The sequence below is a fragment of the Aphelocoma coerulescens genome, chromosome 26 (genome assembly GCF_041296385.1).
Source record: "Aphelocoma coerulescens isolate FSJ_1873_10779 chromosome 26, UR_Acoe_1.0, whole genome shotgun sequence".
In the NCBI taxonomy this organism is placed as follows: domain Eukaryota; kingdom Metazoa; phylum Chordata; class Aves; order Passeriformes; family Corvidae; genus Aphelocoma; species Aphelocoma coerulescens.
In genome coordinates this window covers 3519296-3588104 of record NC_091039.1, presented here as the reverse complement: position 1 = coordinate 3588104, position 68809 = coordinate 3519296, and the positions used below count along the sequence as shown (strand labels likewise).

Below are 68809 nucleotides of genomic sequence, written 5' to 3'. Positions count from 1 at the left end.
ATACCTCAATAACTCATTTACTGGAACATCAGAGTGAAATCCAGTTTTTCTGGTTGCTACGACACTAACTTTTAATACCAAGGAAAAGGCTGACACTGCAGACAGAAGAATTTGTGATGCCCTCTGGTTATGGGAGTGAACACAGAGAGAGACATAGCTAGATGTTCCCAACTCTTTTGTGCCTGACAGTGACCAGTTTGGGAAAATAATCATCTATCCCTCATCTCCATTTGTAAAACTGGCCCATGGATTCTGGCCCAAATCCCATAAGCTCTAAAATTAAGTAATTAAAGGTGAGCTTCTTCTCATTCTCCTCACCTAATTTTTATTAGCCATCTATATTTGAAGAGATTAATTAAACTTTGATCATTTCAGTATCTTTAAACCAGGATAGTGCTCAGTGGGTTTATTGTTTTGATGGTGCTGGGAACATACTGAACACTTCACAGCAAAGATAAGCAGAGCTGAAAATGTTTTTATTTACAAATCCAGTTCCATAAACCAATTTACTGGGATGGTGCTGGGGCAAAATTAAAGTGGCAAAGGGAAAGCACGGCGGGGAAGGGTGAGAGGTGGGTTCAGAGAGCGCTTTGCTGGCTGCCTATGCATGAGGGGTAAATTAAGGGCTTTCCCCTTTCTCCAGCTCCTCAGGCTGGTGGTGTCCATCTTTAGCTGTCCCTGCCTTGCTTGGGTGGCTCTGCTTCACCACCTACCTTGGCCAGGCATTCACCCTCCTTCGTAGGGACCTGTCTCTGGGCAGCACAGTCGGTTTTGTTCCCGAGAAGCAGAACAGCAACTCCATCCTCTGCTGCTTCCTGAGTGATAAAGAGGGGAAGAACAGGACAGCTTCAAAATCTTCCTTGAATCCCAGCTGGCCATACTGTCTACACATATCCTGGAACACCATGACTGACCCATTGATTTGGACTAATAACAGAACTTTAAATTCTTAAATAAGTTCAACAGCATTTAAGAAATTATTTTTTTCCTGTTAAATCATCTGTCTGTGTCTATTAGCAGGGCAGAACACTGGATGAGTTACCCTTGTAATGAATTCACTTTGTGCTCAACTTCAGCAGCTCTCTGAAGATGCTCTGGCTGGGATTTACAGGCACTGAGCAAGGCAAGATGCTATTTTGCTTCAGCATTTTTAAACACTTTGTGTCAATTGGAAATCTCTGACAAGAAGTTTTTAATAAGCCTTGAATCACCTCCCATTTCCCAGGACTCAAAGTGGACTATTCTTGATGTAAAAGCACTATCACTTCCAACATTTTCCATTCCTCTGCACTAGTTTTTAATTGTTTAAGAGCTGACCAGTGCTATCAACAAATTACCCTGGGAAGCGCTGCAGACTTGTGAAAATCGTCTGTATCTGACTTAAATCCTCCAAGAAAAATTATTTTATAACCAAAGCAACGCGGAATACCCTTTCCAAAGGGCTTGGCCACTCCTATCATCCCAAGAGCTCGGGGCCTCACCCACCTGGATGCAGCTGAGCCAGTAGCGCACGTCGGAGAAGGAGTACTCGGAGGTGATGTCGTACATCAGCACCACCCCGTCCGCCTTCCGGAAGAACTGCTTGGTCATGCTGTGGTACCTGTGGGCATTTCAGATGGTCACTACTATGGTCTAAGGAGGTTCTGCCTAGGAGTGATGTGAAATCCTAGTGGAAAAGGTGGGAATGCGGGTCTACAAAACAGGCAAACCCCAGATTTGGCTCTTGTCCTGATGGCAGGGACCATAGGAACAGCCTGAGTGGCAGTTTTATCTTAATTACTTCCTTTATTATGTTTTGTCAGATCACATACTGTACAGAGTCCCTCCTTGAGCAACCCCACCTTTGCTTAGCAAAGTCAAGAATGTTCATTGCCCCTAAACTACCAGGAAAAGAAAACCCCAGGTCATGTCCTTAAGCAGCACAGCACCTCACCTTTCCTGACCAGCTGAGTCCCACAGGCGGAGAGCAAAGCGCTTGTTATCCACAATGAGGTTTTTGATCTGATAATCCAGTCCTGAAAGACACAAAAGAGGATCTTTTGATACTGTAGAGTTCTGCCCTGTGACAGAAAATGGATGGAGAAGAAACATGGGGCAGGGTGGTCTGAGGCAGCAGCTCCAGGGGTTGGTCCCAAGGGAACCTCTGGCTGGATTTTGGGAAGGTCTCTCATCTCATGATGAATAAAACCAGGTTGGTGAAGAGAGGAGAATGGAGCTGAAAGGCAAAGCAGAGGGGAAAGCACTGGGCCGCTGTCATTGGTGCCCTCAGAAGGACGAGGAGGAGCAGCATTTCCTGCCCATGAGCATCCAGGCGTGGGGAGTTGGTGGTTCTGGTTGGCCCCTGGGGACAGGTTGTACAACACACTTGGCATGAGCTGTAACAGGCATGTGGTGGCCACCAGCAGCTTGTGAGGTGGAGGAAAGGGAATTGCAGTGATGATCCAAGCAAGTGCTTGGAGAAGGGCTGGGGGAGACCTACCCACTGTGGCAGCGAGGTGGGGGTTGAAGGTGTCGGCGTGCAAACGGTACAGGAACGATGTTTTGCCCACGTGGGAGTCCCCAACGAACAGCACATTGTAGAGGTGGTCTGGATCCAGGGGAGCTTTAGGACAACCCCTTGGGCTTCCTGCCCCACCTGCAGTCACAGCCCCTAGGCAGGGCTCACCTTCCTGGCTCACTTTCTGACCAAACTCTTGCATCTTCTCTTGTTGGCCAACACTGAGGTCTTTGCTCTGTTCTCCTAAGAGCTGCCCTTGCCCCAGTGAGTTATCTCTGAGGACCATCCCCAGCTGATCATTCCCAGCATCTTCTGGTGGCACCGTTACGTGCAGTGTTGATGCTGGTGACACCTCTTGCTTTGGAGGCTCGGCAGGTCTGGCAGCTCTGTGCTCCTGTTCCATCGCGGCTGCTGTCTCCCCCTCCGGCCGTGGGGCCACCGTGTGAAGCCTCCCCTCATGTCCCTGTGCTGAAACCTGCTCCTGAAGCTCCCTTGGGGTTGCCTGTCCCGGAGCACAAAGTCGCCACACATCTGGAATGAGAACATCCTCCTGCATCATCGTTTCCAGCTTTAGGGTGTTGATTTGTAACGGCACCTCAGAGAACAGGGAGGCCAATGCTGGCACAGCATCATCGTGGCCCTGGTTTAGTCCTAGACACTGAGTTTTCACTACATTCCTCACCCCTGCCTCCAGCCTCTCTCCCTGTGCCACTGCCAGACCATGAGCTCCATCCAGAGGCTTCTCCTCTGCAGGAGCCCTCTCTCCCTGCAATAATTCCTGTGCCTCCAGAATCTGCCCCTCAGGACCAACATATGCTCCCGGTTTTGCTTGCAGACCAGGGCCCTCGGCAGCAGTGACAGGCTCAGGACACAAAGCAGCCTCAGTTGGAGGGGGCACATATGCAGCAGCAGCTCCTTCCCGCGGGTTTGCCGTGGCAGATGCACCCAGACCTGACTCCAAACCTGGAGTCCAGCTCTGCTCCCCTTCCCACATCCCAACTACACCCAGAGGTGTCAGATCTGCCTCTGTGCTCCCTCCTGAGCCTGCTTTGGACTCGTGCTGTTCTGTGAACAGCTGCACATCAGTATCAGTGCTCTGGGCCTCCAGTGTGTCCAGGCTTTCAGCCTCCTCCTGTGGTTTTACTCCTGCACCAGCCCCCTCTCCCTGTTTGCCTCGTGCTCCTGGTGGATCAAGCGCAGACTCCTGTGGCAGACCATGCTCTCTTTGCACTTGTGCTTCTGCAATCAGCTGCACATTGGCACCACTGCTCTGGTGCTCAACACTGCCCAGGCTTTCAGCCTCTTCCCCTGGTTCTAGACCTGCACCAGCCCCCTCTCCCTGACCCAAGGTCACCCCACTGGGATGAGGCTGTGGCTCATGTGGCAGCCCATGCTCACCTTGCTCTTGTGCCCCATCCTCTTCTTCATCCTTAATCTGAACAGCTCTTTCACCCTCCCCTCCCCATGGAGCCCCTGGGCTGAGACCCCCCCACAGCTGCAGATCTGCCTGGGCATCCTCTGCCTCCACTTCCACTAACTCTGCTTTATCCACCTGATCCAGGGGCTGCACATCTGGATGCAATCTCCCTCCCTGCTCTGTCCCTGAGGATCCAGCCTCACCCAGGAGCTGTAGATCTGCCTCTGTGCTCCCTCCCAGGGTCAGTCTGAGCTCATCCCCCTCTGCAGTCAGCTGCACATTGGCACCAGTGCTCTGATCTCCCACTGTGGGCAGGATTACCACCTCCTCCACTGGCTGCACACCTGCATCTGTCCCCCTTCTCTGTCTCATGGCCACTCCAGAGGGGGGAGGCACAAGCTCCTGCACCAGCTCATGCCCACTCTGTGCCTGTCCCCAGTCTGCAGCCCCATCCCTGAGCTGCACAGCTGCACGGTGCCCCCCTCCCTGGGGGCCTTCTGGGCTGAGACCCCCACACAGCTGAGTGTCTGTCCAGGAGTCCTCTGCCTCCACTTCCACTAACTCTGCTTTATCCACCTGATCTGGTGGCTGCACATCTGGATCCAATCTCCTTCCCTGCTCTGTCCCTGAGGATCCAGCCTCACCCAGGAGCTGCAGATCTGCCTCTGTGCTCCCTCCCAGGGTCAGTCTGAGCTCATCCCCCTCTGCAATCAGCTGCACATTGGCACCACTGCTCTGGTCCTCAACACTGTCCAGGCTTTCAGCCTCCTCCTGTGCTTGCATGTCTTCATCAGCCCCTTCTCCCTGCCTGACCCCTGATCCCTGCAGATCAAGCACAGGCTTGTGTGGCAGATCACCCTCACCCTGTCCTTGTGCCCCATCCTCCTCGTCCTCAATCTGAACATTTGTTCCAATTTCTCCTCCCTGTAGGACTCCTGAGCTGAGACCCTCTGACAGATGCATGTCTTCCTGGGCATCCTCTACTTCCACTAACTCTGCTTTATCCACCTGATCCAGGGGCTGCACATCTGGATCCAATCTCCCTCCCTGCTCTGTCCCTGGGGATCCAGCCTCACCCAGGAGCTGCAGATCTGCCTCTGTGCTCCCTCCCAGGGTCAGTCTGAGCTCATCCCCCTCTGCAATCAGCTGCACATTGGCACCACTGCTCTGGTGCTCAACACTGCCCAGGCTTTCAGCCTCTTCCCCTGGTTCTAGACCTGCACCAGCTCCCTCTCCCTGACCCAAGGTCACCCCACTGGGATGAGGCTCTGGCTCATGTGGCAGCCCATGCTCACCTTGCTCTTGTGCCCCATCCTCTTCTTCATCCTTAATCTGAACAGCTCTTCCACCCTCCCCTCCCCATGGAGCCCCTGGGCTGAGACCCCCCCACAGCTGCAGATCTGCCTGGGCATCCTCTGCTTCCACTTCCACTAACTCTGCTTTATCCACCTGATCCAGGGGCTGCACATCTGGATCCACACTCCCTCCCTGCTCTGCCCCTGGGGACCCAGCCTCAGCCAAGGGCTGCAGATCTGCCTCTGTGCTTTCTCCTGAGGCTGATTTGAGTTCATCCCCCTCTGCAATCAGCTGCACATTGGCACCACTGCTCTGGTCCTCAATAGTGTCCAGGCTTTCAGCCTCCTCCTGTGCTTGCATGTCTTCATCAGCTCCTTCACTGTGCTCAGCTCCTGATCCCTGCAGATCAAGCACAGGCTCGTGTGGTAGCCCATGCTCACCCTGTCCTTGTGCCCCAACCTCCTCCTCCTCAATCTGAACATTTGTTCCAATTTCTCCTCCCTGTAGGACTCCTGAGCTGAGACCCTCTGACAGATGCATGTCTTCCTGGGCATCCTCTACTTCCACTAACTCTGCTTTATCCACCTGATCCAGGGGCTGCACATCTGGATGCAATCTCCCTCCCTGCTCTGTCCCTGAGGATCCAGCCTCACCCAGGAGCTGTAGATCTGCCTCTGTGCTCCCTCCCAGGGTCAGTCTGAGCTCATCCCCCTCTGCAATCAGCTGCACATTGGCACCAGTGCTCTGATCTCCCACTGTGGGCAGGATTACCACCTCCTCCACTGGCTGCACACCTGCATCTGTCCCCCTTCTCTGTCTCATGGTCACTCCAGAGGGGGGAGGCACAAGCTCCTGCACCAGCTCATGCCCACTCTGTGCCTGTCCCCAGTCTGCAGCCCCATCCCTGAGCTGCACAGCTGCACGGTGCCCCCCTCCCTGGGGGCCTTCTGGGCTGAGACCCCCACACAGCTGAGTGTCTGTCCAGGAGTCCTCTGCCTCCACTTCCACTAACTCTGCTTTATCCACCTGATCCAGGGGCTGCACATCTGGATCCAATCTCCCTCCCTGCTCTGTTCCCAGGGGGTCAGTCTGGTTTAAGGCCTGCCAGTCTGCCTCTGTGCTTTCTCCTGAGGCTGATTTGAATTCATCCCCCTCTGCAATCAGCTGCACATTGGCACCACTGCTCTGGTCCTCAATAGTGTCCAGGCTTTCAGCCTCCTCCTGTGCTTGCATGTCTTCATCAGCTCCTTCACTGTGCTCAGCTCCTGATCCCTGCAGATCAAGCACAGGCTCGTGTGGCAGATCACCCTCACCCTGTCCTTGTGCCCCATCCTCCTCCTCCTCGATCTGAACATTTGTTCCAATTTCTCCTCCCTGTAGGACTCCTGAGCTGAGTCCCCCACACAGCTGCAGATCTGCCTGGGCATCCTCTGCCTCCACTTCCACTAACTCTGCTTTATCCACCTGATCTGGTGGCTGCACATCTGGATCCAATCTCCTTCCCTGCTCTGTCCCTGAGGATCCAGCCTCACCCAGGAGCTGCAGATCTGCCTCTGTGCTCCCTCCCAGGGTCAGTCTGAGCTCATCCCCCTCTGCAATCAGCTGCACATTGGCACCACTGCTCTGGTGCTCAACGCTGCCCAGGCTTTCAGCCCCTTCCCCTGGTTCTAGACCTGCACCAGCCCCCTCTCCCTGACCCAAGGTCACCCCACTGGGATGAGGCTCTGGCTCATGTGGCAGCCCATGCTCGCCTTGCTCTTGTACCCCATCCTCTTCCTCATTCTCTTGGAGCTCAATAGCTCTTCTACCCTTCCCTCCCTGGGAGGTTTCTGGGCTGAGACCCCCACACAGCTGCAGATCTGCCTCCACCACTTCCAGTGCCTGAGACTTAACTGGGAACAGCTCACACAAGTCTGGGCTGCCCACAGGTGTTTGTGCTGGGGAAGGACCCTCCCTGTGCACTGCAGCAGCCCCCATTTCTTCTCCCAGCCCTAACTCTGGTTTGTCCTCCAGTGGCACACCTGGATCCACACCTGCTCCCTGCTGTACCCCTGGCGATCCAGCCTCATTCGAGACCTGCAGATCTGCCTCCACCTCTGCCGGCAGCTCCATGCTGGTGCTGCTCTGGGTCTCCATCAGTTCCACATCTGTTCCCACTCCTCCTTCCTGGCTGTGGCTGGGTAGCACAGCCGCTGCCAGTGGCTCCTGAGCACCCGCGCTCCCTCCCTTCCCTGCCCCTCCCCTGGCACACTCACCCTGCAGCTGCTGCTCTGCCTCCCTGGGCTCTGCTTCCTCCACCTCCTCTTCCTCGCCCCCGGCTCTGCTGCTCCCTGCACGCTCAGCTCGGGCTGGCAGCACTTCCAGCACTTCAGAGTCTGCGGTCTCTCCCTGGGGCTGCACCTCCGGACTGGCACGCTCCTCATCCAGCACTGCCGGGCCAGGAGCCACTGCCACCTCAGGGACACCATCCCCATGGGCTGCCTCCACTTGTGCCTCACTCCAGGATGGTGGCTCTGGCTCCAGGTGCTCTCCCAGCTCAGTTTCCAGTTTCTCAGGGAGCCCCGATGCCGGGTCAGCCCATTCCTGCAGCGCCATGCTCGGGGCCTGCACACATTGACCCAGAGTCCTGCCTGGCTGGAGCTCATCCACGGCAAGGCACTGTCCCACTGCCACACCTTCCTGCCCAGCCTCAGGTGGCCCCAGACCTGCCTCCAAATTTTCTCCTTGGCTTAACTCTACTTCCTCAGCTTCTCCCAGGAGATGTGGTTTTTTCCCACCTGTTTTTTCCTGCAGCCACCCTGCTCCCTCCACCTCCATCGGCACCTGCTCTCCTGCCTCAGTGCTCTCTCCCAGATGCTCAGCCACATTTAGCACCATCTCCTCCACACCAGCACCCTTTCCTTGCAGGAATAACATCTTCTGTGCCTCCTCTGGACTCTCTCCCTGCTCTGCCCCTGGCTCCTGAGCCATGCAGTGCCCGGCTCCTGTGGACGCACCAGCCTGTGTCACATCCGGAGCACGAAGCTCAGCTGTGGCTGGTCCCTCTTGCAGGTCTCCTTCAAGCAGCTCGTGATGGCTGTGGCCAGGGAGGGTCTCCTGCAGGACCCCAGGGGTTGTTCCATGGGCTGTGGCTGCCTCTGGCCCCGTTTGAGGCTCAATGTTGTCCCAGGGGTGACAGGGAGTGTCTGCCAGGGCAGGGGGTGCACCCGGTGCCTGTGCCTTCAGATGTTTGCTCAGAGCTGCTATTGCATCATTCATCTCTCTTAGCAAAGAGCTTTGGTCAGAGAAACCTTCCTCTTTCAGAGATTCTGGGAAGGGGTCCTCTTCTGCAGAGCTTGCTTTCCCTGGGGTTCCTGAAAGGTTTATTTCTGCTGGCAGCATTTCCCAAACCCTGGAAAGGGCAGAAAATGGGATCAATGAACCAGCTCTCGGGTGAGGCTCCAGCTCCCTCCCATCCCCAGTCAGTCCCAGAGGGTCTCTGATCTACAGCCTCACCCCACCCCTCTCCAAACTGGATTTTATTTCCTCTCTGGGTGCACTTGGAGTTCACACAGGCAGCAATGGAGGCAGAGGAAAGGGGGATGCACACACAGGCAGCCAGACCCGGGGCCGTATCCTGGCCTCTTCCCAGTACCCATACTGGCATTATCAGACAGGAAAAGACAACTCTCAGCCAGGTACAGCAAGTTCCTGAGCCAAGGGAGTGATGAGCTGGGATAAAATATGTGATCTCCAGGGTGAGAGATGAGTGGGTGGGAGAGGAGTCTTAAAAGGATGAAATATGATTGTTTGCCTGGGGAGGGTGGAGGGAGGGCCTGGGGCTCAGCCCCAGCTCACAGATGCCAAGGGCACACACGGGAGCAGCAGGACCCCTTACACTTGGTGGGTGCTCTTGGCTTTGCTTTCGTCACTCTGGGATCCCAGCCTGATCCGCATCTCGGAGCGGAACTTCTCGCTCTTCCCAGGACTCAGCTACAGGAAACAGGGTGGGAAGAGGAGAGAGAAAAACACTCAGTGAGGGAGAATATCCACCTGAAATGCTGTGGAGTTCTCTGAAATCCCCTGAAATGCTGGAGGTATCCAGCTGTACCCACCCAAAATCTTGGGGGTACCAGAAGTAAGGTGCTGCAACCCCCTCCCTTCCCAAATATCTGCACCAACCCCGTTTGAGAAAGCTTTTAGGGGAGGCAGTGCTGCAGGAGCACCCTGTGCCCTTGGGCTCCCCAGCAGTTCCAAATGGAACAGCACAAGGCCCTGGAGCACTGCCCCCCTGCCCTGTCCCCACACACCCTGCTGGAGTACCTGTGGGGACATTGGCACCTCGATGGGTAACTCTGCCACCACTCTGTCCCTGCAAACACAGAGCACAAGGGTCGGAACAGGAACTCCATCCTCTTCACCACATCCACCCCTGCACCAGGGTTGTCAGGGTAGTGATAGCAAAACCCACAACCCTTGGATCAGTCCTATTGAGCCCTCCTGGGTGAAGGACACCCCCATTTCTCTGGCACTGCCCTCCAGGGACACATTCAGTGCACGGTGCTGATAGTCCTGCCTTCTTCTCTGATGCTTTGCACACCAAACCGTGATGAACCTGGACTGTGGATAGCACTGAAGCACCGTGAGGCTGAGGCCCATCCGACTTGTTCCGTATCCAGGAGGAAATGACAAATATGGGGATACATGAGCGACACACGGTCACTGAGCTACTCACCCGGGCTGCCCTGTGTGCTCCCAAACCACTGTAGCCCTCATTGTCTTCAGGTGGTCCTGGGTCTGCTGCAGCTGCTGGTGCAGGTGCTGCAGGTGATGCTCCAGTGCCCGGTTGCTCTCCTCCAGCTGCCGGTTTTCCGTGCTGGTGGCTTGCTGGGAGCTGTGGAGGCTGTGGCAGCGCCGCTCCAGCTGTGGGATGGCAACCAGGACACTCACAGCCCGCCCAAATCCCCATTAATTAATTAATAACTATCTCCTCTAGACCCGGCGCTGAATTATGTCCCCCCGAGGATGGTGGATGGGAAACTCGACTCGTGTCCTCTGGAGATGGAGGGGAGTGTGGGATGGAGGTGGCAAATGCGGTGTGGAGGCTCCTGTGTGACAACCTGCAGCCAGGGCTGGCAGGGACACACCGGGATCAGCTGTGCATCACCGTGGGGTTGTTACAGCACAGCCCAGAGACCCCTAACACACAAAGGGGGGGTTGGGGCCAGCCCACCTCCATCTGCGCCGTGACCAAGCGCTGCACCTCCCTCTCGCTGGCATCCAGCACTCGCCGCAGCTCCTCACCGTGCTGGTGGCTCCGGGCCATGCTCTGGGGTGGCACAAGGACATTGGCACCCGCTCATCCATCAGAAGCTGCCGAGGGGGTTTGGGGTGCTGGGACCCCCCGGCAGGGAGAGCGAGGGGAGAGGAGCAGCAGTGACCCACCTGCTGCTGCAGCCGCAGCTGTTCCTGCTGGATCTGCTGCTCCAGGACCTCGCAGAGCTGCTGCACGTCCTTGTCGTGCTCGGCCACACGCCTGAGGTGACAGCAGGGCCGGGGCGGGGGTGAGACCCCGCTACAGGGAGTGCAGGTCCCTGGGACCCCGCACTGCCCGCGGCAGCCTCGGGCTGCGGCTGGGTGTGCCTGGCTCACCCAGCACGGATGTGTCCGGCAGTCCGAGCCCGGCCCTTTTGCCATCCCATCCATGACTGTAGAGGGAGCCCGACCCCAAACATCAGCAAAACCGCTGCTCCGGCCGCTGGTGGATATGGTGAAAGCAGCCAGGTTCCTCTGCACGGCTGGGGTGGCCCTTCAGGGCCCATCCCTGTCCCCATGCCTCCTGTCCTATGCCTATGCACTATCCTGGGGTGACTCACTTGTTCAGAGTCAGCTCCAAAGCCTCCTTCTCGCTCCTGGCTTCTTGGATGCGGTGCCTCATCTTGGCCAGGAAGTCCTCCAGGTTGTCCAGGAGCTGGGGCTCATCCTGCCGGAGCTTCACCCAGAGCTGCCAGATCTCCTGTCTGCAGGGAGAGGGGAGTTTTGGGGTGAGCAGCCCCCCCAGAACCCCCAAATCCAGGCCAGCTGAGTCCTTTAATTCACACTTTCTGAGGTGTGTGGGGACAGATGAGCATTGGGGTCACTGTGACCTTGTTCCCTGCTCCTGTGCTTGGGCCAAAGGCACCACCAAGGCATTTCTGGGCTCCCTGCCTGTGTGGGGATCTCCTGCCCTAAGCCTTTCCCCCTCTACCCATCCTGCAGGGCACCCATGGGTGCCAAGCAGGGCACTTACTCTTCAGAGACGTTGTCTGTGCCCAGCTGCTCCATAAAGGCAGCGAAGTGTCTGCGCTCCTCGCTGTCCCCCGCTTCCAGTGCCAGGGTGGGGAGGACCAGCCGGACCCTCCGGGACGCCGTCTTCCGCCGCCGGTGCTCCCTGGCAGCTTTGTGGGAGCTCAGGAACTGCCCTGCTGACAGATATCCCAAATCCTCAGTGCCCAGCCAGGGCAACAGCAAAGCTGAAACCCCAACACTTCCCCCTCCACGGCTTCAACAAAACGGCACAACAGGACCCTGCACCAGGTGAGCCGTAGGGTGAGACCTGGGCATGGGGAGGATTCATCCTGTGCCACACAGCAAGAGCAGCATTTCACATCCCCCAGGAGAGCACCAGGACTGTGCCCAGGATCAGCCCGGGCTGCACTTACGGAGCCCGGCCAGGAACTCCTCTGTGCCCAAGCGCCCGGTGCCAGCAGCATCCAGCCCATCGAACACAAGCTCCAGCTCCTCCCTGCTGCACGGGAAACCTTCCTCCTGCAATTTCTAAAACCAAAGCAAGCCAGGGTAAAAACCCACCCATCACACCATGTTCAGTCACCCCAGCAGTGCTGGACCCCAGGTGACAGCCCCATCCTCACCTGCACATCCGAGCGGGTGACGACTCCCGCCTGCTCCGTGTCCCTGTCACTGAGGAATTGCTGCACCCTCTGCACTATTTCAGATGCCCACGGTGGCTCCTCACTGGGGCCAGGTGCTGGTGCTGGGGTCTCCCCAGAGTCCTCACGCAGCTGCTTGCGCCGGCTGGAGCCCAAGCGCCGGCCCTTGGCGGCTGCCCGGCGCTCGGACATGGCCCCGGCTCCGGCCTGGCAGGGACACCCGCGGGTGCTGAGCCTCGGCCCTCTCCTCGCTGGAGACCTTTGCTCTGGCCTGGTGGGACACAGCGGAGAGGGACCAAGTTGGAAATTCGTTTTGCTGCTGTCAAGGGCCTAAAACCCGATTGCTGAGGAGGGTTTGGCAACAGGAAGGGCAACCCTTATCTCCGATTGCACGGCGTGAACGGAGCCTGGATCTGCAGCGGCAAAGGCTGCTCCCATGGCTATCCCAGGGGCTCCCATGGCCATCCCGCGGGCTCCCAGCTCAGCTCCCAGCCCAGTTCCCAGCCCAGCTGCCACCCAGCTGCCACCAGCCAAGAGCCCATCCCAAATCTCCCCATGTTCTCCCCACGCTGTGGAGGATGCACAGGGCACCAGCACCAGCAAGGGCCACCCTGGAGGTGACACAGCAGGAGGTGACACCAGCAAAGGACCAGCCAAGGCGATGCTGGAGGTCTGAGAAAGACGTGCTGGTTTTCACCTGCCTTCTCACAGCTCAGCAGCAGCTTTTAAAATTCCTCCCCCAGTTTTCACAGCTGTGAGTCAGCTCCGGGCAGAGGGCACGAGGCCTCGGGAGGTTTCCACCATGCTGCTGCTCGCCCAGGCTTGTGGGGCCTGAGCTGGGGACCCCCAGTGCCCTGTCCCCAGCCTGGCTGGGTGGTTGTGACACCAACAGCCACTGTGCCATCCCCAAGAGGAGCTGTTCTTTGTGTGGCAAAGCTGAAACTCCAAGGGAAGGAAACCACAGCCGTGGGGAACAGTGACGCAGAGCCAGGGCTGTGCTCGACCTGGCTGAGCCCAGCTCTCCCCTCCCAGCCCCAGGGAGACCCCGACTTCTCCAGCCCTCTGCCCCCTTCCTTTTGCCGTGGGAAACAGATCCTGCTAAATCCCAGTGTGCATCAGAAATGTGGGAACAGGCCCCAAAACCAGCCCAAACTCCTTAAAGCAAGAGGGTTTTGTGGAGTTGCTGGAGTCCCACAAGACCAGAAACACCTTTCTGGTGGTCCGAGCCTCTAAGACAGCACAATTGGGAGCTCTGGGGGGCAGGGGGGTTGTTTAAGGCATGGGGAAGCCCCTGGTTACCTGTCCCAGCCTCAGGGCAGGTGAGCTGAGCCCACAGCACAAGGGAGGCACTGAACAAGTAGGGGGATGGGATGGGATGGGATGGGATGGGATGGGATGGGATGGGATGGGATGGGATGGGATGGGATGGGATGGGATGGGATGGGATGGGATGGGATGGGATGGGATGGGATGGGAATTGTGCCCCCCAGCCAAGCAGAGCCCCCATGGCATCACCAGCTGCCAGTGTCCTGCCTCCCTCCACAACACCCTGCACTGCTCCCAGCCATCAGACAGGGGCTTCCAGCCACACTCCCCCACAAGGAAAAACCCCCTTGGGCAGGAAAAACCCCTCATTTCCCTCACTTTTCTATTTCTTAAGGTGATGCCCAAGCTGTCCCCAGAGCAGCAGGACTCACCCTTCCCACGGCCGAGAGGGACGCTCAGGGCTGGGGCACTCGAGGCCGAGGGGCTCCCCAGGTCAGAGCGACGCTGGTCCCACGCCGAGGGCGCTGGAGCGGCCCCGTGCCCCGGCTCTCATCTCTCATCTCTCTTACCCAAGGCACTTTCCGTTCTCGGTGACACTCAACTGCCGGTGCTCACACATTTCCTGTTTGCTGCGTTGCAAGTGGGGTGTGGGAAGGACCCAGCCAGAGGGTCACCGTCCCCACAAACTCCCCAGATCCCAGGGCAGCTCTGCAAAGGCACTGCCAGCGCCATCGGGAAGTGCAGCCGAGGCCCCATCCTTTCCTCGTTTGCAATGGTTCAGGGCTGGGGGGTGTTCGGGGTGGGGGAAAAACAGCAGGCAAACAGCAAATGTTGTTTTGAGACTCCAAATAACCCAAACCACAAGACTATTTATAGCCCCAGATTATAACATCCTACCAAAGACAGAACAACCTGAAAATCCCCCCTGCGGAGGCGCTTTGGCCCCCGAATCTGGAGATGTCCCCCTGTGCTCTTCTCTGATTTTTTTTTAAGGGTTCTGCCTGAATTATAAACTTGGCTTTACACCCAGCACCAAACCCACTGGCTGCCCATGGGCTGCAGCCACTGTGCTTCATGAGGGGATGGGGGGATCAGATGGATCACAGGCATTTTTCCTACTCTTTAACTGCAAATCATGAAGAGAACTCAGGCAGGAGGAAACACTGTTCTCTCTAGGGCATAACTCCAACAAACATCCCCTGGCTCACAGCGGATCTGAGCCCAGGCTCCCAGGGCAGGAGCCATGGGGTGGAAGCTGATACCCCAACTATCTCCGCCCGTCTAAACTGGTTAAATCCCTCACTGGGAACCAGCCAGGCCCTGCTCATTTTAACCCAAGGCAGCAGCAGCCAGCTCAGGTCCATCCACTCCATCAGGGTATTTATGGGCCAACTAAAAGCTCAGCTGGTTCTTCTCCACGCCCTGGGCCAAGCTGGTGCTGCTTACCCCAAACTGAAGCACCCTGGAGGGCTCAGCCCATCCCCTTGCCCTGCAACCCCTGCATTGTTTGTGGCTGCATGGAGAAGGTTGGATTTTGGCTTTGCTTTCTCCGAGGATTTGAGGAGAAATTTTTCCCTTTTGAAGGGAAAACCCTAAATATCCCTGGGAGAGCTTGATTTGTGCCCTCTGCCCAGCAAGACTCTGGCATTGTGCTCCTAGTGGCAGAGCCGTGCTGGCAGCGAGCGCCAGGGTCAGCGCTGGTCACGGGAGGGCACAGCCCAGGAGGGAGGGCACGATCCAGGAGGGAGAGAATGATCCAATCCCGATGAGGTGCTGGAAGGTGTCAGTGAAAGGAGATTGAATGGGAAGAAGGGAAGGGAACCACCTGACCCTCCCCCTGTGGGGGTTTGACCCTCAGCATCCTTGCTCTGTGCTGAGGCCAGGCTGGGGTGGGAGCAGCAAAACACAACCTGGGCTGAAAGTGGGAGGTTTCCATCCACTCCCCAGCTGCGGGGAGCCCATCACTGCTTTGTGTCCCAAAGCTGGGGGGACATAGTCCTGGAGTGTCCCAGGGGCTCAGAGCTCCAGCCCTGGTGCCCAGCTCCGTCTGGCACAGCAGAGCTGGACCCTGGCTCTCCCCAGAACCCACAAACACAGACAAGGGGGTTTCACTGATTGATTTCTCCTTTCTATTTCTCCTTTCCTTCATTGCCACTGCTCCTGGCAAATGGGAGATGACAGCAGAGGGGAGCTCCTGGCAGCAGCCAGGGGGGTTTGGAAGGACTGACATAAGGTTAAAAAGGGGCTAAGGCTGTAGGGTTTGACTCAGCAGCAGCTCAAAGGCTGAGTGATTGTGTGTCAAGGGACATGGGCCTGCACGGATGTCACCCCACACTGCAGGGACAGGCAGATGCTTTCAGGATGCCCAGCTGAACAATGACACAAGGCTGTTCATTGCCATCGACTTTCTTTTCATCTGGATCCTTTGCAAGTTAAGTCATTTCTCACATTAACCAGAACCCGAGTCTGCATCCAAGCCCTGCTCAGTCCTGCAAGGAAGCAGCCGGTGGTAGAGACATCCCTGACTCCCAGGGAACCTCAGTGCCCCCAGGAAATGCCACTGCACGTTTCCAGCAGCAGTGCCACCCCATGCTCTTGTGTCCCCATCCCACAGCGTGGGTCACCCTTGTGGGGCTGGGCACCCAGCACCCCATTTAAGGGGTAAGGGAGGCGACCAGCTTGCCCGTGGCTAATGGCCACTTGCACCACGGGACAGGGTGCTGAGGGTTAGGGGGAACAGGGTCACAGTTGGAAAGGGGAAATAATGGGGGCAACAGAGGAGCCACCTTCACACAGGGATCCTGCAGGGACCATTTCACACAGGTGGCAGTGGCTTCTGCTGGGGACACGGTGGCAGCACCAGACCACGGTCCCCAAGGAATGGGGTAGAGCACAGGGGGTGTGGCAAGGTTTTATCCCTCTCAGCCTTCACAAAGGCAGATCCCAGCTCAGGGCTGCACCCCCAGAGGGATCCCCAGCCCCTGGAACACCCTTCTCCCCTCCCCCAGCCAGACCTGCTCCCAGTTATCCACATTAACCCAGAATTCCTTCACACAAGTGTTTATTCAGAGTTAACACTCTCAGACAAACAGGTATTTCCCCTTTCCCCACATACACTTAATAGCATTATTTTAAATATAAATAAACATTTAGTGCTGGGAGCTTGGCAGCTTCACCGACAGCAAAGTGCATCGTGGTGCAAGGTGGGAGATCAACCCTGTCCCTTTTCTTCCTGGGACCATCTTGCACCAGTTTCCCGAGTCCAAATCCAGCAGAGCAGGAGATGAACCCCATCAAAGTGCCGAGACCTGACAGTGTCGAGTCCCTCAGGAGCAGGGACTTATCCTTCAGTGCTGGAACTGAGCAGCCTCTGCTCCAGGCCATCCCTTGGTCCCAGAGCAGAGCCAGGTGAGGGTCCTCTCCCTACCAGTCCCAAAGGAGAAAAAGTCCAGGAAAACAAGCTACAATTCCTTATTTCAGCATCAGCCCTGCTGGTGAGCAGGACTTCTTCCTAGAGGAGCCCAACAGAGACAGAGCAGGGGCTCCCCAGCCCAGTGTCAGTGTTGAGGGAGGCAGGAACGTGGGCACAAGCAGCACCACTCAACAAGCCAACAACAAGGTAAGAAAGTGGGATTTGGGGCCGGCAGAGTGCAGGGGATCCCAAAGCCTCCCAGGGGCAGTGTTGGTCCCCCAGTGGCTGTTCCTGGTGAGTCACCCCAAGGACTGTCCAGGGAACAGCCATGGGAAGGAGCAGCCTCCACGTCACTCTGCTCCCACACACGGACAAGTGCTTGGGTCCATCCTGCTGGGACAGAGGGCCACCCCCGTGTGACAGCAGCCGGGGCATCCCAGGGCTCTACAAAGCACACCAGGGACTTTTCTTAAAGATATCTGGTGCCACCAGGTGGCTGGGACACAAGTGCCCCCTAAAGCCAGTCCCTAGGCAAGGGACGGATCCACGGCTGGACAGCAGGGTGGCACAAGGACGGTGTTTGGCCCCACAAGCACAGGGCAGAGGACACTTCTCTGCAGGCAGGGCAGTGCCTTGGTCCCACCAGGCCCATCTCAGTCCTCCTCCAGCCCCGCCGTGGGGCTCCTCCTCCACATTGCACACAGTGAAGGTCCCTCAGGACCCCAGAGCTACTCATAAATAGGAAACTACAGACTCTACATTGCTTCGTACAGATCAGCTCACACAGCACGGGGCAGGGGAGCCACGGGCACCCCCGGTGTCGGCAGCTGCCGCAGCGAGTCACGGCCGGGGCCGGGCAGGGACGATCCTCCGCTTGGCACTGTAGAAGTCTGAAGGGAAGAAGGAAAGGGTTGGAAAGTGTCTCCAGCCTGCTGGGAGCAGCAGGGCAGGAAGAGGGAGGTGTCCCCAGGGAGGCACCCCAAAATCAGCCCAAGTGGGTTCCACCCTAAAGCCCCCACCCAAAGCTGCGGAGAGCAGAGCTGTAAGTCTGCATCAGCTCTCCTCTTTGTCTTGCCTGCATTTCCACTCCAGGCCCTGGCCTTGGAGGATAGGAAGAAACATCTCACTGTGAGGGAGGTGAGACACTGGCACAGGCTGCCCAGGGAGGTTCTGGATGCCCCAACCCTGGAAGTGTTCAAAGCCAGGCTGGATAAAGGCTTTGAGCAACCTGGGATAGTGGGAGGTGCCCCTGCCCATGGGACCTTAAAGATGATCTTTAAGGTTCATTCCAACCCCTTAATATTCTGTGATTCTATGATTGGGTCAGGTCATTGGAACTGAAGGTGATGAATTTGGGGGCATCTTCAGCTACAAAACCCACAAGCCCAATGCCAGTCCCCTGCACAGCCCCCAGCAGCCAAAAGGCACCCAGCCAGTGGCCTTTTTCCCTTTGGAAGATGGGCTCTGCTTCCCTAGGAGAGATCCATGGAGGGTGGTTCCCTCCCCATGCCCAAGAGCCAGGCAGGGCTCTGGCACCCAAGTCCCCTCTGTCTGTCCCTGCCATGACATCAATGCCACCAAGCCCCCAGGGAGTGACAGCAACCCCAGCACTCACCTTTGATCGTGGTCTGCCCACGCTTCAGGCTCTGTGGGGAACCAGCCTTGTAAACCTGCGAGCTCTGCTGAGACTCCTCGGGGCAAATCCTGCCAACACGGTCCTTGGGGGGGACCCTGTGGGCCAAGGAGCTCCTGCTGTCACTGCTGATGACAGCCCTGACCAGGCTGTGAACCTCTTGGGGCGGCTGCTCAGCCACGAGGATCCTCTCCCACTTGAACGGCCCTTCCAAGGGAGTCTCTGTCTCAAAGTTGAAGTTCCAGCGCTGCTGAGCTTCTTCCAGCTGTTGTCTTATCTTGTCCTCAAAGTCATGCTGGAGCTGGTCGTGGTCCACGGGGCCAAAGAGGTTCCTGCAGGCCTTGCTGCTGCATGGGGTCTGCCCAGCCCTGCTCTGGGACAGCGGCATCGTGCTGGCTGGGGGGAAACCAGAGCAAGTTACGGGGGCTGGGATGACAGGAGCAAACACAGGGGAGTGCTGGCTACCAAGGCAAAGCACACGGTAGCCAAGGAGGGACAAGCTGGGCTGGGCTCTGCAGTGAGGCAGCCCAGAGGGGACTGACAGACACGTCTGGACTCTGACTTTTGAGATTTTAGCAGAGGCTTGAGCACGGCTGAGGTCAGACACAGCCCGGTGCAACACAGGAGGATGGGGAAGGTGCAGATGTCACCATTCCCTATTCCTCCTCCAGCAGGCAAAGCCCTGACAGGTCAGAGCATCCAGCACCCCGACACTGCCACGGGCTCCATCCACAACCCTGCTCCTTCCCACTCCCATGCAGGCAAAGGCAAGTTGGCACACGGGGAGGTGAAGCAACAGGATGTTTTTCTGGCCAGTTTCTTCATCTCAAGAACCCTGACCCGGTGGTAAGGAAACCTTCAAGCAACTGCAAGAACGTGCCACAAGCTTGACCACTTTGCTAACCACCCTCCTTATCTGCAAGGAGCTGTTGGGTAACCAGAAACAAGACCTTGTTTGTTTTTTTTCAAATTGGTGCCAAAAGCCTTGACCTTCCCAGTAAGTGCCAAAGCCTCTCCATTGGAGCAGGGACCCCTCACTACACCCACACTTATGAGGAACCTCGATGTAGAATCAGAATTGTTAAGGCTGGAAAACACCTCCAAGATCATCGAGTCCAGCTGATAAGAGTCAGCACTGCTCTAGGATTTGAGTTTTCAGAGATAAGGCTTGCCCCTGCTGGGACAGCCACACTCATTAAATCTGCTTAAAAAAGAAAGATTCATAGCTCCCATTGCCCACCTAATCAGGGACCCCCAAAGCCAGGCCACAAAAGATCCTCCCCATCCCCAAACTTCCCCAAGAAGCAGATTCTCAGCCTCCTGCAGGGAAGGTTTCTCCCCAAATTCAGCACCTGCAGCCCCTCTGGGTTGCTTGTGCCACACTGTCTTCCCCACATTCCACCTCTAGAAGTGTGCAAGAAACGACTGGATGTGGCACTCAGAGCTCTGGTCTAGCTGACAAGGTGAGGATCGGGCCCTGGTTGGACTTGAGGATCTCAGAGGTCTTTTCCAACCTTAATGATTCAATAATCCTATTCCCAGGCATGGCACCAGCACGGTGAGAATCCCCAGCCCAGGGGCTGGGGGGGGCCACATTCTGTCCCTGGGGCCACCCCTGTGGGCACCCTGTGCTTAGACTCAGCATCCCCGAGTAAAAATAGAAATCCAACTTCCTATCTCCGGGCAGTCTGAGCACACAGACAGGGTGACCTCACTGCCAGGCAAGTCCCAGCATGTCCAGGCAAGCCCGGGCAGGTAGTGGGAGAGGGACACGTTCCGTCAGCCCGGCCAGACACCCCCCAGCCCTCCCCGCCTGCGTCACGTCCCGATGTCCCCATCCTCAGGTCACCGACGCGACTCAGGTGCCACCCTGGAGCCTCGAGATAACACCCTCGCCCTGACTCATGGCTGCGGATTGCCAAAGCCACCAATGAGGGAGGGACCAGGGCCGGGTCATCGTCCCCTCCCATGGGGCTGGTGCCGCTTCCAGCGACCTCTGCCCAGCAAGAGCTTCGAGGCTCCCGGCAGCCGCCCCGGAGCCCCAAGATTTGGGCGAGGAAGTGGCAGGTGCACGGCCGCGTTAAAACCTCTCCCAGCCGAGCTGGGTGATGAGAGCACCCCTGGGGGACACCCAGCAGGGCTCCACGGACACCTGCGACACCCAGCACCAGTCCCACCAGTCTGGGGAAGGCTGGGCAAGCAGGAGGGGCTGGGGGCACCCGCATCCGGGAGCGGCTGAAGCCGCTGATCCCGCGCAGAGAACTCCCGGCTCATGACACCGATGGGGCCGGGGGGGGCTGGCACAGGGCGGCCGGTCCCCGCCCGGCCCCGCAGGATGCTCAGCGGCGGGACGGCGCCCGCACGGCACCCGGCACAGCACCCGGCACAGCACCCTGCGCCCCGCACGGCACCCGGCACGGCACCCGGCACCCCGCACGGCACCCGGCACCCCGCACCGCCATCCCCGCGGCCACCGGGGGGCGAGCGCGGCCCAACCCGGGGGCTCCGCATCCCCCCCAGGGGGCCCCGGGGGCTCCCGGGGCTCCGCACCGCCAGCCCCGGCACCGCCAGCCCCGGCACCGCCAGCCCCGGCACCGGGCGCGATCCCGCTCCCTCCCCGCGCTGGGGACGCGGCCCCAGGCAGAGCCGGCCCCGCTACGGCGCTTCCCCCGCTCCAGGCACCGCGCTCCCCGGGGAAACCGGCGCTCGCCCTCCGTCCCTGGCCAGTGAAGGACCGGAGCCGCCGGGCAAGGCCGCCGCCCGACCCCGCCCGCACTCACCGCCGTCTCCCAGCGTCTGTCGGTGCTCGGCGCGTCGCCGCCTTTTATACCGGAGGAGGGGCGGAGCCGGGCTCCGGTCCCGGCGTCGCCCGGGATTTCCCTCCCGCCCCTCCCCGGCCGACCTCACTGTATTCGCCCCGCTCTTGCGTGTGGCCCTCTCAACCCTTTTCTCTCTCATCCCGGTTCCCGGTCCCGGGAATATGCACGGTGCCAGAGGAGAGCTGGGCATGCCGGGACCATGGGCACCGGGACTCCCTTCCTAGGGGAGGGCGGGGACCTGGATCAGGGGATACCGGGACCCCCTTCCTTGGGGAGTGCAGGGACTCCCCTATAGCAGGAGATGGAGGGACCCCCATCAGGGGATATGGGGAACCCCTTCCTAGGTGGATGCAGGGACCCGGCATCAGGGACCAGAGGGAAACTTCAGCCAGGAGATACAGGGCCCTCCTTCCATCAGGAAATGCAGGGACCCCACCCTGAGGAGATGCAGAGACCCCCTTCCTAGAGGGGAGCTGGGGACAGGGAGACGCCCCCATTAGGGATACAGGGACCCCCCAATGGATACAGGGGTGCCACATTCCAGCCAGGAGATGCAGGAGTTTAGCCATCTCGAAGGGGGTCCTGTCCTAGCCAGGCTGTCCCACCCACCAGGCCACTGTAGGAAGGAGATTTGTGGATTAAGGAAGGGGTGGCTCAGCTCCTCGGGGTGCCAAGCTCAGAGCCATACCAGGATGATGTTCCCCTGGCCCCCAGGCACCGCTCAGCCCATCCTGGGCTGTCCCTGGCCTTTCCAACTGGCTTGTCTCCCCCGGGCCTGGCTCTGCTCCACCAGCTGAACCCCAGCATCCGCTGTGGGTGGAAAAAAGTGTTTGGAGTAGGATCTGTTGCTCTGAGTCCTGCAAATGTCCAGGCAGGGATAAGGAGGAAGAACAAGTCTGTGCATGTCCTGCAGGAACCTGTGGCAGGGATTTGAGGGAATCTGTGGTTTAGCTGGAAAAGCCAGCCAAGTCCACAGGCAGGAAAGCCAGGGCAGCTTCTGCTGGGGTTACTCTGTGGGGCTGGAGGGCTCCTGCCCTGAGCCTGGTCGGTTGGTCCATCCCTGCCCTGCGGCAGGAGAAGGGAAGGGATGCTCTCAGAGCCAGCCCAGCCCAGGCACAGCGCCCGTATCCTGCAGCCCTTCCCAGCCCACACCTCACAGCACACGGACACAAGCACAACCTGCTCCCGTGGGCACAAGGAGGTGACAGCACAATTCCAAGTGACAAAAGCTGTGTTAAAGCAATCCTTTGGGAATGCCAGGTCCCCTCGAAAGCCCCTGGAGGCAACAGGGGCTGGGGTGCTGAGGAGGATCCTTGATGTGCAGATCACTCCTGCTTTTTCCAGCTGGACCAGCAGCTTCCCACTGGCCAGAGCAGCTGGAAATATGTTTGGGCATGTTTGGCTGAATGCTGCCACATGCTGCAGGAGGGTTTTGCAATCACTCGTCCCCACTCTGTGGAGCTGGGCTGTGCCGAGGTGCTGGGATTTGGACCAGTGGTGGCTGCTCAGCCCCTTGGCTGCCTCCAGACAGGCACAGTGGAATGGACAGGAAAGGTGAAAGGAGGACAGGGAATGGGAAATCACCTGAAATTCATGCTACACACTGCTGAAAATCCATCCTGGAAAGCTGCAGTCTGGACCTAAACACTCCAAAATTCATCCTGCCTTTCCATTTGTAATAGGCAAGGAGAGGAGGGGGCAAGTTGGGACAGGGAAGCTGTCACTGGATTTTCCACCTGGGAATGATTTCTGCTCGTGGCTGCAAGGAGCAGCCTTCAGAGCCTCACTGCAGAGGTGGCCGCGGTGCTGGGTGGTTGCAGATCATTTCCTTGCCAAGCTCCAGCTCTGCTCCAGCTGCAGGTGTGGGTTTGCTCCCTCTGGATGTGAGGGATGCAATCGGCACCGTCCCAGCCGCAGCACCGTGGGCATCTCTCGGGTCAGTGCAGCTCCAGCTGCCACCTGGAACTCTGGGATGAAGCAGCACTTACCAGAGGATGTTCCCTGCTTGAAACAGATCCCTTTTTTTCCATAAAAGCTCTCCAGTGCACAGAAAGAAATGGGAACATCAAACCAGCAGCTTTTTGAAGTGGCAGAGGAAGGAGCTTGTGCAACCCAGAGCGGCTCCACAGCCACTGATTGCACGAGTGAGGGATTCAAAAAGGGAGATAACTGACCAGCCTGGCTGCTGGGAACATCCCAGTTACACCAGGGATTCATCCCAGGGCTAAACCAGTGAGAAAATCAATCAGACATAGATTTTCCCTTAGGAAAGTAACTCTGTAATTCTCTCAGTGATTTTTGGTGGGGTGAGGGTTCACTCCCTGCACCCTGGGATGGCGGGGGCGGGGGGAGAGGGGTGCAGGTTTCTGGCTCTTGCAAACTCCACTCTCGCTTCCCTTCCTCCGGGAGAGGGGAGCTCCGGCCACGCCAGCATCAGAGGAGACATCAGCCAAGTGGGTTATTGGAAATGGGAAGTGGGGAGAGGGATGGCGTCAGGGTCTGGGTCAGGAAGTGCATGGGCACGTCTGCAGTGGCATTACCAGAGAAAAAAGGGGGATGGGGAAAGAGTGAATAAGAAGGCCGTACAGGAACTTCAAAAAAATAGAAAATCCCAAAGGTGATTCATGGTGTTTGATCCCACAACACGGAGGAGGAGCAGAAGGAGGAGGGCAGATTCAGGACTGGGGACCAGGATCAGCGCCGGGGGCTGATGGGCTATTTCCTTCTCACCATTTATAGCCACAGTGTGGGATCTGTCACCTCCCCCGTCCTAGGCTCGCCCTCCCCAGGGGTCCCAAACCCCCACCCGGGAGGGGTGTGGTCGTGGGAGAATCCATCTTTATAATTTCCTTGAATAACCCATCCTAATGCCTGGAAGCAGAAGGAATACATTAAACCACTGCATATTTCACAGCCTTCAAAGAAACCTCCTTCCCAGCACCGGGGGCACCCGAACAACGGCGCAGCGGCCGCTGCCTCAGCCAGGGAGCCCTCGGGAGCGTTTCATTCCCAGCGGGTCGCCCCAGGTGGATCCCGCCGAAGCCGAAGGGAGTGGAAGCCTCTGCAGACACGGAAGCAAACACATTAGTCACAGCAGGCAGAGCCGGGGTGTGACTCAGCCCGGCCTCGGCACAGCCAGGGATCCGGCCGGGAACGTGCCCGGGCACAAATCGCTTCTGACTCGAGTCTCATCCCTGTCCCGTGTCCTCCTCTGACTCGGGGAGCAGCACCCCCGAAAGCCACGGGGACATGGGTGGGAGTTCCAGCATGGAGCAGGGAACGGCTTGGGTCGGGTGGAGGAATCAGGGTTGGAATGCTGCAGCCTTGGATAGGATGGAGAACGGGGAAATGTGGCTTCATGGAACTGTGTTTACAGGAATAACACAGTGAGGTCCAACCCGTGCTCATAAGGACTGTTTTAAACGCACACAAATTCCTGCTTGTAGGGATTTTATATGGTTTTGAGATTTAGTAGTCAAAGGTCTGCGTGAAGAGGGTTTTTTGAGGCGGGGACATAATATTCCTGTTAGATCAACCAGCACAGAGGGAAAAACAGCAAAGAATTGGGCAGATGAGCATCCCTCAGGTCTTTCGGGATGGAGATGGCAGAGATCAGGGCACACTTATTTTTCAAGGTGAGATAAACATAAACTCTGCAAAAAGCCGAATTTCTACCCAGGGAAACACCCTGATAATGGGGGGAACTAACACAGGACCTCTGCCCTAGCACGGAGAGTGGGGATGAGCACACGGGGTTGGGGTTCAGTCCTGCAGAACACAACATCCTACAGCCCAAATGTCCAACCAGGGCTGTGTCCCATTCCATGGGGCACAGGGGTGACTTTTTCCCCTCCTCAAACAGCTGTACTTGCCAGAACATCCCAGGCAGGTGGAAATTGCTTGACTCAGGACAGCAGACTGCAGGGACAAAGTCCTGAGTATTCCAGCACTAAAAACCCTCTTCAGCAAGATTCAAATCACCAAGCATTTTTTCTGTGTGGTTTTTTTATTATCTCTACTAACAAGCTTTTTTTCTTTTAAGTGGGAAACGTGAAGGCTCTTAATGAAACCCTCACGCTCCAGCAGAAGTCTAAATGAACCCAGTGTTCGGCTGGAGGGCGTTTATATCCCAGCGAAGCCTGTTTTCCCATCAGCTCTTTGAAGTGCCCAATTAAGTGATTTTATACTAATAGGATTTTCCCAGGAAAGAAAGACAAGAATGACAAAACGCTGAATGCTTGATTAACTCTGCCCCTAAAAGAACTCGGATCGTGTTAATTGACTGTTCCCCTGCCATATCCAGCCCTTGTTTGCCCCATTTATGAAGGCATTTTGATGAGACACCAGACCCAGCAGAGTGGAAATAGAGTCCCACCAAGCACAAATGGGGGATGAGACAGTCCTAAAACAAGGCCTCTGCTTACTGGAAATATTCCTGGATGCGGGAGCCGGGCTATGAATCGGTCGCTTCATTCGGCCCCTCACTCATTTTCATCCAAGATTGTTTTTAGCCCCATTCATAGTCATTAACGTAATTGCTTCACTGACTTTCCATGAGCAGCTTGGAAGCTTTGTGGGGTTTTTTTGCTGGCAGCAAAGGCCTCATTGTTCGGAGCGCGGCCGGGCGGCCGCAGTACCTGGCTCCAAACCCTGCACCCGGCTGCCCCTTTATTCCCTTGCTGCTCCACCTCATTGCCCACGGCCCCGGAGCACGGCAGGATGGGGCAGATGCCAGGAGGGGACAGGGACACCCCGCTGGGAACCGGGGCAAGCGGCTCCAGCCTCTTGCGGGCTTCCTGCAAGGAATAAGGTCCATCCAAAACGTCCACTGGGGGTTATTTTGCAGCCAGCAGTTCCCTGCAGGCACCTCGGCGAGGGCAGGGGGAGGACAGGGATTGCTCCAGGAACTCCCAGACCTTACCCAGCAGGATTCCCCCCGTGGGTGGGAATAAGCAAGTGGAGTGTGGGGCAGGATTGCTCATGTCCATGTGGCTCACAGCCCTCAGTGCAGCCCAGCCCATGGAAGCTGTCAATGGACGTAACTTCTTCCCAATGCATGGCATGTGTGGCACGGTGCTGCTGCTGAGGGATTTGTTGCTCTCCAAGCCACGGGATGGTTTGAAATCCATTGGGAGGTTGATCTGGCTCTTTATAGCTGTGTGTGAGGAGGAGATGAGGATGGGGAGCTCTGACTGAGCACTTGCTCATGATGTCACCTCTGAAACAACCCCAATTCCTTGGGGCACCCTCTGCCCGGAGCGCCCAGACACCAGGATGGGGTGTCTCCACTCCCAGATATTGGGAATTTGGGGTTGTCCCACACAAACCTGGGCTCCAGGATGTGTATGCTGGCCCGCTTGCCCATCCCAACACCCGCTGGCTCAGCGTGTGTCACCATCTCCCGGGATCTCCAGTCACACCTTTCGGGAATGCCCCAGTCGAGCACAGCATCGTGATTCACTTTGCCCTTGTGCTGGGGGGCGAGGAGTGGGGCTGGGCGTGGGCAGAGGGAGAGAAGGGACAGAGCCAGGGGCAGGTAGACCCTGAACATGCCATGAAATGGGATCTGCAGGAGGGCAGGACCAGGACCCAGACCACAGACAGACAGAGCCCTGCAGGGTGACTCGTGCACAGCCTGGAGCAGAGCAGAGGTAATGGGAGGGGACAGCTGAGATGGCAATAAAGCCAGGGGTGATGATATGGCAGCCACCACCTTGACACCGGGGTAAAGGTCAATTGCACTTTTCCTCCTACATGTCAGTCAGGCAGAGCAGGATTTTTGGGAATGAGGATGGAGGAGCAGCTTTCACCCCACTAGCCCCTGCTGGCCTTGACCCCGAGCTGGGCCATGGGGGTGGACGTGCTCCACACACTAGAGGGGCTCTGTCCAGTTCCACAGAGGTCAAAGTTGCGGAGTTCCAGGTGCCAAAATAAAACCTTTCTGTTTCAGCCACCCTCACTGGTTTCTTGGCCCGGCCTGTGAAAATCCACCTTGCAACAGGGAAAGAAAATTTTCTGGAACTTGGAGCTGTGGTGGGCAGTGCCACAGAGGCTGGAAACAGGGTTAAAATGTTCTGTACTTCACCCACCAGCAGCAATGCTGCACCAGAGCCCTTCCCACCTCTGCACAAACCTCGGCTTTGCAGAACATTGAGAGATTTATAGATTATCAATTGTAAATCCACAAAGGGAGCAGGAGGGAGACAAAGGGAGAGGGATGTCATAAAACTGGGACGCGCCCATGCCCCTATGCTGGGCACTGCTAAGGCCACACCTTGAGTACTGTGTTCAGTTTTGGGCCCCTCATGGCAAGAAAGACATTGAGGGGCTGGAGTGTGTCCTGAGAAGGGAATGGAGCTGGGGAAGGGTCTGGAGCCCCAGGAGCAGCTGAGAGACCTGGGGGGGCTCAGCCTGGAGCAAAGGAGGCTCAGGGGGGACCTTGTGGCTCTGCACAACTCCCTGACAGGAGGGGGGAGCCAGGAGGGGGTTGGGCTCTGCTGCCAGGGAACAGGGACAGGACAAGAGGCAGGCCTCAAGCTGCACCAGAGGAAGTTTACATTGGACATTAGCAAAAATTCCTTCACCAGAGGGGTTGTCAAGCACCTGCACAGGCTGTCCAGAGCAGTGGCAGACTCACCATCCCTGGAAGTACTTCAAAAAAAGTGTGGATGTGGCACCTAGGGACATGGGTTAGTGCTGGACCTGGCAGTGCTTGGGGGAACAGTTGGACTCAATGACCTTAGAGGGCTTTTCCAACCTAAATGATTTCCTGATTCTATGAAACAAAAAACCCTGAAAATATCTATAGATCAAAAAATACCCCACGGGTCCCTGTCAAACATCCCCTGCACAGGGGAACTCCTGACTCCAAATCTGGCGGAGTTTCATCCACGAGTTTCCGAGCGGCACGTGTCAGCCAGGCAGCTGCAAGGACAACTTGGCAGGAGTGGCAGCAAACCACACCTGGAGCTTATCTCTCCAGCTGGGGCAACCTCCTCCCACAAAGTTTATAGTACAACTGCATGAAAAGCTGATCAATCCAGCACCAGGAAAAGCAGCACCCAGTGCAGGAGGTGTAATAACACTGGTGTTAGGCAGAAATCCTTCCCTGCGACGGGGCTGAGGCCCTGGCACAGGTTTGCCCAGAGAAGCTGTGGCTGCCCCAGCCCTGGAAGTGTCCCAGGCCAGGTTGGATGGGGTTTGGAGCACCCTGGTATAGTAGAAGGTATCCCTGCCCATGGCAGGGGGTGGAACAAAGTGAGTTCTAAGGTCCCTCCCAACCCAAACCATCCTGAGATTCTACAAAACACTGACAAGCAAACACTTTGTATCAAACACTAACAGCAAGCCCTCCATCAGCAGGGAGGGCTGGGACAGCACCAGGGCTTCCTGCTGAATATTTTTGAATATTCATGTCCTAATATTCATGTTCTAAGCAGCCTCTGCCCGCGAGAAGATAACGCCTCTCTCACAGCTGGCAGGGGTGATCTTCCCAAGTGACAGCCCGGGTGACACAGTGCCCCGCCCTGATACCACTGCTGCACCCCGATAGCACGGTCCCAACAGAGTGCTGGGGCTGCCCAGGGGCTGTCACACACGTCAGGCTGTTTTGGGGGTGGCATGAGGCAGTGGCACATCACAACCTGTCTGTGTTGTCCAGCCAAGTGCCCAAGAACAGCAGCATGACTGTAGCAGGATGAATCTCCTCACACTGAGGGAGGCCATGGAGTGACAGCGCTGGAATTGGTGACAGAACCCAGATGGGAAGGACATACACTTCCCCTTCCCGACTGGGATCACTCCCACAGAAAAACTGACAGCTAAAATGACTTAGAGGACCAAGCAGAAACACCACCCAAATCAATGTGAAGATTTGTTCAACTCCAAGTTATGTCAGCCACTAAATTATTAAATAATAGCCCAATGAATCACTTGGGAACGAACATAGCGTTCCCCTTGCATCGTCTATTTTATATTTGTCTGGATCCTGTGTTTATTTTAGTCCCCAGCCGTGTTTGTTTGAAGAGCACTAACAGAGGGAACTCGTGGCTGTGCCCCAGTGAAACTGCAGAAATGAAAGAGCAACCCCAGACGGTGACGGTGTTTCGAGGAAGCCAGAACACTTCTCGTGTGAGAGCCTGGGATGCGGCTTCAGCTCCGGCAACCGCTTCACTGACCGACTGCAAAGCACAGCCAAGCAAAAATTGGCTTTATTCTGCCTCTTTCTGGCAGGTTGAGCAGTGAAGCTGGAGGCAGCTGCATGCCAGCAGCAGGGCAGTGGGGACCCGCCTCTTTACGGCAGGGCCCGGCCCTGTGCCATCACCCCATGCGGGAGCTAAGGTTGAACCGGAGCAACTGGAATTGCACTCCTGCCCGTCAGCTTTCTGTTTGCAAAAGGGGTTGATGCTCTGGTTTTCTCACTTTTTTTTCTCTTCCAGCCAAAAGACTCTGCTCTACAACAGCACCAGAGCAGGGTGATCCGTGGTGGGGACTGCAGCTCAGTTTTTGGGACAGTATGTCTGGGGCAGGATTTGAACATGGGGTACAGGGACAGGGGTTAAATGCAGCAGAAATAAGTTTGTCCAATGTTCAGCCACTTCGAGGATCTGGATGTCAGGAGACATTGAGGCAGCTCATGGAGATCATGGCATACGAAAGTAAAACTGGAAACTGAAAAGAGGTGATAACAGCAGTAAAAAGCTGCAGAAGCACTCGGGCACTGCTGGGGGAATGGCTGGACTTGATGTCAGAGGGCTCTTCCAACCTTAGTGATTCCATGATTCTGTTGAGCACAAAACCCTGAAAACACCTACAGGTCAAAAAATACTTCCAGCACTGGGTTCTGCTGACAGACCCCCACCAAAGCAGGAGAGGTTTAGAGACGATCCATGGGCACCGTCTGGTGTCTCTCTGGTTTCTCTGACTTCAAACAAAAGGAAATGCAAAGGCAGAGGATGAAATGCAAGGCCCTTCCAATAGTAACACACCACAGTTCCCGCTGTGGCTGGAAGGACAGAAGAGCAAAGCTCCAGAACCAGACTGGCTTTGGAGGATGAGGGGGGTAAGCACAGCACACCTGTTTGTCCAAGAGGATAGAAGTTCTTCTTTCACAGAGCAACGCTTGGGTCTGGAATTTGGCAGTTTTTTTCTGCTCTTAGAGGGAAGGCAAATCAATTTATAGAGGAGAAACCAGAAATTGCCAGGCTGCACCACCAAACAGGGATTTGGCATAGGGAAGCAGCAATCCTTCCCAAGGCTCAGCTCTGAAATCAACACTGGGTATGATCCATACTGGCTCCCTTCAGCTTTCTGAACAGGGTCAGCTCTGAAAGGATAATGTACCCTAAAACCTGGTGAATTTGAGTGGAACAGACACAAACTAATTTATTTTCCAAGGGATTTTTTTTCCTTGTTTTTCTAACATTACCTGTCAGCAATGCTTTTCTCCCATTTTTGTCATAACCAGGACATGTATGTGGTTACATGACCTGTTAGGACACATCATCCTGCACATGGAGCACTTTAACCAGAAGCACTGTCAAGTGTTTGGGAGGATCACAACTCCTCACCCAAGCATGACCCTGTCTGAAGGCCAGTGGAACAAATCCCAACAAAAGCAAGGGCATCATAAACCTCTCCACTTTCTAAGTGCAAGGCACATTCTTAACATGATCTTTGGTCATAAACAAGGAGCAGCATGTACATAAAAAGAAAAAAACAAGATCCTTTCCTTTGGAAACCCATTTGCACACAATGCTCTCCCCCAGGGAGAGTGTACAAAATAACTGGGATGTGCTCAGGCACTGCTGAGGACCTCTGAGAATTAACCCCAGGATGCTTCTGCCCGAAGCAGGGGCAGCTAAACCTCTCCCCAAATTAGAAACACAGCATAAATCATTACTGTCAGCACCATGGAACCAGGCCCTGAAACCATTTGGAAGGTATCAGGCAGCAGCAATTGCTCCATCACCCCAGGGGTCTCCGGAGCAGGGCTGTGGCTGAGGTTCTGCCAAGGAGCCTTGGATAGTGTCCCTCTGTCCTCCCCTGGCCAGGACAAACTGCTTGGTGACTCTTCCTGGTGTCAGAATCTTTGGAGAGAGGCGAGGGATGTCCCTGGCCTTAGAACACCAACACTTCCTTGTACGTTTAATTTGAGAGTAAACTTTTTAAATGCAACACTCCCAGGCTCGTCACTCCCTCAGACAGGAATGGGAAAAATGATATTCACAAACGTGCTGCTACACCAAAAGTAACTCTCGTTACTTATTCCCTGGGGGAAGGGCTGTCCAGTCAATGTTCATACATATTTATACATTTCCCATCTTATTCTAGAAGCTGTTTGTTGTGTGTTCAAACCTCCACTTGATTATATAAAACCAGCACACTTCTGATCTAAGGGGGCAACTTCTTCATTCAGCTGAGGAGTAAAATAGTCAGAAACCTGAAACTGAAATGCTTCCAGTTCCGCAAGACTGTTGCATATGAAAACCACGACCTGCTCCCCCACTGTCTCTGGCACTTCAGATTTCTCTCCCTGCAGTAGCTGAACTACTGAAGGCTCCTTGTTCCCCCAAGTAACCGCAGGAGGAACGTCTGTGCCGGCAGAGGCACCGCAAGCTGTGAGCCTTCCGCACATCAGACACTGCCACAGGCACGTAGGGAAAAGCAACGGGACGGAGCCCGGCCCCAGGCAGCCCCCGGGCCCCGCTGCCCGGCCCGGAGCTGGGCTGGGGCGCCGGGGGAGCGAGCAGGAGCCGGCCCCAGCACAGAGGAGCCGCCCTGACCTCTGCCGGGCACCGGCGGCACCGCACGGCCGAGCCGGCCCCGCCCGCTCCGCCCTCACCCTCCGCAGGTGAAACCCAGGAACGGGCCTGGCCCTTCCCAGCTCTCCGCTGAATCCCGCTCCGGGGCAGTTCAGGCTGCGAGTGCCTCCCGCAGCACCTGCGGCCATCCCGCGTTTCTGCGGCACCAGGTGGCCGACACAGCAACACACAGTGCTGAACTGATCACAGACCCGCAGTCACTGAGGGTGGAAGAGACCTTCAAGACCCAGTCCAACCATAAATAACACTAAGTGATTTAAAAAAAAATAAATAAATCCACTGAGCTCAGCAAGCCAAGGGGGCAGCACTGGTACATCCTTCCCTTAGAGCTTCACCATCACCTTGTCCCTGGCTTGGGACACCACCAAGTGAAGGAAATTCCACCACCAGTGTTCATCATGAGGGATTTATCTAAACCACACAACTGAACCAATGGAGCACATTTTCTCTGGGACACAGGACCAAGGTAGCCCTTGGGCAGTGGGGGAGCTCCACCGGCTCTCCAGCCATGTTGCATTTAGAGGAAGTGAATCTTCAGGGTAAGTTTTGGTTTCCAGACCAGCAACTTCCAAACTGAGATAGGATGAATACCTTAACTGCTGTTCCCAACCCATAGCTAACCTTTGCATCTCCAGCTGGTTTTCCAAGGAATCACTACAGGGCTCACTGTCAGGCAAGAAGCCAGATGGCATCAGCTACTGACTACCCCAGCTGAACCTGTAGAACAGGGATTAGATTGCCATGGCAGAGGGACACCCTGCACCTCACCACGGACAGGTGAGCAGACACTGCCAGGTGCAGCGGGGTTGGACAGTTCACAGGTGTGCTACAGCCAGGTGGGGTGACTGTCACAGTCAGGGACAAGTTATATACTGAACAACAAGTTGTAACCAAAACTTTAATCCCAAGGATCTCACAAAAGACATTTTACAAGTGACATGAAAATTCTTGTACAGTAAAGAAATGTTTAATTTCTAATGTTTACAATGTACCATTAGACACAACACATCCACTCCAGGTGTCAGTTCTGCTGTGGATTTGGTCTATTCAGAGGTTCTGGAATAGATGGTCAATCAACAATCAGCTAATTAAGGACTCTACTCACACCAAGTACAAAATTAACTGACCCTACAGCTACAATGTTTTATTTCATGGAATATGAAGCAGCTCAGTCAGAACTGGAGCTGGATGAAGCTGCAGCCCAACCCTTTCCCTCCCGGTGCCACTGTCACTATTCTCTTTCCCAGATATGGGCTATGGAACACCCATGTCCTGCTCTGCTCCCAGTCTGATTCCACAAGAACAAACCATCCCTGCACACTTCCTCGAGCTGAGCCCCAGCAACCCCCAGCCCAGCCCAGCCCAGCCCTGCTCTCCCAGCAACACAACACAGACCATTTGCCCTTCCACACACACACACACACACACACACAGAGCATCTAATGGTACATTGGAAAACCATTAACATTACAAATCATAGGATCTGCTCAGAACCATATACAGATTCACATCTTTACATTTGCCACCTGTTACAAGATACAAGAAACAAAGCAAGTTCAACAGCTAAAACATTTTAAAAATGCACCAAGCTTTATGAAGTGTCAAAACAAAACAATGTTCTGTACATACTCCTGGCCTCGGATCTCATGACTTCCTGTACACAGCTCCTTCCCACAGTCCTATTTCCTCTCATTTGACCTGGAGCGACTGAAGAACAGACAGGTAAAGTTAGGATCCAGGTGTCAGGAGCAGCAGATTTTCCTTTAAGCCCCCCAGCCACAATCAGCAGGTGATACTTAAGCATTTTTAAAATACTGTTCATTTAATAAAACTGAGTATTTTAGAATCTCCTACAACACTAGAAGTGATTCTCCACCACTGCCTTCTTCAGTATTTACCAAGGCACAGAAAGCCATTTTTACATTTACTCAGAACACACCAACACTGAAGACTCTTCTTACCTGCGAGACCTGGAAAAGGAGCGAGAAGGCTTGTGGTTCCTCTCCCGTGAGAGTGATCTTTCTCTTCTTCTATCTCTGGAGAGGGACCTGGTACAGATCACAACACCACACTATCAGAGCAAAGCTCAATTAGGCCATCGAGGCTCCCTGAGGAGCTTCCCTTCTGGAGTGAAGGTTTTTAACTATTCAACCAGGGGAAACCTGTTACCAGTGCTGCTATTAACCCTTTCTCAAGGGAAGAATAATCAGCCTGAGCAACAGCTTACAACGTGCTGTGAACAGGCATGCAGTACTTTGCAGAAGTTGGTTGTTTTTTGGTTTTTTTTTTTTTTTTTCAGAATCCCACCTAATCACATCCGGATTTATGGCTGGACTCAAAGGTATTTTCCCACCTCAGGGCTCCATGATCCTATGCTCACAGTATCTGTGAGAGAGTAGCACATTAACACTTAAACTCTGGGGAAAACTGACAAAGACCCCAAGCAGCTGCAGAATGGAAATTACTTCTGTTCTTAACATCCTTCCACTGCTATCCCTGGAATCTCTAACAGCTCAGTAATTCCAGTCAAGCAGTATGACAGAAGCAAATCTGTTTCCCTTTTACCAAACTGACTGTGCACAGCCTGTGCGTGGAGCTGTTTTGGGCTGTTCCTTTTCAACCCTGCAGGCTGGAGCAGTCCATGGGGCAGGAAAGGGATTCATACCTGCTGCGGCTCCGGGAAAAGCTTCTCCTTCGCGGTGATCTAGAACCAGAAAACCGAATGTGAGGCACTTTATCCATTCTTTGAGCTTTAATGGAGTGAGGCATTTCCCAACTTGTCAAACTCACTGTTGGGCCCAGGGAACGTGCCAAGAATAACTGGCATCCATCATCCAGTAAAAGGCATGGAAAGATTAGGCAGTAAAACCAAGCTCAGTGTGAACAGCACGTTTCCAACCACGAATTCACTTAACTAAGAATGCGTCAGAGCAGAGTTGTCCAATGCAACACTTTCCATTTCAACTAAATACACTGCCCAGAACACCACACCAAAGTCCCACAGGTGGTTCCAAAAAAAAAAAAAAAAAAAAAAATAGCACAGAGCAAATGTTTTGGAACCCATGCAAGCCAAAAAGGTCCATAACAAGACATAAGAGATATCAAGTGGAAAAAAAGTGAAAATGCGCTCAGTGTCAATATTGATAATGCCATTAAGTGCTACATTAGAACTGCATATTTGTGATTGTCATTTTAATGCCATAGAGTGTGTTTAGACTATTTTCTTATAAAAAATAAAAAATTTAAAAATATAACCTTAGCTCGGCCCAGTTCATCCCAAAAAGTAATTGTTTTAAGTTTTGAAAACTGTTAGTAAAACCATTTAAAGGTGATAGGACTTTTCTGGCAAGGAAAAGCTACATTTGTTAGAGCCTTATTAAAAATTTAGTTTGGCATCTCACATGCAAATATCCTGGTTTTTACATTATTCACAGTGTAAGAGCTTCCATATCACCCTTAAAAGTTTTCTCAAGCAACATATGTACGTTACCACTCAATTATGCACAGCCAGCCTTTGATTGAGAAAAGTAATTACTTATAAGCCGCTTACTCCTTATTTTAACCAGCAGTAAACTGTATAAGCAGGAAAAACTTACAAGTCTTTGGTTTCAACAAGCTAGAAATGGTGAGGTGAGGCTGCCGGACTGACTGCCAAGAAGAATTTGCTGAAAAGGTTTTGCCAGATGTTGCGTTGTATTTAGTTGGTTGGCGAAGGGGGTGTTGTGGATTTTTCCTGCTTTTTTGTTAGCCGAAGGCTGCTGCTGTAGTTGTTGTGAAGACATTTGGTAAATAAACAGCTGAGCTGATTGGCCGGGAATGTGTGGGCGGTCGAGGTGGCTGCTGCCGATTTGGTTAAGGTTGGAGAGAAGGCTGAGAGAAAACAGCATGCTCGGGAACCAAAGGGCGGTGCAACCTGACGACTGGCCATGCCTGGGTCATGTGAAACGACACCAGCCAAGCTGCATGGGGCGCGCTGGTCACATGACGCTGAAAGGGCTAGTTGGCTGGCTAATGCAGACTCAGAGGGTGGTGAGAAGAGACATGATGGTGACTCTGTAACGGGTTCATTTTTATTAATAGATGGACCAAAAAGCATAAAAAAAATGAAAAACAAGCCATCAGTACAACCATCTATTAGCTAACAAATACTCCTAATGTGTTATTTTTTTTCAACAGCAAAAGGGTAAGCTTGAAACCCTGACTTGGGAGGACTTCACTCACCTGCCACAGGTAAATTCAGTCCTGTAAAAACCACGATGCACACTTAAACTGCCAGACAAACTAGTCTGGGTCCAAGAACGTGCCAGTTCCCAAAAATCCTGCTATATGCTAGAGCTGAGTTTGCAAACCTCAAGTGACAGGATCGTCACACGATGCTTTAATTCCAGCTAACACTAAAGTGTCAAGATTCCAGATGTTTAGAGCAACTGTTACTCAATCTATTATTAAACAGCTGCCTGCTTGGGAAGTATTTAAGTTCTGCAAACAAAGTGGAAAAACCCATTGGTATGGAAATGCTAAACTGCTGTATGTCATGTTCTGCCATTATGGAGTAAAGGAAAGGAACAGGCTAAGTTGAAGTATGGGGAAGAAAGGGAAAGTGTGGCTAGAAGATGAGCAGATTTTAAGAGGAAGGAGGATAAGCCCAGGACAGAGGGCACTGACTACCAACTGCACAGTCACCTAAGGACAAAAGCCAACAACATTCAACACAACTTAAGTTCACCTCGATTTTGTGGGGCGTTGATTTTGGTTTTTTTTTTTTTTAGCATCTGTCATTTCCGAATCATGATCAGATAGATGAATGTTATCCATCAACATGCCTTTAACAAGCCTGCTTCTAGGATGCTACGTGGTAACTGTGCCAAGAGCTCTAGGATTGTGCTGTGCCCAGGTACCTGCGCCGAGGAGGGGGACTCCTCCTGCGATAGTCATCCCGAGGACGCCGGCCCCATGATGGAGGGGGGCCGCGGTTCCGACTCCGCTTTTCCCCATTGGAGAGCTCCACTCGGACACGACACCCACACAGGGTTCTGGGAAGAGAGGTTGACATTGGTTAGCATTTCCAGGGAGAAGGCAGCACAGAATAAAGCATACGCAATCCACAAAAGGGAAAAAGAACAGATAAGGGCAAAAATGTTCTGTGATCAAAGCACAGTGTCCAGAGTCATCTCCAGCATGACTGTGGTGGACCCTTCCCTGGAAGTGTCCAAGGCCAGGCTGGACAGGACTTGGAGCAACCTGATCTATCTAGTGGAAGGTGTCCCTGGCCATGGCAGGGCATGGAACTGGATGGGCTTCCAGCCCAAACCATTCTGGGATTCTATGGCAGACAAAAGGTTTGGCTGCTTCTCAAAACTGCTGTGCCAGTAAAGCAGGCAGGGAAGGAACCAAGGAGAGTCTCCATTATCAGTTTTGCCTCTTTATAATAACACCATCTGCAATTTAATTAACACACATAAAGAGATGCGAGTAATTTCTAACTTGGGAGTTCAACTGTGAAGTACAAAATTAACCATTACAATGCTATTCACGAAGGAGGGCAGGATTAGATGGGATATTGGGGAGAAATTCCTCCCTGTGAGGGTGGGAAGGCCCTGGCACTGGGTGCCCAGAAGAGCTGTGCCTGTCCCTGGATCTCTGGGAGTCTCCAAGGCCAGGATGGACAGGGCTTGGAGCAGCCTGGGATAGTGGAAGATGTCCCTGCCCACGGCAGGGATGGGACTGGATCAGCTTTGAGGTCTCTTCCAGCCAAAACCTTTCTGGGATTCTATTTCTGCACTATAAGAACACCCTTATAATACCATATAAATAAACAGTGCATAACAAATGTATCAAGACCGTGGTCCTGCAGTTTCAGCTTCCCAATTTATAAATGTGCCTCTCCTACAATGTCTCATATTTTGACCAGCCAAATCAAGCACACAAGCACATTTTACCTTCCATCTAGTTCTCTTACTGCATCAGCAGCATCTCGGGGATCTTCAAATTCCACAAAGGCAAAACCAGGAGGATTTCTCGCCACCCATACACTGCGCAGTGGTCCATAGTAGCCAAAAGCTCGCTCTAATTCCGTTTTGTTGCCATTGTTTCCAAGGTTACCCACATAAACCTTGCAGTCCAGAGGACAAGAGTCGCGATGCATTGCTAGGACAAGAAAAAAGAAGTACACGTATATTTAACACAGCGCATGTGCTTGCTCACTTCCAAGGGAAGTCACTCTAGTGGCTGCTTCCCCCTGAAACTTCAGCAGTGATACGAGCTTATGGAAATATTGCGTGAAAGGAGTAGGCGGAGAGTGTTAAAACGCAACAAAAAAGAGACGTGCTATGCCGCATTGTGATTAAAATCCACTGTTTCGGAGAATTTCATTTACTTTTACGGTTTAGGTTTGAGGGGTGGGTGTTCCTGCGCCCCTCTTCTTGTTTAGCGCGGGGGAAGTCTGCAGAGGGCGCCGCGCGGGGGAGGCTCCATTGTTCCCGGATCGGGATTAGGATCACGGCAATCCACGCACAAAAGCGGGGGGCAGCGCCATCTCCGGCCGAGCCCCGCGGGCACTTCCCGGGAACTCGCTCCAGAGCTGCTCCTCGGTGCGGTGTGAGGGAGCAGCGCTGCCTCGGGCAGGCGGGACGCCGCCACTCCGCCCCCACGGCACCTCCCACCCCCCGTCGCCTCACATGCCGCGGGGAGCAGGCCGAGAACGGGCTCCTCCCGGCAACCCGCGGACCACCCGCCGTCTCCCCGCCCGGTTCCGCTCAGGGCCGAGGCAGCCGCCGCCCCAGGCCCGGCGTTACAAAATGGCGGCTGCTCTTTGTTTGCCGCCGCCGTCGCTTCCATCCGCCCTGCCGGGTACCGAGACCGCGGCTGCCGCCTCCCCCCCGCCCTCCGCGGTGAAGATCCTCACCGGTGCTCAGAGGGAGGCCGCGCGAAGGGAGCCCGCGCTAAACTCAGCCGACTCGACCCTCAGCGAGACCCCAGCTCCGCTTTTCCTCACTGGACAAAATGGCGGCCGGTGCCTACCCCGCCCGCCTTTATATAGGGCCAGCCCTCTCTCACGTGATGCTATGCAACAGCGAATCAGAGGGCGCCGTTGCGCTGATTGACAGGCGGCGTCACCGCGCGCGCGCAGGTGGGTGGGACCTTGGCGGCAATGGCGGGAGCGCTGAGGCGGCTGGGCCCCGCCCGGGCCCTGAAATGAGGGAGTGGTAACACCCCCAAAGCTGTTGTTTTTCTGGCTAAAACGAAAAATAAAGTTTTATTTCCTTGTGTTTCTGGCCCGGTGAGATCCGTCTAGGTAGGGCTAACACGTTAGAATGTTTCAATTCTCTCAGAGCCATTTGTCCCCATGAGCTTTTAATAAGTGTTGAGCAAACTGCTGTAAGCCAGAGTTTTTGGTAAATTTTATGTCTGAGCTTTGCTTCCTGAGGCACAAAAGACGGAACTTTTTTTAAGCACTCGAGAAAACGAGAGGATTTGAAAGGAGGAATTTTAGTTACAGATACACAGTGCTGTTGATGTGCTTTGCCAAACTCTCATTCGTACGTGACATTTGTACATACAACATGAGTTTTAACCTCTAATTAAACAATTAACTTGCTCCAAAGGGGTTGCCTTAGATAACAAACCTCCTGATTTGAGTTATCAGGTAATACATGAAACCCACCCAGGGCTGTTGCTGCAATAACCTCCCAAAATCCTCCCTTCGCAGCCAGGCTGGGTTTAATCCAGACTTCATGTCTTTGCCATGGGCCAGAGAAGACTAATTTATCTGGCACAAGTATAATTAATAATACTTTGGATCATACCATGTACAATAAGGCATTTTGAGTATAAATTAATGCTTGTTGACTCTGCTTTTCAAGCAGGAACTGTGCAGAGGATGGGGCGTCCTCAGTCTACCAGAATTCCAGAAACTCAAGTGGAATGAAAAACAACCAGCTGACATAATTAACTGGGATTTCCCAAAATCTTTTGCAGCATCCCTATTTTTAAGAGCTTTTTCTCAGTAAAATCCTCCAAAGGTCAAAACTGGCCAAGGGACAGAAACACAACAATGATTTTGAGGTAATGGATGCTCCAAAGTATCTTAATTGTGTGTATAGTTATCTGAGGGTTACCTGCCTTTAATTAAGGAAATCTAATCCATTGTAATCTAAATTAGCTGACAGCTAATTTCCTGAGGCAACACAAACAAAGGAAATAATTTGAAGGTTGGAGCTGTTCAGCCATTTCACTTTGTGACTTCTTTCAGACAGTGATTTCCAGTACTCGCTTCCCTTCTCCAAAGGGGTTTGCAGCATTCTTAGACCCTGCTCATATCACATAATGTACATTTCAAACATTAAGTTTTGCAATAATGGATATTTTTTTTAAAAAAAAGAAACAGAACAAATATTAGAGAGCAACTTGGACAACCTCGTAATCCTAACAGAACTTACGATTTCATACCAAAGTTACACATGATGTATGAAGATAATTCCAGATGACAGACTTGGGAACAAAGCATTTATTCAGAAGTTGGTTCATGTCCTGCAATGCAAACAGAGCACTCAGCACTCACCTAGGACATGTTACCTGCTCTATTCAAGCACTTCTTCCCTGGGGTTCAGCCTCTCACCACATTTGATAAATCACAGTCCACAAAAATCATGTCATCCAAACATAATCCATTTTCAGTTTGCTTTTGGCATTACTCAGAAACTAAACATGGCCCATCACCAGGACACAAGGCAGAGGTCAGAGTGCTCAGCCAAATTCCCAGAGCCGGGGTTGGGATGTGCCAGCACAGCCACACAGCACTTGTGTCATTCCAAAGTCAGCAATTTGATTGTCCTCCCAAAGCCTGTCCCCAAACCAGCCCTGAGCAGCACTACATGTGGATGTCACATCTGTGTGGAAGCTGCTTTCTGCTGCATTACTTCCCTCCTTATTCCAAGTTGGTGAGTGATTGGAAAATCCTGCTGCATTGCACTCGGTGGCTTTTACAGTAACAAAATGCCACTTGTGTCCAATACCATTGGTTAAATGCTTTATAACACCCCCAGAGCAGCATCCAAGACCACAGTGACCTGGAGTAAGGTGTTCTAGTCAAACTGCTGTCATGGTTTCTGAGATTTCAGTCTCAGAGAGGAAAATGAACACATTCTAGACATTATGATTTCGAAGAAACCTCAGCTGTGTGAGCCAAATTTAAGGGATCACAGAACCACAGAATATCCTGAGCTGGAAAGGACCCACAGGAACCATCAAAGATCCACTCCTGGTCCTTCACAGGACACCCCAGAATCCCACCATGTGACTGAGAGCATCGTCCAAATGCTCCTGGAGCTCTGGATAGCTCTGCAGACAGATAATAGTTACTGGAGAATACTTCTATCTGCAAGAAGATGTCTTAGAGCTGCTCCTCCAGCGAAACCAGACGCTAACAAAACCAGTTATTTACTGGCACGATTCTGCCCACAGAAAGGCCTTTTGCTGGGAAATGTTATTGCTAGAACCCAACAGGAACTGGTGGAGGGGACACATCTTCAGTCAGAAACTGACTGCACACAGGCACATCTGAGCCTGCTGTCATGAGGTTCCTGTGGATTCAGCCCATTTTCACATCCTGCCCAGAGACCAGCCCTGGTGAAGGCCATTTTCTGAAGAAACAGAGACTTACACAAGCCTGAACTTAGTCCCACAAACTCTTCTTTTTACGGGGTACAAATCCCTTATTTCCTCACTTTTAAAACATGTATTTTTAAACTGTGAAAGCTTTTATCTCTACCTCAGACTTCATGTAAAGGGAGAGTGAAACAACAGACTGTAATTTATGTATCATAGACCTAAACTAAGACAGAGCACAATGGCACACCGTGTCCCCAAGACTCAGCACTTGGGGATTAATTAGTGAGAAGTTTCTTTACTTGAATGACATGTAATTGCTCAGCCTTCATCCCTACCCTTCCAGGTGTGAGGCTTCTGCCACTGTTGGGGTCTCACATCTAGGCTTTGGGCACCACAGTGACATTCTCTTGCAGGGGCAGATCCCAGAGAGTTCCTTTTCATGGAGACAGAGCCCATGGCACTGGGAGACATCCCTTCTTTTTTTGTTGTTTTTACTCAGGTGAGGTCCTCAGGAGATTTCTGCAATGCTGTGGAACCTGGAATAAGCCCAGAGAGCCCGGGTGTTACAGAAGCAGCAAAAGGGACCTGAGGCTTTGTCTCAGCTTTACCTGAATTTGTTTTGCACAGATAAAATATTCCATCTGGAGACTATTTTGGGAAGAAAAGAGAATCAGCCCCAGGCTTGGCTTCAGGGTAGGTTTTGGAGGACAAAACACTCACCCTTGCTACCATGTTCAGCCAGAGCTGTGAGTCCCAGGAGCTTCTGTAAATCTGGCCTGAAATCAGAAAATGGAAAATGAAAACAGTGAGCCTGAGTCACTGCTGTTCAACTCTAATTTTAATTCCCTGGAAGATGGGAGTTTTCTCTGGAATGACGCAGTACATAGTGCATAGGGGCCAGGATTTCAAACTGCTCTTGGAACAGTTTACCCCACTCCCAAATGTGATTGCTGGCACCTCTCCAGATGGCACAGGACTGTCCCCAGCAAAAAGGAGGTGACACAGAAGAGCTAAAAGCACCCTGAGGGAGGGGAAGCCTGGAACTCACTCCTGAGAGCTGAACTTCACCTCTTGAAATGATTATGGAAGCCATGGATCTGCTGGCTCCTTCCCCGGGGGCAGAGAGCTGGTGATGCCCCTGTAGCACCTCGAGTGTAGGTGCGGTGGTGCCAAAATTTCGTGGTTTGCTATGAGGTGTCATTTCCTCCCTTCTCTGAGTGAGGGAGGCCAGGGAGGGCAAACAGCCCATCAGCAGCTGCTGCTTCCCCAGCAGCTCAGGGCAGCTCTATTTACCACGAGCGTGGTCAGAGCGTTTCCTCAGGGCAGGGCGGTGCCCAGCTTTCCATCCACGGCACAGCAGCTCACAGGAATTCGGGTCGGTTGGGCTAAGAGCAGTAAGGGGAAAAAAACCCCACAACTCAAAAATAATAATAAAAAAAAGAGTTGATGTTTTCATCAGGGAAGCAGGAAGTCTTCTGGAGCTCACACTCCTGTTACTGGTGAGTAACAGAGAACAGCACACGGAAAAAATTCCTCAGATCTCTCAGCCCATCTCCCTACAGATAGAGGATCCCTTTGATGCAGCACAGTCTTTGTTTAATTAAGTTTTCAAATCCCAGGCCAGAGGATCCCCCTTGCCCTAACGAAGCTATTTGCACATTTGCTTTGCTTTTTGTTCCCTCCCCCAGTTCCTTCTTCCCCCTCAACTGGGCCTCCAGGCTTTCTCTTCCCTTTTCTTTCATGCTCTGCAGCAAGCCATATTCCCTTCCTCCCCCACCTGGCTCCCCGGGGAAAGGACTGGAAAGCAAAACAAAGGAATCACTCCCTGGGAAACTATAATTGGCACAACCCTCCTGCTCCAAAACTCCCGCTGAAGGTGAGGGAACAGCGAAAGCCCCTCCCATGCAGAGACCAGGAAAAGCCGGAGGGAGGGAGCGAAGGCTTTGAAGCCAAGGCTAAAACCGGTGATGGCTCCGAGAATGGAGGGAGGGAGGCCCCGAGGGGACCAAGCTCTGGTCAGCCCGAATCCCTCGTTACTTCCCCGGCAGAACGGGCTCCTACTCCACTCTGCACGGCTCAGGGCTCTCACAGAGGTTAATTTATCCCAGCTAAAAACAACACCTGGGAGTGCTGGTGGTACAACTTCCCCTTGTGACATGAGCACTGAGCCCATTACAGCTCGGAACATTTCCTCCTGGGTGTGTGCGGCTGGGGTTTAAGCGGGCAATTGACACATTTTATGTTTTCTTTAGAAATATTATATCTCTCATGGATACAGAGTAACTCTGGCGCAGTCCGACCCCCCAGAGATGTCACAAAGCCACGACCATGGTTATTTTGACTTCTCCCGAGTCCTTGGGTGGAAGGAAATTGCCAGTGGAAGGGCGTAGCCATGGCAGTGTGGTGTGACCACCAGAACACGCTCCAAGTGCCCCTGTGCCAACCCCACGTCACCATGTCTGCCTGTGGCCACTCAATTGGTGTTTTTCCAGTGGAGATGCCGATAACTGCATCCACTGAAAACCCATTGTACACTGGAGATTTGAAAAGTTCACGGATGAATTGTCCCAGATATTTTACACAGGACTTTGGCCAACGCTTATTAATCCTTCAAGATGTAACCAAGGGATCCACGGTGGATAATTTGGTGTGACCACAGCGTAAGTGACTGGAGACTCAGATGTGAAGCCGGGCCCTGATTTACCAGTATTTAACAAATGTCAGCTTTAATTGGTGACACACTCTAATGGGTGACACTCTCCTTAACAATCAGGACTCAGGTAATGAAATCAGGAACGTTTATTGGGTGTCTCAGAAACAGCGGGGCTCAGACAAACTGCCTTGAGGAACATAATGAAAAGCAATTTGGTGTCCATGGAAGCTGCGAGAGCAGACGAGGCTGTGAAGCCCTGCAAAGGGCCTGTCTCTGCAGGACAACGTGTCTGCATCCACCTGAGCCTGGGTTTATCAGGAACACAGCCCTGTGCCTATGGGAAAGGAATCCACCGCTTCTGAAAACACTGAGCAAATGATCTTTCCAATCTTCCCAGGGTACTGCTCCTCAGAGATGACAAATACATTCACTGTCCTTCACTTTGAGAAGTAGGAACTGGTCTCCTTAAGGAGTTTCAGCCTAATGATCCAGCCACATCCTGAGTATCCAAATTCTACTGAAATTACTTGGTTAGAGATCATACAGTGAATATCGAATCTTATGTGGTGTCAGCTTGTAGGGTTTCAAAACATACAAGAATTTGGCTTTTTGCCTGTACTACCACTTGCACTTTTATTGTTTAGTGAGTTTCTCCCATTTCCAAGATTTCAAATAAATTTCTTTACTGTACATAAAACAGATTTAAATTAAATTTGTACTGAACATTAAAATCCAGCAGGATCTTATTTAGGTTGCCCAGAGCAGCTGTGGCTGCCCCAATCCTGGAAGTGTCCAAGGCCAGGCTGGACAGGGCTTGCAGCAACCTGGGGATAGTGGAAGGTGTCCCTGCCCATGACAGGGGGTGGGATGGGTGGGCTTTAAGTTCCCTTCCAGTCTAACCATTCTGGGATTCCATTATTTACCAGCTCCTGAGGTTTTTCTGTGAGTAACTTGGTTCTGCTGACTGTGAATTGCAGGGGTCATCCGTATTATTAATTTAGATTCCTCTTACCCGACTCAGTGTCCCACACCTGAGCCATAAGGACAAGAAAGGAGGAAAATCTATTTCCACACCAGAGACACTTTTCCTGATCAACCCTGGAACAGTTGGATATCCCTTGTCAGTCATCTTAGGAAAAAGGAAAGCTGTGTTAGAATCAAAGGTTCTCACAAAACAGGAGAGACTGCAAAGGAAGGAGACACTGCCTGCAAAGCTGTGATCTTTTCCTTAGTCACAGCTGAATATTCTAAAATCCAAGATTTATTATTGCTGGACCTGTCTCATTTCCCTGACACAAGGTCTTAGTCACAGAGTGCTGTGGAGCCCATTCCCATTGCTCCTGAGCTCTGGACTGCTATAAAAGGTGGCCAAGGGCACTCAGTGTCACTGCACTGGAACATCAGCACGGGGCTGGCAGGAGACTCTGCAGGTCAGGACTTCACTGGGATCCAAACAACACCATCAGTAAGTGGATAATGTTCCTTCTGTGACTGGGAGATGCTTTTAATTAATGTGTAGTTTACTGTCGATCACGGTAGCAAAGTGTCATTTCTCTACTGTGTCTGAGCAGTTCTGCATCAGCATAACTCAAAATATCACTCAGCATTTCATACACACATCTCTATGTATATTTATGTGCATGTATCTGCATTTAATACAGATGTTTTTCATCAGAACTAATATCCACTTGTTATTTTACATCTAGTTTGATTTCAATGTATTGCCTAAGAAAATTACTCACAAATTACTGGGGCAGACTTATTAAGAACAAGCTTGTTACAAGCAAATATAGAATTGTATTTATGTTCTATTAATGTATGATTTGCTTTTTTATCCAGCCACTGCCAATATTCAAGTTAGTATGAAGACAAGTTGTTTGAGCACATGCTGAGTTTTTTACTATCCCAAATTTCTTCTGCACAGAAAGAATTATTCCTTCAAAAAATTATACAGGAACTTGCCTTTAGTATTTGTCTTACAGAACAATTTAAATGCTGCAACTTTGTTTTGTTGTCCCTCCAGGTTTTGGTGTAACAATTAATACAGGATTTTCTGGTAAATGAATAAAGAGCTAGGCTGGAGCCAATCCTAAAGCAGGGTACAGTCATTAGTACCAAAAATGCAGAATTTTTAGGGCTGGAGCTGGCAATAAAGGCATGGTGGGGTTGAAGGGGTGGGTAGGTGTGGGTGTACCAACGCCATGAGCAGATGTAGAGCTGGATGAAATTATAACTTAGACTAAAATAATCATTTCACAATTACATCTTCTAGTTGTCCCTTCCCTAAGCCAGAAATCCACTTCTTTGCAGAAAAGAAATCCAGCATCAGTCTAATACAATCCTGGATATTTGGGTGTCAGCACTTGCCCTGCTCATGGAAAAGGTTGTGCTATTGAAGGCCCAAAGCCCAGGGCTGTGAACACCTTTTAACTTGATATTTCTGCTCCAGCCTTAAATACCTTTTGAGTTTCACAATTTTCAGCAATCCTGATCTTTGTGTCAAATTGTGTCAAATGCTGTGAAGTTTTTATCAGGAGGGTCTCTTCCAAGTCCTGAAATAATTTCCTGTGCTTGCAAATGCACAGGAGTTCAAAATGTTATGTCAAGAGGCAACAGTGGGAAAGGAGATTTAGGACTACAAGCAAGGAAATGTAGAAATATCCTGTGAACCCTATCTGTCTTTTCCTGGTGTTCCCTGATCCACAGGCCTGGGATGGTGTGGGAGGTCTTGGGATGTTTTACCACAGCACAGTGCTCCACTCTCAACCCTGCTTAAAGGCTGAAATTCCTTTTGTCAGGTGAAAGAAAGAGCAGAGGAAAAGATTTCTGATCACACCGTCAGCTTCTGGTCCTGTGGAGCTGATTTAAAGAAGAGAAAAAATGTTCCTGCCCCAGAGATCTCTGCAGACAGTTATATTTTTGGCAATTCTTTTTTTTGCCTGTTTTGCAATGTGTCAAGACATTGAAAAGTAAGCAATAATACCTTTTTACTTCATTGACATCATTAGAAATCTGCTCACTTTTGATTTCATTGGCTGTGTTCTGCACTGCTCTTGGCTACTCCAGGCATGGCAGAAGAAAAATTCAATGTATTTGATACAGCACCATTTTACCTCACCCTCCCTGCAGTATAAAATTAGACCAATTGCATTTTTAGATGTGTAACATGTACCACATTTCAGTTGTCACTTTTAAACACAGCACAGCAAATCACATAAGGACGTTCAACATAAGCCATGGAGATGGCACATGCTGAAATTCCATATTTAGGTTCCCAATCAGATCCAAATCTGCAGTAGGAGCCTATAGCTGCAGTTAGATCTTATCTAAGCAGCCTGGAATCCTGAAATATTTGCATCTGAGATTTAGCTTGCCCTCCTCAGTCAACAGTTGACTCAAAAATGTCAGTGGATCTGAAGAAAATAGGGGTTTAGTTTTATTTCATGGACATCAGTGATTTCAGGTAAACTACTCCCGAGTTACAACTCTGGAAGGAAAAAAACAAACCCAACAGTCCTGTAACACTGAGGTGATGGAAAGGGAACTTTATTCTTCTGTTGAAACCTCTGAAAAGAATCTAAATTTGGGAAAGACCAAATCCCTGTAAGAGCTCCTTAAGTCTGCTAGAGCCATTTTGTCAATCTCCCCAGTTTGCCTTCTTTAAAAGAGAGGAGATTCAAGGTACACCTTTGGGAATAGCATAGCATTTCAGCTTCCCATCTGCAGGAGTCTTTAGGCTTCCTGACAGACTGCCGGAGCCTGAGGCACCTCCAGTGCTCCTTCCTCAGTGCAGAGAAGCATCTGGGATGGATGGATGCAAATCAGCATCTCCCGTCCCTGACTCCTCGTTCCTTCCCTTGCAGCAGGAGGGCAGTGACCGAGCACCAGCTCATGCACGACAAAGGGAGGGCGTTCCAAGGGCAGAAGCGCCTGATGTGGCTCCACCACGCCCTGGGGGCCGTGCACACGGCCAGCAGCAGGGATATCCCCCTTCCAAATGCCAGGTGGGATGCGCAGAGGAGCCAAGATCCCTCAAATTTCAACAGCATCGACAGCGACGAGGCTTCAAGCCTGATGAAGCAGCTGCTGGAACTGACAGAATCTCAGGGCTTCCTCCCGTTAAAGCAGCTGGATGGGAAGATCCCAAAGGGTAACTGGAACCCACACCACCTGTTTGACCCCCTTTGATTAATCCCACAAGTGTCAGCCCAGCCGTCTGTCCCTCGCTTTACACGCGTGCTGCTGGAGGGAACAGCTCCAGCGCAAAGGTGAACAGCAAAATGAAAACCCTTAACTGCATTCACTCCTCCAGGCGTTCAGAGACCCTCATACAGAGCAGGCCCTCTCCCATCTGAGCACTGCGACTGTGAGATGGGTCCCTCTCTTCCCTCGCCAGGCCTTCCCCCCCTCCCCCATCTATCTTGGATACCTTAGGGATGCTGTAGCCTGTTGGAGCTCCTGGAGCTCACATGCAGCAGGAAGTTTGGGTCACTAACCTGCATATTCACAGGCTCATTCACAGCCTCATGTTTTGACTCCTGAAGAACTTCACCTCTGAATACAGGTTGTCCTTCATTCACAGCTGCCTGCAGTAATTTCACACTCTGCTCTAGTAATGACTTTTCTTATACTGTAGTTACAAAGAGGTTTTCCTGCTCCTTCAGCATGCAGACTGTTTTAAGCATCTTGGAGCCTGAGTTTGTCCTTTGTTTTGCCAGGTAGAAGTTGGCAGTGATCCCCATTCAGCCAAAGCCCTGGACATCCACCTTGTTCTGCTGGTGGAAGAGATGAGAATGAGCTTTCAGGGTCCCCATTTGGGCCTCTTGTTCCATACTTAATTTCCTTTCCTCAAGTGAAATCCTCTCCAAGAGCTCCCACAGCAGCAGGAAAACAGATTCATGAGGCCACCTGTGTTTCCTGAGAGGTACCACTGAGTTTTGCTGTTCACCTTTGACAACAAACTGACCGTCTCTGTCTAAGCAAAGCAAGGTCCAGTTTAATCAGTCTTTCAGAAATGAAATCTGTCATGTGTGTTACAAATGTATCAGCATTTTCATCGTGTAGGGACTCTACACACTGTTTTAAATCCTGAAATCCCTCTGTTGCTGATAGACTTCAACTGTGCTGAACGCAGTTCTCAGTGATTAAAATGTTGTCAATAATAAAAACCCTTCTCACTCTCTTAATTGCACTTACTTTTTTTTTTTTTTTAAGAAATGTAAATAAAATGAAGCAAAACGACATTTTCCCAATGTCTCCACACATCTGGGATGAGTAAGGGATCACATTTCTTTTGTTATGGCATTCTGCACAGCTCCCTATTAGGTTCCCAAGGCCAGTCAAACCATTATTGAAACCGATGGTTTCAGATATTCCCAAAGAGCTGGGAGGGGAGAGATGAAAAGGCGTTTTACAGCCCAAGCTGTACAATGAGTTTGCTGAGATGGAATGTGGGAGCTCTTCCTCATCAGAGTCAGAGGATGGAACCCCGGCGACCTGACTGTGACAGCTCAAACCTCTGGGAAATGGTCATGTCCTGCCCAGCACACTGTGCATCAGCCTCTCTGTCCTTGTAGATGCAGTTTCCTCTGGGACTGAGGGTTTTTTCCCTCGTTCCCTGAGAGGCAGAGGTGACTGTTGGTGGCTTGGTGGCCCCTGTCCCGGGGTACACCTCGCTCCTGTGGGCATTGGGTGATGTGTATCACCTCTGTGGGGATGGGAAAAACCAATCTCCCCTCGACGGTGAGCCCAGGCTGTGTGCTGGGAGGCTGCAGGTCACAGCACCACTGCGGAAAGGAGGGAAGTCGGGAAGGCAGCAGGACAGGGCTTCCCAGGCCTGGAGGAGTTACCCCAGGAGCATCCCAGAAACACCGCAGGCAGGCCGGCACCCCAGGGCTCGCAGCGCTGGTGCCTCTGACAGGACCCAGGGGAGAGCAAGAGCTGATGTGATGCCAAGTGCGGGGCTGCCCCCGCCGCCCCCACGGCTGGGTCCCCGCCAGCCCTTCAGCTGCGCCCGCGATCCCCGCTCCCCGCACCGCCGGGACGGGCACGGAGCCGCAGCCGCGGAGCTCCGGCGCGCAGGCCCCGCACGGAGCCGGGCGCGGAGCGGGGCACGGAGCGGGGCACAGAGCGGAGCGGGGCGGGGAGCGGGGCGCGGAGCCGGGCGCAGAGAGGGGCGCAGAGAGGGGCACGGAGCGGAGCGGGGCGCGGAGCGGGGCGCAGAGAGGGGCACGGAGCCGGGCACGGAGCGGAGCGGGGCGCGGAGCGGAGCGGGGCGGGGCACGGAGCGGAGCGGGGCGCGGAGCGGAGCCGGGCGCGGAGCGGGGCGCGGAGCGGGGCGCGGAGCGGAGCGGGGCGCGGCGCGGAGCGGGGCGCGGAGCGGGGCGCGGAGCGGGGCACGGCGCGGAGCGGGGCGCGGAGCGGGGCGCGGAGCGGTGCCCAGCGCAGGCGCTGCCAGCGGGGGCGGGCGGGCGCGGGGCTCCGCCCGGGCGGGGCGGGGCGGGCGCGGGGCGCCTGCGCTGCCGTAGCGGTCCCTGGGCCGCCCGTCCCGGCCGGGTCGCTGTCGGTGCGGGGGACGGCGGTAGCGGCGCGGGGGCTCCGGTGGCCCCGGTCCCGAGCCCCCCACCCGCCTCTCTGCAGCCGCCTCGCCGGGACCCCGCCTCGCCTGCAGCTCCTACCGCCCCTCCCGGGGGCTCCGGGTAAGCCGCTCCCGCCTTGTTCCCACGGGCGACCCCCGCCCAGCGCTCCGCATCCCCTCCCCGCCCTCCTCTTTCCCTCCCTCCCCCCCCCCCGGCCCTTTGCCGCTCCCGGGGAGCGGAGCGGGGGCGGCCGCCCGGAGCCCCCGGGTCCGGTGGGGCTGGGGGCGGCCGCGCTGCGGGCCGGGGTCGGTCCAGCGGCGGGTGCCCCTCCCGCGGGGTGGCCGCGCTGCGGGCCCGGCGCCGGCGGGGATCCCCTGCTCCGCCTCTGTTGGTGGCTCGGGCCCCCTTTGTCCGCTCCCGGGGATGCTGCCGGGCCCCCTCCGCCGGTCGGGCCTCGGGGCCGCCACGCCGGTGTCACCTCCCCGGTCGAGCCCCGGTGCGGGGGCGTCCAGCCCCGCTCCGTCCCGCAGCCCCCGGGGTAGTCGGTGGGATCTGAGCGCCCATCCCCGTGGAAGGGACCCCGAGCACCAACAGGTGGTTTGGCACCGATACTTTCTCTTTTTCTCCCCTTCCCTTTTTTTCCCCGTACCTCCTTCTGTCAGATAATTTTCCCGGTTTGATCTCTAGGAAGTGAGAACCGCCCATGGCTTTTACACCTCCCGCTCACAACCGCAGGGTGCAACCCCCCATCTCCGGGTGCACAACCCCCCATTTCTGGGGGTGTAACCCCATATCCAGGCGTACTCGCAGACTGTGACCCCCCCCCCCCACTCGTGTGTGACACTCTGAGCTGCTATCATAAAGCCATGATTCCACCTCACATAAAGACATAATTCCATCTCAAAAGCCACCCAGCTGGAGATCCTCCCCAGCTCCCGTCCCACGAGGAGTCTGTAAAGGCAGCGCACACGTAGCTGCTGTCTGGGAAGGAGGTGGTTTGCAGGGCCCAGTGGTGACGCCTCGTAAAGATCTGCAAAAAGTGGACGGAAAGAGTCATTCGAGTGTGTTGGCAGAGCCCAGGGTTGTAAAAATGGGAAGTGTCTCACCTATTTTGTCTGCAATTTCTAGTAATAGTTGCAAAACTCTGTTACCTTACTGTGAGTTACGTGGTGCCCAGGAGAACCAGTAGTTGTAGATTTGAAATTTTTTTTTTTTTTTTTAATGCATATCAGGAAACAGAGCTGGGGTGTCACATATACTGAAACTGCTACTGGTTGAGGGTGCCACATGCCAATATTTACATACTATATTCTCAGAAATAGAAAGGATATTTGAATACAAATATTTTTCTTAGAAATAAATGTGTCAGATACTTACACTAGGGTCTGGATTTTGGGCTATTTTTTAAACTACAGCTTGCTGATAGGCAGGGATCCTCTGGATTTGGCCAAATTTCTGTGTGAAAACATCTAGTAAAGTGCTTAAGGGCAACTAAATGCCCATTTTGCTCCTTCCTCAGTTGCTCTCTTATTGGGATGACTTTCAGGATTTAGATAAATTTCACAGCAGAAGAGCCAGTTGGCAACTGGTGGAATTATTTCTGCAGGGGTTATGGGAAGAATAACTCATGGATTAGATTTTTCAGTGTGATATTCCTGAATTCTGAACATTCATTAAAGATATAATGTGTTTGGAGCAACAAACTTGCAGTACTGGCTGAAATTGTGGTTTTTGAGGCATCGTGTTTCTTAAGTTTCCTTCCCTCTAATTTTCAGATCAAAAATGTTCAAAACAGGAAGTTTGACTTGCACCTTTTATTTTGTAAGACCTTTCCCTACTTCTTTAAGACTGATGATATTTGTTGTTAAAATCTGAACTCTGTGATTCAGCATCGCTTAATGGGTTTGGGCTCTTGCTTGAAGATTTTTTGTCGTTTATAATGTTTGATGTTCCTCCCTTCTCCTTTCCTACCAGCCATGGCCATGACTGGCCCCACGCCGTGCTCTTCCATGAGTAACCACACCAAGGAGAGAGTTACAATGACAAAGGTGACGTTGGAAAACTTCTACAGCAACCTCATTGCCCAGCACGAGGAGCGAGAGATGAGGTAAAAATCCTTCTTGTTTCCCTTCCATGCTGGATAAGAGCCAAAATTTATATTGAATGAATTTAGTTTTCTTGAGCCAAAGCAAAAATAATAAAATCACAGATTGGTTTGTGTTGGAAAAAAAAAGCTCACCCTGTTCCACCCTGTTCCATGGGCAGGGACACCTTCCAGTATCCCAGGGTGCTCCAAGCCCCGTCCAACCTGGCCTTGGGCACTGCCAGGGATCCAGGGGCAGCCACAGCTGCTCTGGGCACCCTGTGCCAGGGCCTGCCCACCCTCACAGGGAGGAATTCCTTCCCAATATCCCATCCATCCCTGTCCTCTGGCAGTGGGAAGCCATTGCTCCTTGTCCTGTCCCTCCTTCCCTTGTCCCAAGTCTCTCTCCAGCTCCCCTGGAGCCTCTTTAGGCTCTGGAAGGGGCTCCAAAGTCTCTCTGGATGCTTCTCCTCTCCAGGCTGAACACCCCCAGCTCTCCCAGCCTGGCTCCAGAGCAGAGGGGCTCCAGCCCTGGGAGCAGCTCCGTGGCCTCCTCTGGACTCGCTGCAGCAGCTCCAGGGCTGTGCTGGGCCCCAGGGCTGGGGCAGCTCTGCAGGTGGGGTCTCACCTGAGCACAGGGGCAGAATCCCCCCCCCACCCTGCTGCCCACGCTGGGGGCTCAGCCCAGGGCTCAGTGGGCTCTGGACTGGGGCATGTCCAGCTCTGCCTCACCAGCACCCCCAAGTCCTTCTCCCAGGGCTGCTCCCAATCCATTCTCTGTGTTTGTGCTGGGATTGCCCCAATCCATGTGCAGGACCTCCAGGAAGACGGTGGAAGGAGGGGGTGTTGTGAGGAGTCACTCAGTGCTGCCTGTGACTGACCTGAACCTGGGGCACCTCTTTAAGTTCCCCAGTCCAATACAGCAGTGGACTGGACTGAGCTGTGTGACTTCCCTTTGGCTGGAACCCTCTAATTTGCTGAATACCCTCAAGTTGTAGCACTGGGACTTGTGCTGTTGTCCCAGCTTGCCACAGAGTCTGTAACCAGAATTTGGAAAATGGTTCAGTGTTGGTTTGGCTTTGCTGCCAAAGCCATAATGAGCTCCCCGAGGAGCTCCCCACTGCCTGCTCACTACAAGAGCTGCAGAAATGAGGAAGTAATTTAGAAATAAATATTAACTTGCAAAGATATTTTCTTCAAAGCTTCAAATGAGTAAAGAGAGATTGAGGTCCAATTCAGGCAGAAAAAAATATCACTGATTTAATTCCTTCCTTTCTCTTCACACAGCTCTTGCCTTTAAAATTTATTTCTTATTATGAGCACTGTTGTGTACTCCCCAAATATATATTTTTTTTTTTCTGTTTAGGATCAAGACTTTGTGTGAACAAACAGACTGGACTTTATGAGTTACATGTTTCTTTGTAACAACAGATGTCTGTGGAGTTTAAATGGTGTTGACACTGTACCCTGAAGTGCAGATTGAGCCTATTAGGGATATTTGGGGGAATTTCAGCATGGCTTTGGCATCACTCAGTCCTGCTGAGCCATTGAATTCTGTGTATTGCACAGACTTTTGCTGCTGGAGTTGCTGGTTTGAGTGTGGATTGGGATGACTGGGCAGTGCTCACTGGTACTTGAGCAAAGGCAAAGCAATTTCCATGTGCCCGATTCTGGAAGTGATAACCCCAAATATTATCAGGTCGCAGCAGCTGCGGGGAGCCCCAGGAGACAGGAAGAGGATCTTGCAAAGAATGACTTGCAGAAAGAGAAGGAATGTTTTAGTACATTTGTAATGTCCCAAACCACCAGTCCCAGTTCAGCCAGCTGTTAATACGACTGGCACTGGGAAAAAGGTTCCAGAGGATAATCATTACAAGTGTCATTCCCTTTCTGAAGTCTTGCTTCCTCCTTTCTCTTCTCCCAGATAATCCTTTTGTATTAAGGCTGTAAATATTTCTGATTCTTTAAGGGGGAGAACGTGTACAGACAAGTTTCCTCTTCCCAAATATTTTGAGTATCTCAGGGATTAGGAAATCTAAAGTTACTTTTCTCATCTTGCATGTGAATAGTTTGAGATGCAGAGAAATTTTAAATGTGTTTGAATACCAATTCTTCCTGGAATAAGTGAAATTTTGGTGTTTATGTATTTATTATGGCTCTGGCCTGAAGTGACTTGCCCAGCTGTCAGAGAGAGACAAGAACAGAACCCAGATCTCCTCAATTTGTATTTGTGTGCAGCAAAAATGTACACTTGAATAACTTGTGAAACTCAAGGCAGGTTTAGTTTATTAAAATCAGAGAGGACAAGGTTGGAATTATAAAATTGGATAGTAGATTCTTCGAAATTAATTTCCTGTCTGAGTCTCTCCTGTACATCTTTACACTTGTAACTTGCTGGCACAGGCCAGAGGCTGTGGATATGTGTACCTTGTTAAGAAACAATATTAATGGTTCAATCTGTTTTTTTTTTTTCTAATTTGATTTAAAAAGCAAGGTTAATGATTCAACCTTTATTTTTCTAATTTGTCTCTGCTCTAGACAAAAGAAACTAGAACAGATGATGGAAGAAGAAGGCCTAAAAGATGAAGAGGTAATGAATATGGAAAAACTATCTTAATGCTTAAATACAGGAAATTTTCTTTTCTAAATGGAGATCTTGGATCTTTCCTTGGAATTGCTGTGGTCCCTATGGAACCCACCTGCAGAATTTTCACTGGGGTCTCTTAAACTCTAGAAAAGAATCAGGAGGTCGGCACATGCACAGAAGGAAACGGAGTTCCTTCGCCTGAAGAGAACCAGGCTTGGACTGGAGGACTTTGAGTCTCTAAAAGTAATAGGCAGAGGAGCATTTGGAGAGGTGAGTCCAGAAAAAAAATGACTACATGTGTTTTTAAGTGGCTCTGGTGTTTGGTAAAGACTTGCTTAGTTTATACAAGCAAAAAGTAAATGTAACAAGCACAGATTGATTTGAGCTGAACGGTCACGTGCAGCTGAGTTTTTATGTAACAGATGCTGGTTTGAGACATCCTGTGCTAAGGAAATGGAATGAATTTGAAAAGGACCTGATGGGCAGCTAAATACAGGTTTGCATTGGGTTTTAAAGGTGAACTTCTGAGGCTGGACTTAGGGAGAGGCGGAGGGCCCTTGCAAAGTCTCTTCTGGTGGCCTTCAGAGAAGGGGCTTTGGACCACCTGCTTTAGGTGTGAATCGCTCAGTGTCCTCTCTGTTAAAATAACTGCAGCTCTTAGAATTAACAGGGCTTTTTGCCATTATACATTATTATATTTGCACCATATAATGCTTCTTGTGTTTTATAATCTGAGACGATTTCATGAAATGAAAGCCAAGGCCTTGATACCCAACTTTGTCAAGAGCTCTGCTGGGAATGCTGGATTTGATCCAATCTTTGTGTGCCCCCAGGTGCGACTGGTCCAGAAGAAGGACACGGGGCACGTTTATGCCATGAAAATCCTACGCAAAGCTGATATGCTTGAGAAGGAGCAGGTGAGGAGCACCCCGAGCAGGAATTGTACCATGGATCACTCTGGGAGGTCGCTGTGGTGTGTGCAGAGGAGGAACAGGCATCTGTGCTTTATGTTTAGTAGCTAAAAATTCTGGGGTTTTTTAACCTCTGTTCTTGTAAAGGAAATAAGTCAGAAGAATCTCTGGATTCACAAGGACTTGTTTTCTAGTGGGCTCTTTCAACACAAAGTCCTGTGCAAATGATTCAATGCAGACTTGAAGGCCACTGTTTTACTGCATTTACGACTTACAGGATCAGATATAAATATCAAAGAGATACAACTGCTGGAATTCAGACTCAGAGACATAAAGCAGCAGCATTTAACATTTTTAAAGCTTTCCTTTGCTAGTATTTCTGGATATATAATGATCTGGCACAATCATTTGTTGAGCACTGGGATGGAGCTCTTGTGTTTTCATAAAGAGATCTAATGGTTAGGTATATTTGTAAAGAATTGGGATTTTTGTATATAGGATTTATATAATATATAGGTTTACTAGGTGTATATATAATAGGTATAAAATACATGTACATAATCAATCATATGCTGAAGTTCTGACAGTATTTCTGCCTTTGTGCAGAAGTTTGACTGCTGTCTTCTCAGCACTTGATGCTGTTCAGAATAATAGTTGAATTGCCTGTGAAATAAATGCATTTAGTAGAACGAATCCAATGCACTGTGTCTGTCCAGGTTGGCCACATCCGTGCAGAGCGGGACATCCTGGTGGAGGCAGACAGCTTGTGGGTTGTGAAGATGTTCTATAGTTTCCAGGACAAGCTAAACCTCTACCTGATCATGGAGTTCCTGCCTGGAGGTATCTCTCTGGAATGCAAGGGCTGCTCTCCTTTTGTTTGGGGATTGCTAATTTCTTCGTTACAAATGCAGTCTGGGACTGGAGTGCACGTGGGTGCCCTGCAGTGGTGTTTGTACTGTACATCTGTGAGGAACAAGATTTCTGCTTTGTGGGGTACTGAGGTGTTTGGGCAGGCTTGAGGTTTCCTGTTTGGGTCTTTGAGCTAGAGGTATTTAAACTTGGCTTTAATATTCTTCTAGTTCCTTGTTGTGCCCTGGCTGTGTATAGAGTCACAGCATCTCCAGGTTTGGCAAGCTCTAACCTGCTGGTTTTAGCTGAATGCAGCAGAAATAGCTTTTTTCTATAAATGTCTTAAAAATTAGTGAGAGTGGAGCCCATGTGTTCACCTCTGGGGGGTTTCCAGGTGACATGATGACACTGTTGATGAAGAAGGACACTCTGACAGAAGAGGAGACGCAGTTCTACATCGCTGAGACCGTGCTCGCCATCGACTCCATCCATCAGCTGGGATTCATCCATCGGGACATAAAACCAGACAACCTCCTCCTGGACAGCAAGGTATGGACTGGCCACTCCCCTCCACTGGGGAGGAGCAAACAGGCCTTGTGATTGTTCATATTGACCTGAAGTGGTGTTGACAGTTGTGGAAGAAGATGGTGCTTCTTTATTTAGCCCTCTTCCTTCCAGCTTTTGAGGGCATCTCTGCCAAATTACTGGGGAAAATTCCCAAGCCAGGAAAGACCCCAGCTCCACTCAGACCTTCAGCTCTTCTGACAGCTGTTTAAACTATTTTTGGCTATTTCAGATGCAGTTTAAAGCACGTGGTTTCAGTTCCCTCTTAGGCAAAGCTGTTTCCCTTTGCTCTCACATCTGTTACACTCCCACTTGCCAGCTCTGGTTGTACCAAACGTGAAGGACGTGGCTGTTCCAGTAGCCAGGCTGAGGATGGAGGATGGAGGATCTCCCTCGGGATCAGGGTGTGTTCCTGAGGGCTGGCCAGGCTACCTGGTTATTGCAGGCACTTTGCACGAAGCCTGATTGTTTCAGTATCCTCCTATTGCTCACTCCAAGTTTGCCTAAAATCAAGCTTGCTTGGAAAGAGTTAGCCAGCAGTAAATAATGACTTTCCCACTACCATGTAATGCACTGTTGGAATTACTGCAGAATCCCAGAATGGTTTGGGTTGGAAAGGACCTTAAAACTCATCCAGTACCACCCCCTGCTCTGGGCAGGGACACCTTCTGCTATCCCAGGTTGCTCCAAGCCCTGTCCAGCCTGGCCTTGAACACTTCCAGGGCTGGGGCAGCCACAGCTTCTCTAAGCAGAGTGTCCAATTCAGGATGTTTACATCTAGACATGAATACATTTAGAACTTTGAAAAGGATGTACACTATATATATTATATATACACTTCTAAAACTTGCACACAGTCAGTGTGGTGATGTTATGCACCAGGACAGATTCAGTCACTGAACTGAAGGTGTTTTTTATCTCCTGGGGCCAATACACAACCCAGGGACTGCAGCTGCCTCTGGAGACGTTTCCTTTCACCCTGAAGTGGTTGGGAACTTGCAGAGCAGAGGTTTTCTGCAGTAAATGGTCACTGGGCTTTCTCTGTGGAGTAGCAATGGAAGCACTGATGGCTTCATTCCCTGCACACATCCAGTGCTAGGCTAAACAAGGAAGGCAAAGGACATTGAGGGGCTCGAGTGTATCCAGAGAAGGGAACGGAGCTGGGGAAGGGGCTGGAGCACCAGGAGCAGCTGAGAGACCTGGGAGGGCTCAGCCTGGAGAAAAGGAGGCTCAGAGGGGACCTTCTTGCTCTCCCTGACAGGAAGGCACAGCCAGGAGGGGGTCAGGCTCTTTGGCCATGTCTCAAGTAAAAGAAAGAGAGGAATTTGCCTTAAGTTGTGCTTGGGAGGTTCAGATTAGATACTAGATTTTTTTTCATGCAGGGGTGGTCAGGCACTGGAATAAGTTGCCCAGGGAGGTGGTGGAGTCACAGTCTCTGGAAGTGTTCAAGAGGCATCTGGATGTGGCACTTGGGGACATCATTTAGAGGTGCTGATGGTGGTGTTGGGTTCTCTTCCAACCTTGCTGATGCTGTAATTTACTATGATAATGTTTTATATTGGTTTTGGATTTTGGGTTTTTTGTTTATTTCTAGGGCCACGTGAAACTCTCAGATTTTGGTCTGTGTACTGGACTGAAGAAAGCCCACAGGACAGAATTTTACAGGAACTTGAATCACAGTCTTCCCAGTGACTTCAGTAAGTTCTTTGGCTCCAAAGGGTATCTGGGTGGTTGCTCTTGGTGCCTGACACAACTGATTTCAGTGTGAGGGTATGGCTGCAGTAGGGAGTCTAATAATGAACTTTACATCTTGAGGTGGATTTTAATTTTCTGTAAAATAAAATTAATTTCAGTTACTTTAAACCCATTTTCATTTCCAGAAGTTTGTCTCTGAAACAGACTCTGCTGTAGCCCTGTGCATGTGTAATAAAGTGAGAACTCAGTGAGTTGGGAGCTGCTGGCTGGCTCTCAAGTGTTACTGAAATGAATAAACCAGCACAATCTCTGAGTATCCAGGATTATTCTCGAGGGGAATAACTTGGATCATGGAGTTACATAAACCCTGAAAGCGTGGTGTGCTAATGAAAGGCTTGATTAGATGTTGCCTGTATTTCATAGGTTTGGAAGTTGGGAGGTTTAGGTTTGGGGTCTTGACACACATCTTAAATGAGATCTTTAGTGAAATGGTTTGGGGGTAAAAATATCTTGGGTGACCAGTAGGATTCAGTCCCAGCTATTGAATCTCCTTCAGCTTTCCAGAACATGAATTCCAAAAGGAAAGCAGAGACTTGGAAGAGGAACCGCCGGCAGTTGGTAAGTAGGTTCCACCTGCTTGGAAGTGTTCCTGCTGAGGTGTTGCATCCAAATGGAACATGGATTTACATGGAAATTTTTAATGCATCTGAAAGTTCTGGACAATCCTGAAAGGAAAAGATTCAGGCACTTTTTTAAAAAAAGAGGAATGACTCTAGTTTGTCCTTCATCCATCTGCTGAACAGCTGGTGACATATGTGCTAGAGATAGCACTGCTGTAATTACTTACATGGAAAGCTGAAGTCTCCCAGCCAAAACTAACAGTTCTTGCCACTTCCAATCTAACAAAGGGCTGCTGACCCATTCCAAGGTGTATATGGACAGTGATACCCTTCCCCATTTTCCTGATGCTATTTTAAGACTCATTCACATGAAGATGTTGATTTTGTCTCTATGTATCTTGGAAGAAAGGCTTTAAACACCTTTGCTAAGGGATCTCAGAGACAATCTGGTGTCTTTCTCAAAATAACCACTGTTGTGTAAGTTGTGTAAGTTCCCATTTCTGCATCAGGCAGTTTTCCCTACAGATGTGTAACTGCTGGTCTTTGTTCCAGGCTTTTTCTACGGTGGGAACTCCAGATTACATTGCTCCTGAGGTTTTCATGCAGACTGGATACAACAAGCTGTGTGACTGGTGGTCCCTGGGGGTCATCATGTATGAGATGTTGATTGGTAAGGGACGTGCAGGGCACGGTTGTAGGTGGGAATGGTGGAGCAGGACATCAGCTGTGCTAATAGAATCCCAGACTGGTTTGGGTTGGAAGGGACCTCAAAGCTCATCCAGTGCCACCCCCTGCCAGGGGCAGGGACATCTTCCACTATCCCAGGTTGCTCTATGTCTCATCCAACCTGGCCTTGGACAATTCCAGGGCTGGGGCAGCCACTGCTTCTCTGGGCAGCCTATTTCTGTGCTTGGGGTCAGCTTCTCACAGCACCAACTCCTTGCCTGGTCTGTTAGGTGTGTTCTGACTTCAGGAATTATTTTTGCTTGACCCAAGATTATATTTTTGTTTCTTTTCAGGTTATCCACCATTCTGTTCCGAGACTCCTCAAGAGACATATAAGAAAGTGATGAACTGGAAGGAGACCCTGACATTTCCTCCAGAAGTTCCAATCTCTGATAAAGCAAAGGATCTTATTTTAAGGTGCCAGCCCCATGGTTTGTCAGTTAATACAGCACTAATTTTCTTGTCTTGTCTCTGTATTCTGTGCCTCTCATGGTTTGTTTCACATGTAAAAACCCTGATGCTACAAACTGTTACACACATGCATCAAATGCTGAACTCCCTTTTCCAATACTTTATTCTCTCAGGCCATTTAGTGGTTCCCTGACTAAATTGTGCTAAAAAGGAGCTCCCATGGAAGTGCTACTACTCTGGCAAAATGTTTCTGCCCCTTATTTTGCCTGCAAGCTTCTCATGGAAGCAAGTTCAATCCTTTTGACAGAGCTGACTTCTTACAACAGCAATGATTTTGCCTTTGTATGTGCTGGAGCATACAAATGCACCCCAGTGCTTGCTGACTCATTTGTACTTCATTATCTATTCTCAGGACAGAAATATAAATGTCTGGCTTTTTAGGCTTTATATGTTCTGCTCTACTCTGGTCCTGAAATAGAAAGGTCACGTTACCCTGTTGTGAAGGAATAGCACATCTTAACTGTGGCATTGGACACGACCTTCCTAAACATAACTTTGTGTGTTGGTTTTGCTGTGGGAGTTCTTAGTCTGCTCCATTTATCTGGTAAGAAACTGTAGCAGTATCAGTTCAGAAAGCTGTTCCATTTCTGGATGGAATGCTTTCGTTTTCATTCTCCCTTCATTTTCATTCTTCCTTCCATCCCAGATTTTGCTGTGAATGGGAGCACAGAATTGGTGCATCTGGTGTGGAGGAAATAAAGAGTAACCCATTCTTTGAAGGGGTTGATTGGGAGCACATCAGGTAAGATGCTTTGCAGAAAAGCAACTGGTCTTCTCTAGGGACTGCTGAGGCCAGCCCTGGTCTGCAGCAGGGAGCAGCTGACTGGCATTTATCATATCCAGCTGTGGGTGAGAGCCTTTTGTTCTCTACCTGAAGCTTGCTGAGGTTTAGGTACCTTCAGTCTTGATTCTGTTAAGAAATGGAAGGTGGCTGAATCCTGCTTTGTCTGCCTTTGAAATCTCAATGCTCCATCTGCTCTTCTTGGCAGAGAGAGACCTGCTGCGATTTCAATAGAAATTAAAAGCATTGATGATACCTCAAACTTTGATGAATTTCCAGAATCTGATATCCTTAAACCAACAGGTAAATGACTGTTTGATTATCTCTGTAAACCTTCCTCTTCTCCTGTAGAATAATCTTTCCTGTTAGTCAGATCTTACTAGATGCTGATTTTTTTTTTTTAATCATGACCAAATAGCTTGGAAGCCTTGTGGTGCAGGGGGTGCAAGCTGGAATGTGGGTTCCAGGAGATGCAGGCTTGTAAATGATGTGGGAGTTGTCTGAGAAAGGGCAGCTCTCAGAAGCAGTAGAGCTTCCAGAAAGTTCAAATCCCAGCAGGGCCTGGGAGCCCAATGCTGCAAGTTCCCCTCGGTGCTAATTCCTGCTGGCACTTGGGAGTAGGGGTAGGGAAGGGTGGAACTGAAGGGGATGTTTTGGTGTGAATCTCTAAAGGATCACAGCATAGTCACACACTTGCTCCATGAGTTTAAAAACAGAATCCCAGACTGGTTTGGGTTTGAAGGGACTTTAAAGCTCATCCAGTGCCACCCCCTGCCATGGGCAAGGACACCTTCCACTATCCCAGGTTGCTCCGAGCCTGTCCAACCTGGCCTGGAACACTTCCAGGGATTGGGGGATCCACCACCTCTCTGGGCAACCTGTGCCAGTGTTTCACAGCCCACACTGTAAAAAATTTCTTCTTTCTGTGTGGTCTGAATCTCCCCCCTTTAATTTAAAACGCTTGTGCCATGTCCTGTGTCCCAGCAGTTCTTTCCTGGGGTTGAAGCACGAAGCTGGATCCTGCATTTATGATATTTTTTCCTTTAGAAACATTCTGCCTTATTCCACATCCAGTGTTTTGTATGAAAACAAACTCTGCAGTTCCAAAGGATAATTCCATTTCTTCTATGTCTTCCCAGTGGCAACAAGCAACCACCCAGAGACTGACTACAAGAACAAAGACTGGGTTTTTATCAATTATACCTACAAGCGTTTCGAGGGCCTGACGGCCCGAGGAGCAATTCCATCCTATATGAAAGGAGGGAAGTAACACAGCTTTACCTGGGACTTCTGAGCCGTGGAATTCTGTTGCTGTACTTTGGGTTTATACCCATAAAAGAACTTGTTCTTTTTTTTAAAGAAAACTTGAGGGCTATCAACTCTTGGAGAAGACTTCAGGACCCTGTTTTGTTACACAACCTGGTTGTTATTAAGGATTTTTTTTTTCCTGCACCATTGAAAAATTCCACAGGTTTGCATCATCTCTGCTGCCAGCACCTTTTGCTGCTTCAGGAGCAAGAGGGTTTTTTATATTCTTTGCCAGACTGTCCAGTCCCTCAGATGAGAGCAAACCTTCCCTTTGGCATTGCAAAGCACGGGACTCTACAGGACTGCATCCAGTCCTGCATTAAGTGACAAACTCACTCTGCCAATTCTGCCAGCACTGTTTGCCCAGTAGCTGAGGACTCCAGGACAGAGGAAACAAAGCAATAATTGAAGCTTGAGACACACAACTCTCCAGGAAACTGTCTAGCAGAAGGACACAACTCGGGTTGCCTTAACCTTACTTTGTAGTGCTGTTTTTATAATGCTCCTTGGAAGCCTCTTCAATAGCATGTCTCAGCTCTGTTGCTGTGGCCTCCAGTTCTGGTGCACTTTACTTTTGGTACTAAGTGACCCTCAAGCCATTTAATATTTTTTCTAAATTAAAAAAAATTGCAACATTTTTTCCTAAATAGAGGAGAAATGGGCCATGTCCTCCACCGAGTTTTTGGTTACTTTATGTCAGGATGGATCCATAAACAATGCAGATAAACTACAGCTGGTCACACAAGTGGGTGTGGAATTAGAGCAAAGGGAGGGAAATTCCAGGAACCTGATCCTTGGTGGGCAAACTGTGCACAGCTGGGCCAGCCTGGAGGCTCCCCAGGCCAGCTGCTGCTGTTTCTTAGCCACCTTTAAGCTCTGCTGCATCTTCAGTGGTTTAAAGGCAAAACCCCATCTTCTGTGGCTTTTTTGCTGTTGGTTTTGAGCAGAACAGGATCAGAATATTGCTGATGGAGGCCTGCCTGGTGTTCTATCCCAGAGCTGCTCTTGCTGTCCTGGCTGTACCATCTGTACCCGGAGTCTTCCACGGATGGTGCCTCATGGGCTCACTTTAGGGGCAGTGGAACCCACCATGTCCACTCACTGATTGTTGCCTACTCTAATTTATAAAAGTACATTCAGTTCTGATCAGGATTTCTCCAGGAGAGCCCCAAAGTGCCTTTCCTTGCCTAAGCCTCTCTCAGAACACGACAGCATTTTGGGAGGGAGGATTCTGCCTTGGCTGAGCTTTTCCTAATTCCTTTTACTACCCACGAGCTCCACTTTGTGCCCGTTTGTAGTTAACGCTGCACTTCCAGGGGCAGGTGGCATTAACCCTTGGGCCTGCCTGGTTCCAGTCTGGAATTTACAATCAGATATTAAAAATATAATTCAATGAGGTTTCTAAAAGCATGTCTCAATTCAAATTGTCTTGGATTCCTGCAAACTTCTCTTGGTGCTGAACACTAACTCTGGAGTACAGACAAGACAAAGCTCCAGGGATGTCTCACAGGAAGAAAAAGGCTTCCAGGTCTGTTTAGTCCTGACTTTCTTGATTAGAAAATGAAACAAAATGGATTTGTAGTGGAACTTTTTTTTTTACATAGGTGCTTTTAGGGAATGTTTACCTAGATGTTTCTTGACTCGAGTGCCATCCCAAAGGACTGATGGGGGACTGCCAGTACTGTACAGAACTCGTCAGGGTCCTCCCCTCACCACCCCTGTCCTTTTTGTACATGTCCTACGAGTTTATGACTTGCCATAAGCAGTTTAGACAGCAGTTGGATCCTACCAAGCTGAAATGCAAAACTAGCCTTAATTAGAATCTCTCTAGTCAGAAGGGCTCACTTGGATTAATAAGGGCTAATGGAAGGAATGACTGAAAGGATCAGGCTTTTATCAACTCGTCCCTAGATCACCTTCTGCTCCCTTTTGACTTTGCATGAAGGACTGATGCCAACTTCTCAAACTGTTCCATCCTTATCCTGCAGTTTCTTCTAGCCATTTGAAAATGTTGCCTTATAAACCATTGGAATTAATAGAAAACAATTTTTTTTTTCAATTCCTAACAGCTTAGTTACTGCCTTAAAATAAAAACAAAAATCAAAATCTTTTAAAGCTGCTGTGGATTCAGAACAAATGATTTTGAGATAATAGCTGCATTCTTAGCCCTTTACTGAAAGGGACCAGCATTTTTATTTATAAATACCAAAGATGAAGAAGCTAAACAATTTCAAGTTGTGGTAAGTTGCTGTGAAAAACCAACTGTCTAGTACTGTGTATTGTGCATTTTTAGTGCTGTGTTTGAAGTGGGACCCCTCAGGTGTGTCACTGGAGTTCAAGGTGAAGTTTTCAAGGGCACGAGGAGCAGTTGGGTACCTCATTCCTGTTGTCTTCCAGCAGAAGTTGGGACATCTTTGAATCCAGTCCTGTTGGACACACCTTGCAGCAGGAGGTTCTGTATCCCAGGTACATTGTAAGCCTGCTTCCTATTCCAGTTTTTCACCAACATTAGGGAAAAAGTGTCTCCTACAGTGTCTCCTTCCCAGGATCCATACTTCACTGCTAACAGTAAGGATTTTGTATGCCTGTTACATCTCCCATGGTAGCCAAACATTTTTACATTTTTCTTGTGTTTTGAGGTTGTTAGTATCTTTTACCTCTTTTTTTTTTAAGCTGCAGTTGCTGGATTTCTAGAAGTAATTCCAATCTGAATTTCCAATGGATCTAAGCTGCCAGTTCATCTCTGTATCATGCCTAGCACAAAGCTGCACTGTTTCTTATCACTGTGCCCTGACTCTGCCTTAACCTCCAAGTTGAAAAAGTGTTCTGTAAATATTTAAAAGCTGTTACAAAATTGCACTGTAAAATTTGGCAGGTGGTAGTCAACTTTTTATGGAGCAATCTCGTTGTGTTGTGTAAATAAAATCCTCTTAGTAAACACACTATTGTTGGTATGTTGTGTTTTACAAACAGGAATCAGAATCACAGAATGGTTTGGGTTGGAATGGACTTTAGAGGTCCTCCAGTTCCACCCCTGGGTAGGGACACCTTCCACCATCCCAGGGTGCTCCAAGCTCCATCCAACCTGGCCTTGGACACTTCCAGAGATCCAGGGGCAGCCCCAGCTGCTCTGGGCACCCTGTGCCAGAGCCTGCCCACCCTCACAGGGAACAATTCCTTCTCAATATCCCATCTATCTCTGGCAGTGGGAAGCCATTGCCCCTTGTCCAGGTCCTGATGAAGAGTCTTTCTTGTAGCCCTTCCAGAGAGTGGGAGATGCTGTGAGGTCTCACACAAATCTCACCTTGTTCAAACTCTTAGCGCCCTTCCCCAAGCTTCAGCAAGAGAAGCCTGGAATTACATCCAAGGCTGAAGACCTGTTCCAAAGCTGCTTTCTGAAGACAAGTAGGTAGAAGTGGAGAGCACTTTTCATAGCACTGACCAAAAAGACTGGGGCTTGTTAGAGATGCTGCACAGTTTGTGAGTCAAGGAGTGCTTGTGCTGCCTTTAGAACATCACTGCAATCAGGTGTAGGGATGAAGTGAACCTTGAGGTCCTCTCAGCACAAATGGTGGGAACACTTCCCTGCCAAACCAGGCTCTGTCTGATGCCAAACTACTCCTAAGACTTTGGAATCACAACCCACTTTATGAAGCAAGGAGATGAAACCTCATAGCTCTCTGTGCCCTGACTTCTTCTACTCCACATTTAAAACAATTTTTAAAGGGGCCAAACAAGTCACATATAATTTATACTTTAATACAGAAAAGAGACCATACATCTGGGGTTCATACATAGCACAGGGAGCACTTCAGTACATCTAGAGTAAGACAAAAGTTGACCTTGTACTTGAAGTAGGTGAGCATGAGAGGAGGAAAAGCAAACACACTTAAAATTTGATTCTGTATTCCAATGGAACTCACTCTTAACAAAATTTAAAATCCAAAATGAATAATTACTTGGGAAAGCCAATAAACTCAGGGGGTGAGTGGTAAAAACTGCATGGAAATCATGGGAGCTGGCTCTCTCCATCCCATGCTGAAGGTCCAGTTGGTTGCACAGGGAACCACAAGCTCCTACAGGCACTGACAGACTGTAACTCCCAGAGGGCCTGGTGCAGTTTAACAAACTGTCTGAATTCTTCCAGAGGCCGAGCTGAGCCTGGCCTCAGGGACACACCCACTGGGATTTAGTTTGGCTGGACATGGCCCCTTAGCTGTCAGATCCCAAAAGGTGCCGTCGAGGTGCAACTCTCAGCACCTGATGTCTTGACACAGTCCTGAGGAGGAGCTCTGAACACCACCAACACTTCAGTTCTTAGAGCAGAACGTGTGGAACCTCCAATTCCAGCTCAGCTGAGCAATACCAACACTCATTTAATTAAACCTGACTGCTGGGAAAATAAATACACACTGAAAAACATAATCACAGGGCCTGGGGGCCAACACTGCTGGGCACTCAGGGTCTAGGGACAAGTTCCACCACTGCTGGGCTCACCAGTGCTTCCATTTGTCCTGGGGGAACAGCTCATCACCAGGGCAAGGAATGGGGTTGGTCTGGCCCCTGGTGGAGGTTCATGGTCCATGTGTCTTCCTTTCTCTACTACCCAAACAGCAATTCATCTGGAGCAGTAACAGAGTGTCTGCACATCACCCCAGCTCTGTGCAGGCACCAAAGGACACTTCTCTCTACTCACCCAATGACACACAGAGAGGGGTTTTCAAAAGTAGTCAAGTGGAATTTGGGCATCTGAACCCCTGGGACTCTTAGGAGGCCCTGAAATCTTCCCATAGGCACTTCTTTTTAGGAGAAATCAATTTGCTGCACTTGGGAAAGAAGCTAAGAACGGAAACACCGAGAGAATGGAACCTTACTAATGGAAATTAAAATGTGCCTTAGCAGAGATTTGTTACTTGCAACTAAAATTTTCTGCTTGATCTTGTTATTTGCACTGAAAACCACAAACACCTTAGCAGCAATCAGCAGCAAACTTCACCGCTCAACCCACCATGCACTTGGCAGTCAGGAAAACAATACAAATTTGCTTGATGTTGCAGCCCTGCCAAAAAAAGGATTAAACTTCCTAGGGCCAGACTGATACCTACACCTCAATTTTGCCAAGTCTGATCAGGTAACTCAACACCCAAGTGATCCAGGTTTCAACACCACTGCCAGAGCAGCACTGACCTGAACCAGCTTTGTGAGGAGCTGTCCCTCTCTTTCTTCTTGAATGGTTTCAGCTTTTCTTTGCACCAGCAGCAAGTTTAAAAACCCTGATTTGCGTGCACAGAGCCTTTACACAG

The 68809-nt window shown here is 51.5% G+C and overlaps 3 protein-coding genes and 1 long non-coding RNA gene across 8 annotated transcripts in view; 1 reads left to right on the top strand and 3 right to left on the bottom strand.

The window, feature by feature from the left end:
* RAB44 (RAB44, member RAS oncogene family) overlaps positions 1-12346 on the bottom strand; it is a 13102-nt gene extending 756 nt beyond the window's left edge. The window contains exons 1-14 of one of the 2 annotated variants that reach the window (XM_068995972.1): positions 12101-12346; positions 11891-12005; positions 11479-11650; positions 11066-11209; positions 10635-10725; positions 10423-10518; positions 9925-10112; positions 9513-9561; positions 9088-9182; positions 7466-8601; positions 2480-3028; positions 1934-2015; positions 1486-1600; positions 714-815 (exon numbers count right to left, since the gene is read on the bottom strand). In XM_068995972.1, coding sequence (XP_068852073.1) covers positions 714-815; positions 1486-1600; positions 1934-2015; positions 2480-3028; positions 7466-8601; positions 9088-9182; positions 9513-9561; positions 9925-10112; positions 10423-10518; positions 10635-10725; positions 11066-11209; positions 11479-11650; positions 11891-12005; positions 12101-12310 — 3144 coding nt within the window. In that variant the 5' untranslated portion in view covers positions 12311-12346. The remainder of the gene's footprint in view (positions 1-713; positions 816-1485; positions 1601-1933; positions 2016-2479; positions 3029-7465; positions 8602-9087; positions 9183-9512; positions 9562-9924; positions 10113-10422; positions 10519-10634; positions 10726-11065; positions 11210-11478; positions 11651-11890; positions 12006-12100) is intronic. The other variant, XM_068995973.1, reaches the window with a different exon arrangement.
* Positions 12347-16428: 4082 nt separating this feature from the next.
* On the bottom strand, positions 16429-38100 carry CDKN1A (cyclin dependent kinase inhibitor 1A). 3 transcript variants are annotated; one of them, XM_068995578.1, is made up of 7 exons: positions 38011-38100; positions 36970-37104; positions 34737-34775; positions 34033-34119; positions 33701-33778; positions 18412-18825; positions 16429-17686 (listed from the first exon to the last, which is right to left on the bottom strand). In XM_068995578.1, the coding sequence occupies exons 1-7, from the start codon at positions 38015-38017 to the stop codon at positions 17637-17639; spliced, it is 810 nt and encodes a 269-aa protein (XP_068851679.1). In that variant the 5' UTR covers positions 38018-38100; the 3' UTR covers positions 16429-17636. The 3 variants fall into 3 exon arrangements, with proteins under 3 accessions (XP_068851679.1, XP_068851682.1, XP_068851680.1); XM_068995581.1 differs by lacking the exons at positions 36970-37104; positions 38011-38100 and adding an exon at positions 35668-35806; XM_068995579.1 differs by lacking the exons at positions 33701-33778; positions 34033-34119; positions 34737-34775; positions 36970-37104; positions 38011-38100 and adding an exon at positions 21210-21236.
* Positions 38101-39446: 1346 nt separating this feature from the next.
* LOC138098871 (uncharacterized) lies at positions 39447-43735 on the bottom strand. The gene is made up of 3 exons (XR_011146655.1): positions 42749-43735; positions 42401-42456; positions 39447-42216 (listed from the first exon to the last, which is right to left on the bottom strand). It is a non-coding gene; the product is annotated as an uncharacterized lncRNA (long non-coding RNA).
* A 7123-nt stretch (positions 43736-50858) lies between these two features.
* Positions 50859-66448, top strand: STK38 (serine/threonine kinase 38). 2 transcript variants are annotated; one of them, XM_068995980.1, is made up of 14 exons: positions 50859-51031; positions 52886-53018; positions 55533-55584; positions 55729-55851; positions 56415-56498; positions 57209-57332; positions 57736-57890; positions 59500-59602; positions 60157-60218; positions 60773-60890; positions 61240-61363; positions 62064-62159; positions 62407-62501; positions 63338-66448. In XM_068995980.1, exons 2-14 carry the CDS (start codon positions 52888-52890, stop codon positions 63466-63468), a joined length of 1398 nt encoding a protein of 465 aa, XP_068852081.1. In that variant the 5' UTR covers positions 50859-51031; positions 52886-52887; the 3' UTR covers positions 63469-66448. The 2 variants fall into 2 exon arrangements, with proteins under 2 accessions (XP_068852081.1, XP_068852080.1); XM_068995979.1 differs by lacking the exon at positions 50859-51031 and having other exon boundaries at positions 52858-53018.
* The last annotated feature ends 2361 nt before the right edge of the window (positions 66449-68809 follow it).

Coding starts and splice junctions, on each gene's coding strand:
- CDKN1A (XM_068995578.1), bottom strand. Junction 33,779..34,032: donor TCCTTTTCCAGGTCTCGCAG/GTAAGAAGAGTC, acceptor TCTGTTCTTCAG/TCGCTCCAGGTCAAATGAGA. Junction 17,687..18,411: donor TGGGCAGACCACGATCAAAG/GTGAGTGCTGGG, acceptor TCTTCCCTTCAG/ACTTCTACAGTGCCAAGCGG.
- STK38 (XM_068995979.1), top strand. CDS start 52,858: ATGTTCCTCCCTTCTCCTTTCCTACCAGCCATGGCCATGACTGGCCCC. Junction 57,891..59,499: donor ACCTCCTCCTGGACAGCAAG/GTATGGACTGGC, acceptor GTTTATTTCTAG/GGCCACGTGAAACTCTCAGA. Junction 59,603..60,156: donor CAGTCTTCCCAGTGACTTCA/GTAAGTTCTTTG, acceptor AATCTCCTTCAG/CTTTCCAGAACATGAATTCC.